General features: G+C 47.4%; 4 protein-coding genes across 4 annotated transcripts; all 4 read left to right on the top strand.

The window, feature by feature from the left end:
* The first annotated feature begins 5,674 nt into the window (after positions 1–5,674).
* Positions 5,675–10,078, top strand: LOC128970288 (lymphocyte antigen 6E-like). Its single transcript, XM_054385406.1, has 3 exons — positions 5,675–5,726; positions 9,029–9,148; positions 9,921–10,078. The coding sequence occupies exons 1-3, from the start codon at positions 5,675–5,677 to the stop codon at positions 10,076–10,078; spliced, it is 330 nt and encodes a 109-aa protein (XP_054241381.1).
* Positions 10,079–27,621: 17,543 nt separating this feature from the next.
* LOC128970426 (lymphocyte antigen 6E-like) lies at positions 27,622–31,843 on the top strand. Its single transcript, XM_054385602.1, has 3 exons — positions 27,622–27,673; positions 30,583–30,702; positions 31,635–31,843. Exons 1-3 carry the CDS (start codon positions 27,622–27,624, stop codon positions 31,841–31,843), a joined length of 381 nt encoding a protein of 126 aa, XP_054241577.1.
* A 6,613-nt stretch (positions 31,844–38,456) lies between these two features.
* Positions 38,457–46,841, top strand: LOC128970254 (lymphocyte antigen 6E-like). The gene is made up of 3 exons (XM_054385365.1): positions 38,457–38,622; positions 43,870–43,989; positions 45,378–46,841. The coding sequence occupies exons 1-3, from the start codon at positions 38,571–38,573 to the stop codon at positions 45,584–45,586; spliced, it is 381 nt and encodes a 126-aa protein (XP_054241340.1). The 5' UTR covers positions 38,457–38,570; the 3' UTR covers positions 45,587–46,841.
* Positions 46,842–53,198: 6,357 nt separating this feature from the next.
* On the top strand, positions 53,199–60,703 carry LOC128970255 (lymphocyte antigen 6E-like). The gene is made up of 3 exons (XM_054385366.1): positions 53,199–53,250; positions 58,479–58,598; positions 60,492–60,703. The coding sequence occupies exons 1-3, from the start codon at positions 53,199–53,201 to the stop codon at positions 60,701–60,703; spliced, it is 384 nt and encodes a 127-aa protein (XP_054241341.1).
* Positions 60,704–69,550: the final 8,847 nt, after the last annotated feature.

Here is a 69,550-nt window from a genome sequence, read left to right as displayed (position 1 = left end):
TGAGATCTGGACATGCTGCAGAGCTGGGCAGAGGTGAACCTCACAGAGTTCAACAAGGGCAAGTGTAGTGTCCTGCACCAGTACAGGTTAAGGGTTGACCTACTGGAAAGCAGCTCTGTAGAGACAGACCTGGGAGTGCTGGAGGACAACTAGTTTGCCAGGAGCCAGCAGTGTGATCCTATGGCCAAGAAAAGAACAGTATCCTTGGGATGCATGGAGTGTGGCCAGCAGGTCAAGGAAGGTTCTCCTGCCCCTCTACCCTGACCTAGTGAGGCCAAAGCTGGAGTCCTGGGTCCAGTTCTGGGCTCCCTAGCTCAAGAAGAAACAGGGAACTACTGAAGATAGTCCAACGGAGGCTCCAAAGCTACCGAGGGGCCTGGAGCATCTCTGTGACGAAAGGCTGAGTGACCTGGAGCTGTTTGGCCTGCAGAAGAGCAGCCTGAGAGGGGATCTGCTCAATGCTCAGCAAGAGCTAAAGGGTGAGGGGCAAGAGGAGGGTCACACTCTATTCAGTGATGTCCAGTGGTGCCCAGGAGGTTCCATCTGAACAGGAGGAGAAAATTCTTTGCTGTGAGGGCAACAGAGCCCTGGACCAAGCTGCCCAGAGAGATTGTGGAGTCTCCTTCTCTGGAGAGATTCCAAACTGACCTGGACATTGTGAAACTGGGCAGCTTGCTGTGGGTGACCCTGTTTTAGCTGGGTTGGACTAGATGATCTCCAGAGGTCCCTTCCAACCTTCACCATGCTGGGATTCTGTGGTATAAGAGGAGAGGGGTAGATGAACATTTAAGCTGAGGCTGTCCCTGCTGTGCTTCAGTCTCTGACTGCGATGAATGCAGGCATTTCCTTCTCCAATGCGGTTTAGCAGGAGAAAAGATCACATCTGTGGTTTGGCATGAATAAAACATGTGCTTGAAGGAGCTCCCTGGCTTTACACAGTTGTGCTCCGTGTCTGTCAGCAGTCAGCTTACAGGCACAGAGTCAGGAGTGCTGCAAAACAAGCTCAAATTGGCCAGACGTGAGCCTTTGCCACGTGCTCAGCAAATCTGGTGCTGCTGATGCCAAGGAGAGTGGCCACAGAGGAAAGAACAATTAACCTACAAGAAATTGGACCCCTGGGATGATAAAATGAAGGATGTGCTAATGAAGGATAGAGGAAGGCCTTCCAAGCAAAGATCAAACTCCAGGATATCAGATTTGTGCTCTGCAAAGGAGAACTCCTGGCACTTGTCCTGTGCAGCTGTGGAAGGGTGGGTGGTTGCCCATCAGGGATGGTTGTCTATCATGGATGTCCTGCAGAGAGTGAGTAGATGACATATAGGCTGGTTCTTCCTGGAGCTTCTATTTAGCTTACTTGTGGTATTTTTGGCCAGCTGAGCACATGTGTTATTCAAAAGAAAATGAAGACTCAGGAAGAGCTCAGTCAAGCTTGTCCCAATCTCATGAGAATTGCTTCTCCAGCCTGCAATCCTGAGCTGCTGCAAGATGGGTCATGAGGAATCCCCATAAATGACTTAATCAATATTCTTAATCTGAGTCTGGATTAGGCTACAATTAGGAGTGAGTGATTGGTTTGTCTCAGAAATAAACCTTGAGTAACTGCTTTCACAGCTGCAGGAGGGCTCATAAATTCTTTCTGCTGCAATGAACCTGACGGGAGTGTGATGTGAGGGTTCTGCAAGCTGAAGTAGCTTCCAGGGATGATTCCCTGGGGTTGCCCTGTGTAGCTGGAGGGATGATGAGGCAGAGAGCTGGTGCTTTTCAAAACAAATGCTGTGACTCTAGCACAGAGTATGCAGCCAGGCCATCCCTTCTCTGGTAATCAAAGCAGGTTCTACATATCTGCAGAGGTGGGTCAGGCAGGGAAGTCTCCAATCCATTCCCACAGGTCAGTCATACCTTGTGCTGAGAACCAATTCCATCCTTCAACTCCTGGCAGTCCCTAGTGTGCTAGCTACTGGTACTACTAGTCCACATGTCATGCTCTCACTGTGTGGAAACTGAAGTTAAAGACTTCAGGACAAATAAAAGGAAGACATTCCATGAGACCAAGCCATGATGCTCCTGCTCCTTATTACTAATATGGTTCCTTGTGTGGACACTTGTCCTGAGGCCTTTTGTGGGAAGAACCCAGTATGAGGCTCCCAGAAGATGAGCAGATCACAGGCCACCTACTGTTCATTGACTTCTGATCTCTATTCTCTATCCAGGAAGACTCAACAGCCAGAACATTGCAGAGGGCAGCCAAATAAAGTTGTGCTTGCTAGCCAGCTCCAACACAACTATGTGGCACAGCCAAGTGTAAAATGAAGGACCAAGCTCTCATCCTGCAGGATGTAATTCAATTCCTGCAAGGATCTGCTGTCCAAGTGTGTCGGTGAGAGCTGAAATTCCCAACACACACACACACACACCCCCCACCCCGCCCCCTGACAATAACCAGGCTAGCCTAGTCTGGAAGCAAATGAAAGCTGTATCTACAAAGCAGAATCTACAATCTATGATGAAATGTAATGAATATGTACAAATATACAAAATTCACAACATTTACAAATATATACAATCAACAGAAAATCACAACCAATCTCCCTTTGCTTCCCCCCAAAGGGGACCCTTCCCAAAGGGGCCTCCCTCTCCCAGGAGCTTCCCCCCGGACACCCCTTGGACAGAGAGCAGAGTTAGTTAAAGCAGAAAGTTGTTAACTTAGCTGCCAAGGTCAGTGTGTGTTATCTTCATCCAGAAGAGAAGAAGAAACAACAGCCAGACAGCCCAGCAACTGCCCCCACTGCAGAACGCAGAATGTGCAGAGTGCCTACTTTGTCTTGGGTAATAGTTCTTAAACATTTCTACCTATCCAATGGAAGTGTTTAGAACAATCAGTATTTTGCTTTCTTACACCCAATAGTGACTTATTTACACTCTTTCACTTTCTCTGTTCTGAACTTTGCAAGGAAAAGTTAAAAAGACACTTTCAAACCATCACACCAAGGTTGCACCTAAACAAGGGAAATAAACAGTTCCTTGGGACGTTCCCTGATCTGTAGTGCCATCAGCTGCAGCGTTTCATCATTTTAATTGCTAGCATGTTCCCTGGCAAGGTTTTAACATGGACCCACCACCACAGTCGCATCAGAGCACAAGGGAAGGATGATTTGCAAGAGGCCTTGATGATGTCCATCTCTTTGCTTCCGTGCTGGAGATGATCCTGGACACGTTTAATTTGCTATTATTGCTGTAGTCTCATTTCTGCTCTGTGATACTGGCTGCTGGGACACCTTTTTCTGCAGCTCTCTGTCCTAATCCAGCCAAGCACTGCATTCCATGCTGCAGTCACACTGCTTTCATGTGCTGGCCACCAAGGTAGTACCACCATCCCTGGGCTCCCATGTGCCTCTGAGGAAATGCCAGCCATGATATCCTGTGCATCACTGTAGCTATCAGCCATGGCATCATATGCAGCAGACATACCTAAGGCCAGGATGGTAACTTTCCAACTACCTGGCTCTGTGGGCCACCAACAACCCTCAAAATGCCCTTGTGCATCCTCCATCATCAGCTTTGTCCATCAGACCACTCCAGGCAGAAGACCAGTGGTGGGCCACTTCCCATGGACTTGTAGCTCATCTTCCTCCTGTCACTGAGGAGCAGTTTTGAATCTCTAGACAAGTTAACTCTTTTCCAGCTCTGTATCAGAGAAGAGATGTTCACACCATCCATCCTTGGAACTGAGGGAATAAACTGAGTCAGAGGCATTTCTTTGTCATGCAGTGAATCATGTTGGGCAATCCTTATTCCCTGAAATCGCTCTAGCTCTTTGTTGCTGCCTTGTGACACCCAGGAGGCCTTGACACACCTTCTCTGGCATCTCCAGTGGCATGAAGGTCCCAAGTCTGCCAGAAGATCATCTGTTGGGCAAGTGATGTGGATGTGGTTTATCCTCTCCACGCCCAGAAGCACATCCATTGGTGAGGAATGGGTAGTGCTCATGGGGTTATCAGGCCTGACTTCATCATCCTGTTGATCCTGCTTTATGTCATCTCTTTTGGCAGATGCTGTGGTTTGATGTTGGTGTCAGAAACCTCAAAAATATCTACGAAGCAACCAAAAAAAAAAAAAAAGCTTTTTTTTTTTTTTCTCCTTTTTTTTCCCTCTTGTAAAGGAAGATATTATGGGTTTTGGTGTCCTTTTGAACTTCCTTTGGTCATGCCTTCATTGTGATGAGCAATGATTAGTCCCATCAGATGCTTTTTAGATATCTGATGATCATGACCTGTGCTTCAGAGAGGCTTGCTCATTTGACTGATCTCCTGTCCAGAAAACAATGCTGGTCCCAAATAATTGTAACCCTTCTTTTGTCCATCTGATCTCTTTCTTCTGCATGTTTGCCTCTTCTTCTTCTGCATCTCCATCTTCTAAACCCCACAGCTGGGTCTCTGTTCTTTTTCCTGCAGACCAACTCTTGCAGAGTGGAGAGGGAATGGGTGAGCAGACAGCTGACTGCCCAAGTGGCTTTATTCAAAGGGGCTGCTCCTGTGAGGGTGCTTGGTGAGGGATGACTCATGTTGATGGCTGCTGATATCCAGCACTAAACTTCCTGGTAACTCTTACCTTGGAAGCAGCAGTGGGACAGGCAGTCAAATGGAGGCCCCAGAGGGGCTGAAATTAGCAGCTCCAGCTCCACCCAAATTGGAAACACGAAGAGAAATAATAAATTGTAGAATTGTTGAGGAGGTTAGAAAAGACCTTTGAGATCATCAAGTCCGACTGCTTGCCCTGAGCTTGCAGTCCTACTGCTCCTGCTCAGCCACTACCACTAAGCCACATCCCTAAGAGAACATCATATCTGACTGGTTTCTAGCAGGACTTTGAATGGGATGCTTCATATAGAAGTGGGACTAGATGCCTTTGCCTTTTACTTCGAGGTTGCAAAGCTGGAAATCAACCTCCAGCTCCTGCATTTGAACCCCAAACTCTCTTGCTGCAGCTTCTCTCAAACCCAGGAGGTAGAACATTTAGGACTTTGTAGATACTCAGTAGCTTTGAAATGATGAGAGGTTTCCTGTTTATATTGCCAACCATTAACCACAGAATGGTGAGGGTTGAAAGAGACCTGTGGAGATCATCTAGACTGACCCCCCCCCAACAGAGTAGGTTCACCTAGAGCAGGTTGCACATACAACTAGATCTGTGCTAAGTGTAGATAGTGGGAGTTCTCCAAATCTAACCCTGGAAAGACACTTGGCAATGATCCACCTAGATGAAGTCATCCATTTATGTCACTTATTTACCCTTTTCCTTTGAGCAGATGCCTTCACTCAACCATCTGGTCACAGATGTGAAGAGCAGATCGGAGCTAAAGGCTACAAAACCCCCAACTCAGACATCAATAGCAATGTCCACCTGACCATAAGGAAATCAAAGTATTAACAGCAATAAATGGAATGAATTGTCTCAGTCCTTTCACTCCTCTCTGGACACATCAGACCAGCCTGAAGGCAACACCAAGGTGAGAAAACAACCCACATGCATTCCAAGCCCGTCAGACAATGCATGATCCTGCCCACTCTTTCAAAATTGGTGTCTTCATCATCACTGGGTCCAAACATAGGGAAGATATATATCCTGTCCCCAGGTGAGGGTGTCTTTCCTGGGCTGTGGAGACGACTGAGAGAAGATGAAGGTCTCCTTCCTTGCTGTGCTGGCTTTGATCCTGTGTGCAGATCAAGGTGAGGTGTTGCGGTTGGCTACCAGACAAAGGCGAGTTGCGAGTTTTAAAGGCAGGGAGACCTCGGAGCCAGGGAAGAAAATTATAGGAGGGTGTGCCTTGGAATGACAGAATGACAGAATGACAGAATGGTGGGGCTTGGAAGGGACCTCTGGAGATCATCCAGTACAACCCTTCTGTTAAAGCAGGGTCAACGAGACCAGGTTGCCCAGGATTGCATTCAGGCAGGGTTGGAATCTATCCAGAGAAGGAGACTCCACAATCTCTCTGGGCAGCCTGCTCCAGTGCCCTTAAAGTGAAGAAGTTTTTCCTCGTTTTCAGATGAATCTCCTGGGTTCCAGTTTCAGCCAGTTGCCCCTTGTCCTGTCACTGGGCCCCACTGAAAAGAGTCTGGCCCCATTCTCTTGCCCACCACCTCTTAGCTATTGATCAGCCCTTTGAGGCTGCTCTTCTCCAGGCTGAACAGCCCCAAAGCTCTCAGCCTTTCCTCCTCACAAAGATGCTCCATGACCCTCAACAGCTTTGTAGCCTCTACTGGATTCTCTCCAGTAGTTCCTATCTATCTTGAGCTGTACCCAGGACTCCAGATATGGCCTAGGGCAGAGCAGAGAGGCAGAAGAACCTCCCTAAAGCTGCTTGTCATGCTCTTCTTAATGTGCCCTAAGGCACTGAGCTCTTGCAGTGGTGCAGCTGAAGGACACCAAGCTCTTCTTTTGGTTCTTTATCTGTAGTCTCAGCCTGGGCATGTGACAGTTTTATTTTCTGCAGGGAAATCTCCTTGTGGACACATTGCTAGATGAAAGCAAGACAGAAAAAATGGAAGCTGATGCCATTTTTCTGCCTTTGCTAAGAAACTTCTCAGTGAGTTTGTCTGTTGAGATGATGCAAGGCTGTGGTTATCTCTGAATCTTGATGAAGAAGGGCTTCAGCCCATGATACCACAATACATCAAGAAATCCATGGACCTTATTCCTACTGCAGTCAGTGGAAGCAGTGGGACAGATCTTACAGTAGCCTTCCAGTACCTGAAGGGGGCCTCCAAGAAAGCTGGAGATGGTCCTTTTACTTGAGCTTGTTGTGACGGGACAAGGGGCAATGGTTTTAAACTAGAGAAGGATAGATTTAGACTGGAAATTAAGATGATGTTCTCTACTGTGAGGGTGGTGGAACACTGGAATCAGTTGCCCAGGGAGATGATGGAGGCCCTGTCCCTGGAGACATTCAAGGTCAGGCTTGATAGGGCTCTGAGCAACCTGATCTAGTTGGAGATATTCCTGCTCACTGCAGGGGGTGTGGACTAGATGACCCTTGAAAGTCCTATCCAAGCCAGTGAGTTCTGTCATTCCATCAATGTATCTGCCTAAAGAATGTCTCTGACTTCTGCTCATCTCAGAGATCCCACAAGCTTGCTGATTTCAGAGATTCTGGGACAAAATTTAGGGAGAAGCTGGGCTGTGGACTACAGGGGTTAAGCAGGCTTATGCTGGGATATTGGGTGAAGAGGTGCATTTGCATATCATTTGCATTGCACGTTTGATTTGATAGATTGCAAATGAATTCAGAGCCCTCTTAACATAGGTGATCATAGGATTGTTAAGGTTGGAAAAGACCCCCAAGATAACTGAGTCCAACCATCAACCCAACATCACCACAGCCTTTAAACCATGTCCCAAGGTGCCCATGTTCACATGTTTTTTGAATCCTTCCAGGAATGGTGACTCCACCACCTCCCTGGACAGCCTGTTCCACTCTTTCAGTTAAAGACTTTTTTCCTAATATCCAATCTTATATCCTCTATGGACAAGACAGTTAAGCAACCAGGAAAAATAAACTTTGTCCTCATTTTCTAAGGTTTTGCTAGCACTTGGAAATTTGCCACATTGTCTGGTGCAGAAAAATAATTCCTTGGAATAGTTATTTCTGTCTCATTGTGGCCCAAGAATACCTTTCTGCTATTTAGCTTTGTTCACTGACTAGAGTGGTGATTCTGACAAATTTCCAAGTGTTAACAAGGCCCAAGAGACAGAGAGCCTGCCTTTGGGGCCAAAGCCAAGACTGCCTGAAACCTTGTTAGATAACCCAAGCAGTAAAACTGGAGAGTGGGACTGCATGTGTGTTAGGGCTGAATCCAGAGAATCAGAATGGTTTGGGTGGGAAGGGGATTTTTAAAGGTCATTCAAGGCAAACCCACTACAATAAGCAGGAACATTAACTACATCATGTTGCTCAGAGCTCCAAACTGCCTGTGCTGGAATAGTTCCAGGGATGGGACATCTACCATCTCCCTGGGCAACCTGGGACAGGGTCTTACCACCCTTATGGTGAAGAATTTCTTCTTTATCTCCCGTCTAAATCTCCCTATTTTAGTTTCAAACCATCACCTCTTGTCCTGTTGCAACAGGCCTTGCTCAAAAGTCTGTCCCCACTTTCCTGTAACCCTTTTTAAATTTTGAAAGGCTGCAGTAGTCTCCCTGGAGCCTTTTCTTCTCCAGGCTGAACAACCTAAACTCTTTCATCCTGACCTCACAGCAGAGGGCTTCCAGCCCTCCCAGCATTGCTGTGGTATCCTCTGTCCCTGCTCCAACAGGTCCACATCTCCCCTGTGCTGAGGACTCCAGAGCTGGCCCCAGCACTGCAGGTGGGGTCTCAGCAGAGGGGCAGAATCCTTTCTCTCCACCTGCTGCCCATACTGCTGGGGATCAGCCCAGGACAGGGCTGGCTCCAGGCTGGGAGTGCACAGTGCTGTCCAGCTCTGTCATGTCCAGTTCTTCACCCACCAGCACCCTCAGATCCTTCTCTGCAGGGCTGCTCTGCATCCCTTCATCCCCATCCTGTGTTGGTATCAAGCATTGCCCTGACCCAGGTGCAGGACCTTGCACTTGACCTGATTGAACTTCATGAGGTACACACACATCCACTTCTCAAGTTCATCCAAGTCAATTCACTCAACAAAGAATGAAAAGCCTTTCTCATCAAAGAATTAAAAGCTCTTCTCACTTTTCTTTTTATTTTTTTTTTCCTTAGACCCAGGTGACAGAGATATGTTTGAAGCCATTAAAGTCACATTCAAAGACTGTTGTGGGAGACTGACTTCTTTAGGCCACAGAGGTCCAAATTAACCCAATTCAGCTGCCAATTCTTACTGCCCAGTTAGGCTATAGTCTATGTCATAGTGTCTCCAACAACTAGAAAGCATGACCCCAAGCCTTAGGACATCCTTGTGGACTCCTACAGCAGGGTCTGCCCTTCCCAACTCTCTGGTATTTTGTCTCTATCCCCCATATCTTGTGTCTTCTCCTGCAGTGAATTCCCTGTATTGCTACACCTGTAACTGGGAACAAAACAACTGGAGCTGTCTGAAGGCCAAGAAGTGCTCGGACAAGGATGAGTATTGTGTGACCAACGTTGCCTCTGTAGGAATTGGTATGTGCTGGTTGTGATTCCCCAGATGGGAACTCAGGAATGGGCTGTGGGGTTTTGACTGGATTTGTTATGGTTACTGCTTGTGGATGGATGGCCTCAGGAGTCACGAGGAAGCACGTGTGGGAGGTGGAAACCCTGCCCTGGTAGAGCTGAAGTTTGCGTGGTCTGAAAGCCTTCACCTCTCACACATTGAGATCTTCCTCTTTAGACTCTGAATCACAGATCACAGAATGGTGGGTGGTGGGAAGGGATGTCTGGGGATCATCTACTTCAACCCACTCCCGGGTTCACCTAGAGCAGGTTGTACAAGATTGCATCCAGGTGGGTTTTGAATATCTTCAGAAGAGATAAAATAAATTTGTACCTTGATTAGACAACGAGATGGAAAGAAGCAGATAGTCAGGATGGATGTAAAGGTCTAGAGAGATTTATAGAGGAATAATGTTTTTCCTTCAAGAACAGAAGTCTGGAAAGGTGCTTTCAATCCAGGCATGACTATTGTCTCATGGATGCTACCATACACCTAAAACAGCCTTGACATGGAGCTCCATGCTGGGAGGTGCCAGGTGCCCAGCAGGGATATTGGATGCCCTGTGCAGCTGGTCACCAGCAATTCTTGGGCTGTGGTGGGCCTGGGATGTGTCTTGTTGGCCATGCTGGTCCTTGGAGCTGCATGGGACAGTGGGATTCATTAGCTCATCCTCCTGCTGTACGAGATCGAGGAGCACTCAACAAACTCTGTTCATACTGCTCTCTCCCTTCTTTGGACCAGGCTTTTTGTCTTTGTGGAAGAGGATCACTAAGAAGTGCTCTGAGACTTGCCCAAATCACAACTTCAGCCTGGGCCTGGCATCCTACACCTCCCATTGCTGCCAAACCTTCCTGTGCAACCTGAGTGCATGCCCTGGACCCAGACTAGCTCGGCGGTGAGCTGGCAGGGAGTGCCAGGCCAGTGTTCTTCACCTGCTCAGCAGTGGTGGGGAAAAGGGGGCTCCTGGAGGCCTGAAGAGCATGGTCAGATTCCCCCAGGAGGGTATGGACATCGAATAGATAAAGTATTAGGTCACCACCTCCTGCCCTGTGTTGTCTCCCAATGTGCAGCTTCTCATTTTCTTCTCATGCCTGAGCTCTGTCATCCTGGCAGCTTGATGGAGAGGTGGCTGTGCTGTGTCCTGCAGCCTGGGGAGGGGGATGCTGCTTCTGCATGCCCTGCCAACCTCTAGAGGGATTTCTCCTGCAATTCTATCTTATCTGGGACAGCTGGGACAATGGCATCCCCCTGCCCCCCATTACCAGCCAGACCTGGCAACCACTCCTCTCTTCCTGTTGGCTCTGCTGTGGTGCCACATTTTTATCAAAATGATGCTTATCTGCACTGCCTGCACATCTGCACACATCTGCTTGTCCCCACCTCCACTTCTATCACCTGTCTTTGGTCATCCCTTTCTTCATGTTGTCTTGCTTGCTCATGGCTGTTCACATAATCATGGAATGGTGGAGTTTCCAAGGATGTCATCCAGTCCAACTCCCCTGCTAAAGCAGGGTCACCCACAGCAGGTTGCCCAGGATCACAATGTCCAGGAGGGTTTTAAAAGTCTCCAGAGAAGGAGACTCCATAACCTCTCTGGGATGCCAGCTCCAGGGCTCCAGCAGCCTCAACAGAAGCTTTTCATTAGGATTAGATGGAACTTCCCATGTTCCAGTCTGTGTCTGTTGGCCCTTGTCCTGTTGCTTGGCAGGACTGTAAAGAGTCAGACCCCATCCTCATCACCTCCACCCTTTAGAAATCAAGAGGGTCCCCTCTCAGGCTGCCCTTCTCCAGGCTCAACAGCCCCAGGTCCTTCAGCCTTTCCTCCTCACAGAGATGCTCCAGGCCCCTCAGCAGCTTTGGAGCCCTGATAGACTCTCTCTGATAGTTCCCTGCCACTCTTGAATGGGGGAGCCCAGACCTGGATCCAGGACTCCCAATGTGACCTCACCAGGGCAGAGTAGAGGGGAAGAGAACCTTCCCTGACCTGCTGGCCACACTCTTCATGCACTCCAGGACACCATTGGCCTTGTCCCCAGGAGCACGTTGCTGGCCCATGGTAAACTTGTTTTCCACCAGCACCCCCAGGTCCTTCTCCTTGGAGCTGCTTTCCAGCAGGTCACTGTCACCTATACTGGGGCAGGGGGTTGTGACTGCAGCTGCAGGACTCTGCACTTGTTGGACTTCATGAGGTTCCTCCCTCACATCTGTCCAGCCTGTCCATGTCTCACTGAATGGCAGCACAGCCTGTCAGGGTATCAGCCACTCCTCCCAGTTTTCTACCATCAGCAAGCTGGCTGAGGGTCCACAATATGCCCTCATCCAGGGGGTGAAGATGTTGAACAAGACATTAGTCATTAATGAAGATGCTGACCAAGACTGATCCCAGGACTGACCCCAGGACTGACCCCAGTGCCCCACATAAGGCTAGCACTGCCATGGACCTACCACTTGGTGTTGTGCCCTCCAACGATCTGTTCATTTACCTGTCCCTCCAACACCCTGCCAAGCAACCTCAGGGTCATTTGAAGCATTTGGGTCAAGGAACAGTGGAGGGTTTCTAGAAGAACAGAGATTTCAGAGAGGCCTGATATTTCACTTAGATGTTTCACAGAATCACAGACTATTGCCCAAGGCTGCAGAGAAATGAGAGCAGAAGGAAAGAGAAAAAGTGCACAACAAAGAGAGCTGGGAGATTTTTCATTGCCAGAGGAGGTGCTGAATGCTTCTGCCTCCCTCCCAAGCAGCACTTTTTGGAGGAGTTTTGTCCTGGTGAAAGCATGGAAATGCTTCAGCTCGGGTCAGCAAATCTGCAAGGCGTCGCTCAGCCCAGGGATGACGTCGTGCTTTGAGCCCAGCCCTGGTAAACAAGGGGGACAAAAAGAGCTTTGAGCCATGCTGAGCCTTGGGCTGGTGCCCATGGCTGCCCTGGATGAATGACTTCTTCTGATGTGCTGCATAACAGGAGCCTTCAGAGATGTGGGTTCTCCTTTATTAATCAACTTCTACTCTCCTCTACCCTCTCCTCCTCACAGTTCCACCGCCCTGCGAGGACACATCTCCATGCTGAAGGACCCACCCTGGGTGATACACCTCCCTTTACCTCTTCATTAAGCCATCATCTCTTTCACACCCTGTTTAGGAATTTACATTTTTTTCACCCTGAAGCAACCCAAGCCCCCTCCTGCCCCTCCACCTGAACACTCCAAAGCTCTAATTTACTCCTCACACAATATTTTCTCATTAAAACAACCCCCCAGAAAAAAAAAAAAAAAAGAAAGAAAAAGACTTGTGTGGTTGGAATTATTAATCTCTCTGAAAGCACAGAGGAACCCTGGTTGAACAGACTCTAAATAATTAATATTTCATTGCCTTGGATTTACACATCCTGCAGCAGTGGAGACAGTCTTCCACAGCCTGCAGGAAAACACAGTTGGGGTGGGGTGGGGGAAGGTTTTGCTGCTTTCAAGCAAAACTGGCTTTTTTTTATGCTTGGTTTGCTCTATTTTGTTGTTTGCTTTTTTTTTTATTTAATTTTTTTTTCCTCCCCTGCAGAAAAAGCAGCATTGTTCTATCCCATGACTGACAAAAGGGGAAAGAAATCCTCCTGGGCATAGCTGAAGAGCAAAGGGTTATTTCCCTTGTCCAAAGGGCACTGCAGCTCAAGGATGGTGGTGCCTGCCCTCCTCCCGTGGTGTAAAGCTACCTGGTGGCAAATCACTCCTCTTCAATACATGCAAGATGCTCAGGGAGGAAGAAGTGGTGGGTGTGATTCCAAAACACTAATTTTAACCAGGAATTAGGGCAAATTGAGACCATAGGAAGATGGTTAACACATGGATGAAGCCATCCAGAAAAATCCCCCAAGCCTGTGCCCCTTGCTGTGTCATTGTGCAGGACAGCATTCACCCCTTGGGTCTGAAAGGTGCTTGGAAGACCTTCACTTCCTCTGGGTGGAAAGAAACTCATTGTTCCAATCAGTGCAGGCTGCACTGAGCTTCTCTGACTCTATTCAAAAGTGTGATGGCAATGAGAGAGGTGGGAAAGAGATGAAGGCAATTTTCTGCTTGTCCCAGCACATGGCAAGGCTCAGGTGCAACGCTCAAGTAGTTTGTGGCATCCCATAGTGCAAAAGAGCTCAGCTGGAGGTGGTCCAGGGTGTGGGAGAAAGATGCTACAGAGACTAAGGCGTTTGGGAGGGGATACCCAACCAGCCAGATGTGAGGAGAGAGAGAAGAGAGGGCTGTCATCCTCCAAAGGGACTAAAAATCCTTGATGCAAGGCATGGGGAAAGGTCCATGGAGCAAGAAGGGCCCAAGCATGGCATGTAGAAGAGGCACCATGGAGCAAACACAGGCTTCTTTCAGTGGCTGGGGCTGGGAGGGACCTGCAGCATCGAGATGAAGCAACAAACAATCACAAATGGCATCCCAAATGCTTGGTTGTAGATAATAACCAACAGTTTAAATACCTAAGGCACTTGTTGGATGGACAGAGGAGGAGGAGGTGTGACGTGGCTTCTTCACGTCCAGCCTGTAGGCCAGCTCTCAGAGCTCCCACCCGACAGCCTCCTACAGCCAAACCCACATGGTCAGTTCAGCCCTGTGCCAAGCTCTGTGTGTGGGTAAGGCTGGAGCAGGACTTGGAGAGAGGTTGCAAGTGGCATGGAGCTGTCAAGCCTTTTAAAACTCAGCATCCTGGGCAGGGGACTCCATGGGTGGTGATGGCAGATGAAGGCAAGCCAAGCCTTCCTGTGGCCAGCAGCCACTCCATCTGTGCCACAGCCACCCACACCACCAAGATGAGTATCACACCAGACAGGAAAACACCAAACCACATTCCTGAAGCAGCCCCTGATCTGTTGCTTAATTCTCCACAAGGCTTGGGGTGGGAGGATGAGGTCCATGCCACTGTCCTCAGAGGTGTTCAAACCCCATGCAGACGTGGCACTTTGAGACGTGGTTTAATGGCCGTGGTGGTGTTAGGTCAGTGGTTGGGCTTGATGATCTTAGGGGTTTTGTCCAACCAAAACAATTCCATGACTCTGACAGGGTGGCCAGCATCAGCAGCATGCTGGTGAGACCTTCTAGTCATGCAAAATGGAGAGGAGGAAGATGGGAGAAGCAACCTGGCTGTCCCCAGCAGGTACCAGCATGTGCTGCAGGATGGACAAACACCTCTCCAGAATCATGAGACCTCCACAATGGAGGCTTGGGTGGAAATGCTGTGGGAAATTACACTCTGTGGGAAATTTCAGCTCTTTGGGGGAACTAGGAGTTTTCTAAATCCAATTCAGGACAGTGTTTCCCAAGCACTTTTTGGGGTCCATGTGTTGGGTTTTTTGTGTGTGGTACAAATCAAAAGAGATGTTTTTCATTATTTTCCTTTTTCTTGACTTTTGACTTCATAAGACATATTTCACTTCAAGCACTGCACACTGAAAGGCCTTATGAGGCCTTCATTGATGCATCTAAATGCTGGATACCTCAGTTTGTGCCTGCCTCCTTCTAGGCATCAAACATGGTGCTTGAAGGGCTCACTGGAGACTCCCAAATCTTTCCAGAGCTCCAGAACAAGTGAATTAGAGAGATCATAATTTACATATTTAAATCACTTGCTTTGCATCCCCTCCTTGGTGAGAAAAATTTTAAAAGCCCCCAAAAGGGTGGAAAAAAAAAAAAATCAAGAGACCATCCTCCTACAAAAGGAAATGTGCTGGAAGTTGGCACATCTCCATAAAAATTCTGTGTCTGGTGTACCAATGAATACTTTGATTTATGAGCGGAGGGGTAATCATTTTAAAAATCAGTTTTCTGGGAAATCTTGGATGGTTTCCAGCACACAGAGCCAGACTAAGCCCACGAGAGGGAGCTGGTGCCTCTTTGTGGTGCTGGACTGCCCGCAGACAGGCAGCGCTCCTGGCGCAGTTTCCCTGGGGTAAGCCAGCAGCCCTGTGAGGGATGAGATGGCTCAGCTGGAAGCAGCCCAAGGAAGAAGGGCTGGCTGCAGGAACATGTTGTTGATGCCAACCTGGCCAAGCTCTGCTTGCTGATGGTGGGACCTGGACAGTCTCCAGGGTCTGCTTCTTCCCACACCAGGGATGTGCCTTGGTTTGGCTGGGCAGGATAATTTTTGTCCATCTAAGATCAGCTTCTGGGTTGCCTCTGCTGGAAGAGGAGCTATTTGCATCAAACCCCCGAAGCCCTGCAAGGTTTCAATACAGAGCCTGTGGTCATGGGTTGCTTGGAAATGGGGTGAGCCCCTCTGTAAGACCTTCTGTCCCTCTCTCTCCTACAGCTCTGACACTCTTGGGAGTCCCCAGAATTGCTGTGTCGATGCTGGGCTGGGCCCAGGCAGCATGAAGAGAACTTGATTTTCTTGGTGTCTGTGAGGTCCTGGGGAGTAGACTGGGACCAAACCAGATGGTGCCACACTTTTCAGTCCTGTTATGGGTACCTCTCTATCCCCTCTTTCTGATTCCCTATGCATTCCTTCTTTGCAATGGCTCCTTGAACATCTTCCTGCCCCTTTGATATGACACTCCTCTAACTCCCTCCATTCCTCCCCTAAATGGTCACAGACAAAAATCAAGATTAGCTCCTCCAACCCACCATGAATGCAAACAATGGAAATTCCCCCTTTTCCCTCTTTGTCTGGGGGGTTTAACTCTGTCATCAACCCCCTGCCTGGTGCCTTCAGCAACTGTATCAAAATAGAGAAGGGAAGAAGCCCACAAAGGTCTTTGGGGAGAAGGTGATTTAGGTGAGACTTCAAACCAAGTTCCACCACCCCTTCCTCATGGCTGACCTTGGAAGAGTGCCTCTGATTCATGTTTTTAAGATGGGGATAACAATGTAGGGCTTCTTGTCCTGACTTGGAGGGCTCTTGAGATCTCAGCACTCAGTATTTTGGTGATGCTTCACCCTTTCTCCCAGGTCCTTACATCAGGACGAGGAAGGGCCAGCCTGAACACCCCACTGCAGATGTCTGTGCACTCAGAGCTTGCTCCTTGCAGTGCCCTGCAGTGTTGTGCTGCTCTAAGGGTGGTGAACACTCATCCTCTCCATAATGTGATGCAGAAACCTGGCATGGCAAAGCTGGCGCTGCTCCCACATCGCTCACTCCTCCTGAAATGCTGTTCTTTGGCTCACTGTGGTGCTGGGGAGATTTTACTAGGAGCTGGGCATGCAAGCTGTGAAGACAGACATTTGTCCCCTTCTTCCCCATCATACAGGAGCTTTTACAAAGGATGGAGGTAGACACAGAGGTGAATACAAAGGTGTTGGCCATTGCTTGGTGCAACAGTTGTTTGGTCACTGCCTGATTTGTTGTCAGCAAGGTGAAAGGTTTCTTGACGGGCTGAGGCTTGTCAGTAGATCTGATGGTGTCCAACACCCTTTTTTTCAACTTTGAGTCTCTTGACAGTGCAATCAGAGGAGCTTCAGGGCCAGGATTTGGTTCCTGGAATGAACCCAATTCCAGGACGAGAGGAGGCTTGGAGATGTGCCCCACCCTGTAAAAGCTGGGAATGCCTTGTCTGCTCATCACCCAGCTCCCAGCTGGATTCCAGCAGTGGTGAGAAGTGAGGGTGGTGCTTTACCCACTTCCCACAGCAGAGAAACATCTCCAGGCTGCTTTAAGTCACTTTTCCCCATGTTCAGAGCGGTGCAAAGCTTTCCCTGGGCTTGTGGACCTTGCCATTGGGGTGGTGGTATCTGGATGTTGTTCCCAAGGCTTGTTGGCTCCTGTAGGGCTGAGGGATTCAGAGCAAACAGAGCTTGATGGTTTTCTGGATGTGACCATATTTCATTTCCCAAAATACACAGCATTGTCAAGGCATGGTGGTAGAAACCCAGAGCTTTGCCCTAAATGTTGTCCTGCTCCCAAGGAAACCATTTCCTACTGAATTGGTCCTGCCTGCATGGCCTCTTCTTATTTGGACCAAGAGGGAGCTGGGTCAGAGGCTGTCACAGCAGTGTCCCCACAGACAATGTCACCTCCCACTCCAGTTCCTCTACACTAAAGCCTGCACTACACATGTTGGCAGGAGGGTGAAGAAGCAGATGGGTGAAACCTAGCTCCTGAGGTTAAATGTTACAGGGAGAGGCTCCATCCAGAGAAGATCAGGGCAGGGTCTGTCCTCTAGCCATGGGGACATGTGTTATGGGATGCTTTTCATCCCCCAAACATGATATAAATAATAGAATCATATAATTGCTTCAATTGCAAAAGACCTCTAAGATCATCAAGTCCAACTGAATAGCTCACTGGCCCTGGACTGTCTCCTAGGCATGGTCTGGGAGATGTTTCTTGCCATTGCTGAGTGTTGATAGTGGGCAGATGTGCAAGCCCATGTCTTGTCCTTGACTTCTTTCCTGGTGTAGAAGTGGGTTGCCAGCTCTTTTTTCTTATCAGAGAACTTTGTGGGTCCAGCTAGGACCCAGCAGGCTGTACAACTGACATGAGAAACCCAGAGGAAGCATGCTCACCTGCTCCAGCATGGGCAGGCATTACTGCTCAGGAGCACGTGTTGTCTCCTTTCCCTCCTGGGGAAATCAGATGGAGTTGGGATGGGTGGGCAGGACCAGGTAGCAATGAGGGAATCAGAGGTATCATGGCCTGGTTTGTGCTGTGGAAGTGACATCAGAGGTGTAGCTTGGTACTCTGGAGGAGATGAAAGGGAGAAAGAGAGGGAGAGGAGAGGGAGAGGAGAGGGAGAGGAGAGGAGAGGAGAGGAGAGGAGAGGAGAGGAGAGGAGAGGAGAGGAGAGGAGAGGAGAGGAGAGGAGAGGAGAGGAGAGGAGAGGAGAGGAGAGGAGAGGAGAGGAGAAGAGAGGAGAGGGAGAAGAGAGGAGAGGAGAGGAGAGGGAGAGGAGGGGAGGGGAGGGGAGGAGAGGAGAGGAGAGGAGAGGAGAGGAGAGGAGAGGAGAGGAGAGGAGAGGAGAGGAGAGGAGAGGAGAGGAGAGGAGAGGAGAGGAGAGGAGAGGAGAGGAGAGGAGAGGAGAGGAGAGGAGAGGAGAGGAGAGGAGAGGAGAGGAGAGGAGAGGAGAGGAGAGGAGAGGAGAGGAGAGGAGAGGAGAGGAGAGGAGAGGAGAGGAGAGGAGAGGAGAGGAGAGGAGAGGAGAGGAGAGGAGAGGAGAGGAGGAGGAGAGGAGAGGAGGAGGAGAGGAGAGGAGGAGGAGAGGAGAGGAGGAGGAGAGGAGAGGAGAGGAGGAGGAGAGGAGAGGAGGAGGAGAGGAGAGGAGAGGAGAAGCAGCATGTCTGCTCTCAAAGCCATGCTGAGAGGACAAGGGGTGAACTTTTGGCTGCAGAACAGGTCTCCTGATTCTAAGGCCATGCCAGATTTGTTTCTGTTGGCACTTTATTCATCCCATCTCCCTTTCAACTTGAATGAAAGTGGTTTTTTCCCTCATGCAGGGAGGCAGGAGGAGAGCAGCTGTGAGCAAAACTAGAGCCTGATGCCAAGGGCTATGTTTACAGTCCAGAAATGGGAGGACATGGCCCAGGGCTTTCCTTTCAGAGGAAAGACATTTTTATGGGCCTCTTTTCCCAACAGAGATCCTGTTTTCTCCTCCTCCACACCCTGCTGCTGCAGCAGTGGTCAGGCTGCAAAACAAAGCTGGTGGGAGCAGCACTGCAGCTGCTGTGGGCTGAGGAGCAAAAAGCTACTGCTCCCCCATACCTGTGAGTTGTGGCATGCTTCTCCTCATCCAACTCAATGCTGAGGCTCTGGAAGCCTTTGCTGAAGACCCTTCAAGGCATGATTGTCCTTTTGCTGATATTTTGAACAAGTTGGGAGTGGGTGAAAGCCTGCTACACAGTGTGTGCATTTAAGAGGGGGAGAGTTGTTCCCACTGTATCCTTTTCTTGGCAAGCAGGAGGGTGTCTGCAAACTCAGGGTGACTTTTCCACCCTGGTATTGCTCCTTGGATCAGTATGGGTAGCTTTTGGTTCCCATGCCCCTCCCAGGCTGTGATCTATGAGGTTTACAAGCCCTTGTTTGCACTGAGTGGTTGGCGAGCTGGGTTCAGAGTTGCTGCTCTGCCATGGATGGAGTCAATCATAGCACGTGAGCTGCTGTCATCATACCCCATGAGTGGTGGGATGGAGTGAGAGAAGCGAAAGCTCAGCTGCATTGTGCAAGGATGTTCCTGAGACAGACCCATGCCTGTCCCTCCTTCTGCCCCTCCAGAGTGCAAACACACCCCAGCAAAACCATGCCCTGTTTTTCCAAAACATGCAGCCTTGGATTTTTGGCCAAGCCTCCTGAGAAAATAATCTTCTGCTCACCCAGTGAGGAACACGATTGACTTCCAGATATCCTCCTGTTTGTTTCTCTGCCCTGCTGAACACACCCCCTTGGGATGAGATGGTTTCAGCACCTCCACCTGAAGTGGGCTCTCCTCTGGGGACTCCTCCTACTCTGGTTGTCCTCCTCGGTTGCAGATGCAGAGGTTTCAGCATGGCTATTACATGAGGTGTGACAGGTTTCTAGACGTAACAAGGGATGGTCCAAGCTCTTCTTCTCACTGTGCAACTGGGTTTTTGATGGCTGTGACCCAGCCAGGTCAGGAGAGAAACAGAAGCATCCTGATCTTCCTGTGCACAGGTTGAGTTTTCCGCTCTTGTGGATTTTTTTTCCACTCTCGTGTTGATTTTTTCCACTCTTGCTGAGACTCCCCAAAATAAATTAAGAGCAGAGAGGTTGTCTGTGGAGCTCATCACAGCTTTTCCACAGGCAGAGAAATGCACTTATTTCACTCTCAGCTTTTACCTAACCTTGGGAATTTCAGCTGTTGGGTTTCAGTGCAAGGGGATCAGTTCCGGACCTGAAAGGTCCATCACCCGAAAGGCAAGTTCAAGAACCTAAAGCAAATTAAAGAAAAGGAATTTTGAAACCTCTGCCTGCTGCCTTGTCTTCTGGGATGAGGTGTGCACATCTACCCTTTGTAATGGGTAGACACAGAAAGATTTAATCACAGAATCATACAACTGTTGAGGTTGGAAGAGACCTTTGAGATCACCGAGTCCAACCGCTCACTCATTTCTTACAGAAGAAAAATGGATGAGTAAATTAAGGCTTTCTTGATGGCCCTGCAAACAGCTGTGGAGGTTCTCACAGGGCCAGCTGCTAGCACAGCTGTGTTGTAGCTGAGTTTCACACATCACTGGGCTGGTATGTTCAATGACTGCTCTCTACACTGCCAGGTAACTCCAGCAACTTAAAGTCTGATTAAAAAGAAAAAAAAACAGACCACAAAGCAAACACAAACCCCCCACAGTCACCAGAAAGACAAACATGACAGCTGTCACCTGCTTCACTTCCTGAAGGGGCTGTCCAACATCTTTTGTGACCTTTCTTAAGTGCTCTTCATACACCTTTCATGCACTTTCTGGTCCAATGATAACTTCTGGGCTGGGATCTTCAAACACCTTATTGGATTCCTTCTCTGTCTTCAAGCAGGATATGAAATGTTCTTACCACATTGAGTTGCCTCTTCTGCTGATGACCATAACATCCTTATCTTCTGGTTTACACTGATTCTGGAGGCCCCTCTTTTGCTGAACTAGGTGAAAATTCAGCACACCCAGGTGAAAGTTCACAGCTTGCTGCCTAAGGCTTCAGCAAATCATAGAATCACAGAACAGTTTGGGTTGGAAGGGACGTTAAAGATGGGGCAAGGACACTTTCCACTAGACAAGGTTGCTCAGATCCCTGTCCAACCAGGCACTGAACACTCCTGGGAAGAGGATACAGAATCACAGAATGGTTTTGTTTGGAAAGGACCTTCAAAAGTCATCTAGTCCAACACCCCTGCAGTCAGCAGGGACATCTGCAATTACAGCAGGCTGCTCAGACCCCAAACAACCTCACCTGGAATGGTTCCAGGGATGGGGCATCTACCACCCCTCTGGACAATCTGGGCCAGGGTCTCACGGCCTTCATTGTAAAAAATGTCTTCCTTTTCTCCAGTCTAAACCTCCCTCTTTTAGTTTCAAATCATCACCCCTTGTCGTGTCACAACAGGCCCTGCTAAAACTCTGTCCTCATCTTTCTGATAAACCCCCTTTAAGAACTGAAATGCCACAAGAAGTTCTCCTTGGAGCCTTCACTTCTCCAAGCTGAACACCACCAGCTCTTGCAGCAGAGGGATTCCAGTTCTCTGACCATTTTTGTGGCCTCCTCTGGACTTTCTCCAACAGGTTTATCTTGTGCTGAGGGCTCCAGAGCTGGTCACAGTTCTCCAGGTGGGGTCTCATCAGAGCATCCACAACTTCTCTGGGCAACATATTGCAGTGTCAAACCACCTTCCCAGTAAAGAAAATTCGAGCTCCTCATGGTAAGTAAGCAATGCTGAGCAGAGAACACTCCAAGGTGCCCAAAGTTGTGCTGCAAGCCCTGCACCCTAACGCCAAACGCTTGGCGATCGCATCTTAGTGCTTGCACGTGTCAAGAAAGAGGAGCATGAGGGCTGGAGCTTGGACAAGAGGAAATTCACACTTGCAGTGTGAAAAATCAGCCACAGATAGGGGAATTATCAACTGAGCTGTGTTACAAGTGCAAGCTTAAATAAACCTGTGAGGATCATTGCTCCTCAGAACTGTGGCTGTGGCTGTCCTTCTTGGGAAGGCCTGGCATTAATTCCTTTGGGTTTTTCTCTCTCACCTCTTCTACCTTCTCCCAAACATCCTTCTTCCTTCAGACTTGCAGGTCTGCACTGTCCTCCTGCCTGGCTGCAGAGATGTCACCACACAGTAATAAACCTTGGCCCTGGATCCAAGGAGGATGATTCACATCCATGACTCTTAACCTCTTTCTTCTACAAACAGGGTGGTTACGTCCAAATTGCTTGCAAGGAGCAGCCCCATGTGAGGGCATTGTCTGGGACAGTGTTGGTTAGGGTGTGCCCAAGCCATGCTGATGGTCCAATGGCATGGATGGCATTGGGGCTGGGCTTGTGCCCTGTTTGGTGAGCTAGTCTGGATCTGGCCCTTCAGGAAGGGCATCGATGGGGATGTGAATCACAGCGGTTGACTCCAAGCACGATGGTGCTGCTCAATATCACCCCATGAGCCTCCAAGCTGATGAGACTGAATTATCTCTTAGGACCTTGGAAATTAAGGGAATGTGTTCGAATGGTTCCCTGTTGGGTGGAAGTTGCAGTCTCAAAGGATTCAGGTTCCTCACTCAATGTGACCATCACAGCTGCCCTGCTGAGACAGAAGTCTACCTGGGTCACCTTGTGTTTCAGCCAGACATGGTGGATCTGGACCACCCTTATGCTTCCTAGCTGGAGGTTTGATAGCCTCCATCATCTACTGTGTTGCTAACCCAAGGAGCTCTGTCCTGTTGTTTAGAGCCTACCAGGTCAGCTACAGACCCAGACGTGCTTTGGGAATGGGAAGAACAGAGTGAGATGCCTGCAACACTCAGGTTTTAGGTGGAAAAGACAAAATATCACCCCTAGGTCTTCCTTTTTTTCCTTGGGTTTCTGGATCTCATGACCTCTTCACTTCTGGACATTGCACAGACAGATGAAGTAATTCAGCCTTCCTTGACCTGCCAAGGAAGGAGAGGACACAACCAGAGCAGTCTGATGATGTCCAGGGTTGGACTGCTTGCCCTGCATGCACCATCTGTGTGACTCAGGGACACCGGGAGCACTCCTCACAGCTTCCTTCTTCTCCTCTATTGTCCCATGTTCTCTCCTTCCCCTGTTGAGGCTGCAGATTAAAACCCTGAGCATGAAACTAAGAGTTTCTTCCCCACACCAGGAAGGAGAACTGTGATTTGAACCACATTCCAGAAAGAAATAGGGAGAAAGTGAGGTGAGTTGATATTAAACCATTCCCAGACCTGGCTGTTTGCTCCACCTCACTGCTCCATCAGGGGTTGAAAACAGGCCTGGTCTGGTTCCAGTTACACAAAAGGAACTGGCCTTGCACAACACACTCCCAAGGTCTGGCACAAACACAGCTCTCAGCTGCCAAGCTCCAAGTGGGTTAAGGTTTTTCCCTTAAAACTCCCAGGCTCTCTTAACTGTTTCATGCCATTCATGACACCCACCTAGTTCACACTCACCTAGCCCAGTTTCTGCAGCAAGCTTCACCCTGCAGCCCACCCCTCTCATTTTTTTATGTCCCTGGGAAAGCAACTTTGACACCTCCATGCTGTCTTCTCCTGACAACATCTGCACTTCCCACTACCCTAGTTGTCTTCACCCTGGTTTTCTTCCAGCTCTCTTCATTCCTTGCTTGAAAAACACTGAGCTGCTCTCTGCTTCAAAGGACACTCATCCCCCATTCCACCACCATGGTGCTGGTTGGAGCCCAGAGCCCTTGCAGCAGCTCTGGGCGTGACTGCAATATCAACAGTGCACAAGAACAATGTCAGTTTGGGACCTGGCCAGACCTCACTCTGGGTCTCAAAACTCCATCAGGGACACAGGGATGGGAGCCAGATGATGCCCCAAATGCTTTTCCCATCCAGACCCTTACCTTTTGACTCTAGTCACTGGTTAAACTGAGATTTATGGAGCTACAGAAAATGCTTCTCAGACTCAAAATGGGTTTTGGGACCTGGCCAGACCTCAGACTTGGTCCCTAAGCTTTTGCAGTCTTCTTCATCAGGGACACATGTATGATGCCCCAAGTGATGCCCCAAATGCTTTCCCCATCCAGTCCCTGCAGCTTGGCTCAAGTAACTGGTTAAACTGGGATTTGGGAGCTGCAGAAAATGTTCCTCAGACCTCACTGTGGGTCCCAAAACTTTTGCAGTCTTCTCCATCAAAGACACAGGGATAGTGGCCAAGTGATGCCCTGAATTCTTTCCCCATCCAGGCCCCATGTTTTGACTCCAGACACTGGTTAAACTGGGACTTGTGGAGCTTTAGAAAATGTGAAACAGCAATTTACTTCTTTATTTCTTACCCTCACTTTGCCTGTCTTTAATTATTTCCCCTCCCCAAGAAGCTTTGTGTGTTTGCTCTGATTTATTTTGCTTTCCACCAACATTTCTCAGCTCCCTCCTCCCCTTTCCCAGGTTCTGGGTGAAATATTCATCTTTTTTATTCTTATTAACCTTCCCCTCTCTCTAATCTATTTAAACGCTTTCTCACATTTCTGCTTCCTACAGCTCATTCCTCACTTGCAGGCCTTCTGTTCAGCTGCACTTTGCTTTAACAGTCTCATTTATTTACTGCTCATTTATTTGTTTTCATTCCAAAACCTTTCTTCTTGCTTGTTGTGGGCTGTGTTCAGGCCCTGCCCCCCTCCTTCGTGCGTTTTTCCTGCTCGGTTGGCTCCGAGATGAGTTAAATTCAAAGCCATAATTCAGTTTCATTTGGGGATTTCTGATGTGGATGGAAGGGAGGGAAGTTTCATTTCCCATTTCTCCAGCTGGCTGAGAGAAGAATGGCTACTGAATCAAAAACAAACACGTAGACTAATTCCTGCTCTCTTCCCCATATGTCCTAGCAGATCATGATAGGTATGATGGAGTCACCATCCCTGGAGGTGTTAAAAAACTGTGTAGATGTGGCACTCTGGGACAAGGTTTAGTGGCCATGGTGGTGTTGGGTTGATGGTTGGACCTGATCTTAGAGGTCTTTCCCAACATTTCTGAGGTGTCTCTGACAGGCCCCTCACTACAAGAGGGTCATTGAGTTGCTGGAGTGCATCCAGAGAGGGGCAACAAAACTGGTGAAGGGTCTGGAGAATAAGTCTGGTGAGGAGCAGCTGAGGGAACCTGGGCTTCTTCAGTCTGGAGAAAAGGAGGCTGAGGGGAGATCTTCTGGCCCTCTACAACTCCCTGAAAGGAGGCTGGAGTGAAATGGGGAGTTTGGTCTCTTTTCAAGCAATGGGATGAGAGGAAATAGCCTGAAATTGTACCAGGGGAGGTTTAGGTTGGATATTAGGAAAAATTTCTTTGCTGAAAGAGTGATCAGACATTGGACCAGGCTGCCCAGGGAGGTGGTGGAGTCACCATCCCTGGAGGTGCTTAAAAAATGTCTACACATGGCATTTTGGGACATGGTTTAATGGCCATGGTGGTGTTGGGTTGACAGTTGCACTTGATGATCTTAGAGGTCTTTTGCAACCTAAATGATTCTATGGCTTTATAAATACAATAAACATTCTGATGAATATAATATATAACAAATGTCATAAATATTCAAATCAATACTATGCTATAATTATACAATCATAGCATGGTTTGGGTTGGAAGAGACCTCAGAGATCATCTGGTTCCAACCCCCCCACCATGAGCAGGGACCCCTTCCATGAGACCAGGTTGCTCAAGGCCTTTAACAGCTCCAGGGAGGGGGCATCCACAATCTCTCTGGGCAACCTGTTCCAGTGTCTCACCACCCCTACTGTGAAGAATTTCTTTCTAATATCCAGGATAATGGTTGCACTTGATGATCTTAGAGGTCTTTTCCAACCTAAACAAGTCTGTGATTCCATGCTTCCTCCCTGATGTCTTTCATGTATGCATTTATACCAAGTCATAGAATCATAGAATCAAGAAGGTTGGAAGAGACCTCAAAGATCATCGAGTCCAACCTGTCACCCTAAACCTCATGACTATCTAAACCATGGCACCAAGTGCCACGTCCAATCCCCCCTTGAACACCTCTAGGGATGGTGACTCTTGTTAGGAAAGAATGGACTTCTCACAGATTATGTCATAGCATCCTAGAATCTTTTGGTTTGGAAAAGACCTTAAAAATCCTTGAGTCCAACCATGTCTGTGTTTACATTACCTATTTCTGAAGTGCAGTTGCTACATTAGCTGTCACATGGGTCTTACACAACCTTGAAGAGGAGATAATGAAAGATTTATCACTGAATCACAGCATGGTGGGGGTTGTAAAGGACCAGTAGAGATCATCCAGTCCAACCTCCTTGCTAAAGCATGGTGGTTGCACAGGAACGTGCCCAAGTGGGTTTGGAATCTCTCCAGAGAAGGAGACTCCACAATCTCTGTGGGCAGCCTGCTCCAGCACCCCGGCACCCTCACGGAAATGAAGCTTCTCCTCATGTTCAGACAGAACCTCCTGAGTTCTAGTTGGTGCCCATTGTCCCTTGTCCTGTCACTGGGCACCACTGAGAAGAGTCTGGCCTCATCCTCTTGACCCCATCCTTTAGCTCTTGCTGAGCACTGATCAGATCCCCTCTCAGGCTGCTCTTCTCCAGGCTAAACAGCCCCAAGGCTCTCAGCCTTTCCTCCTCGCCCCTCAGCAGCTTTGGAGACTCCACTGGATTATTCCTGGGGAGTAATTTGGGGAAAACAAAGAGCACTTTGGATATTCTTTATTCTGTTTCCACACCATCTGTTTCCAAACCTTGACTCTCAGCTGCCCTTGGTCACTTCTCTCTCAAGTCAAAGGGTCCTGGTCTGCTGAGATGTCTTCTTGACCAGGACTTGTTTTATTTCTCCCATTTGTAGCTGCAGCTGGTTCTATGCACCTTCTGCCTCTGCTGCATCCTGAATCATTTGGCAAGAGGTGATGAAGGTGGGAGCCCAGATGGACTGGAAAGGTCATGAGGGACTGGAAAAACCTGAGTTCAGAGTTGGTCTACAGGGAAAAACAAACATTGTTGCTTGGAAACCCTGGATGATTCTAGAGCAGGGAGAATCACAACAACACAAGCATGCACTGCATGGACCATGGGATCCTCTGAGTGACAACCTCCAGGAATGATACAAGCTCATTTTCTGCTTACTTTCCTTCACACAAGTGAGATCACTCTGAATGACTGTGGACAATTCAATGAAAAACCATTTTTGCCTCCTCTCCTACTTTCCACAGATAGGAAGCTCCCATAGATTCACAGAATACCAGGTTGGAAGGGACCTCAAGGATCATCTAGTCCAACCCTTCAGGGTAAGAATATAGTTCAAATGAGATGGCCCAGCACCTTTCAAGCTGGACCTTGAAACCACCTCCCTTGGGAGCTTATTCCAATGTTTAATAGTTCAAATGCTTCGAATGATCTCATATCATGGCAGAGGGGAAGAGATGGAAGGTGCCAAGTGACATCATGCATCGTGCAAGCCATGAGCCACCCCAGACTGGCCCAGCTGCCTCTGCTTTGCTCCTGGTTTCATGGTTCAACCCAACAGAGTCAGAAGGGACTCCCATGTTTGAATCAGATAAATGGTTCTCCAAATTAGCAACGCAGACTTGGTAAGGAGGAGGTAGGGCTTGGAAAAAAAGATTGGATCTGAATGAGATGTTTAAAAAAAAAATTGCTACTTGGAGCTTCATAACAGGTTCCTACGCACAAACACACCCACCCATGATCACAACTCCTCTGCTGTCACTCCCCAAACCTCAAATTACCGCAATCAGAGGAAGTCAGTGCAAACGCAGTCCCAGTATAAAACCCTTCCACAGGGCACCATCCCACAGTGTTCAGGGTCTGAGGGCACAACAACCATGAAGCCTTTTCTGGTTGCCCTGCTGCTGACAGTCCTGTGTGCCAAGCAAGGTAAGGAACTGTGGTGGCTGGGAGAGCCAGATGGGAGAAGATGAAAATATCAGAAGACATATTAGAAGCAAGAAGGTTCGACAGCTTCTATTTGCAGAGAGGTCTTGGTAGTGCAGTTTTCTTTGGTATCATCTGGGTCAAGCAGTATTTAGTGTGGCTGTGTCTTAGCTTCTGGCTGAGTTCTACCAAGCTACCTACAACCCAGAGAAGATGAGCTCACCACTTTGGTTACTCACACTCTCAAGTGTCAAACTCTGAGCGCTCACACCTGAACATAGACATGTCAACTGAAAAATGACAATAGGAATTGGCCCTGGGCAGCCTGAGCTTGTTGGAGCTGTCCCTGATCACTGCAGGGGGGTTGGATAAGATGGCCTTTGAGATCCCCTTCTAACCCAATGCAATCTGTGAATCTGTGAATTCAGCTAGGCTCACAGCTTTGCTTTTGGTTTGATTTAATGATTGGATTTGATGCACTTATGTATCTTTTCCAACCAAATTGACTCTGTGGGTCTGTGATTTTTGTTCTGAATGAAACTCGAGTGGTTGATGAAGGCAATGCTTGGGTGGTTGGCAAAGGTGATACTTGAGGGGTTTGAACACCACATCTCCTGCCAGCATTTCACTTTATTTCCCACAATACCATCACAATTAAGAAACAGGGTTGCTGGCAGACGTTTGAAAGCCTGAGAGCTCTTAGCTCATCGGTTTGAAGAGCTTTTCTAAGTACTTTTGAGTGGCTGTGAGTGAGTGTGTGTGTAATGGGATCCACAAAACTCTGTGCTCATCCTGTTTCAAGTGGAGGTGCAGGTGGAACTAGGGAATTGTGCAGGAATATCCAGTTGAGGCACATTGGCTCTGTGCATGGTTTTGCCATCCTGAGGAGCCGTTAAGGCATTTGCATTTGCACAACTAGAGCCAATGGAGGGTGGAGACCAGATGCAGGTAAAGGCTTGAGAGCAGCTATAATGGCTTAAGTTGTGATTGTTTCCTAACTGGGAGGGATTCTCTTTGCATCAGTTGGTGAACAGAAGTGCGTTTTGGTTGCTTTCATGCTGGGATCTTGGTTTCATCTGCAGCTGGAAGTGATTTCAACAACTTGGTGAGAATTGGCAGAAAAGGAGGTCTGAGAGCGAGCTCCAGGTTCTGTAAAACTCAGTAACGTGTGTCTGGGGTTGACTCTGGGATGGTCAGCAAAGTAACTCACAGCTTGGGTTGGGGAACCTCCAGAAGAGGCCATTTGGACATCAGGAAGAAGTTCTTTACTATGAAGGTGGCGGAACACTGGAACAGGTTGTTCAGGGAGTGAGTGGAGGTTGCATCCCTGAAAACATTCAAGTTCAGGCTTGATGAGGCTCTGAGCTATCTGTTGGGGATGTCCCTGCTTACTTCAGGGTGGTTGAACTAGATGACCTTTAAATGTCCCTTCCAACCCAGTGCATTCTATGATTCTAGAAGAGAGCTGAGAGGCTTAACTTATCCATGTGATGGAGAAATGGAGAGCATTGATCAGTCAGTTAAAACCAGGATGCTTTAATCTGATTTGTGGATAACATCTGCACTCACAACACCTGGCACTAGAAAAGAGCATCTGAGGAACCCAGAGCTGACTCCAGAGCTGTACCCAAGGCACCTGAGCTCCCCACATCACAGAGGGGTAGTCCTTTCTTCTCCTACTTGGAATAGTTAGGGTCTAAATTGGGTTTTAATGCTCTTTTCAAACTGCTTTTGGAATTGTCTGACCAAGTATCCTGAGCAGGTTCAGCTTCAGAGATGAATTTGAATTAGCAGAAGCTGGGTTTTGGAAAGTCCTTGGGAGGAGGTTCCTTGTTAAAAATAGATCCAAATTCAGCTGAAAAGTGCTCTTCTGTGCAGAAATGAAACTCCTCCTAGATTAAGAAAGCCAGGAGGAACTGAACCAGGGAAATCTCAGCCTAATGAAGGACCCTCCTTGGTTTGCAGTTTGGTCATCTTCAACTGAGAGCTCTCCACCACTGGTGACAATGGAGTCCAGCTCCATGAGCACCTCAGCTATCTCTGGCACTCTTGCTCAGAAATGAGGAGCATTTTATGGGACTCTAAACAGGAGGGAAACAGCTGAAGAGGACAGAAATAGTGGAAGAGGAGGGAAACAGTTTTCATCAGCTGTGAACCCACCTCCTGGTGGAACGAGATGGCAGATCCTTCTGTATTAGCATGGCCAGCCTGGAAATTTGACACAATTTACCTCATTTTTGCTCAGAAACACATATTCTACCTTCTTCTGGTTTTGCAATTGTCCTGCCTTATCCCTGCTGATGATATCACTGAGAACACGTTGTTCCAGGCAAGTAGGAATAAGGTCTCCATTGTCTAACTCAACCTCTCCCAGGAAACTCCCTGTAACACAGTTCTGTGCTCAGCAATTTCTTTCACAGGGGTGTCAGAAGGTTTAGTTAATTCATGTCTGTGCATTGTTGCTCAGATGCAGTCTGAAAATACTAAAAAAACTAAGCTCTCACCCAAGAACAGGTCAAAAAATTAAGCTCTTGCCCAAGAGCAGGTCATCCTCTTCTTGCCAGAACTAAACCCAGCTGGGAAGGACATGAGCTCTGTTTTAACAGGTTGGTTGTCAAACAGGTTAATGTGGATCCAGGGCAGAAAGAAAGTTCACCTGAGAGTGTTGCTCAGGATGAAGACAGAAGTGTTTTCAGGTTTAATCTCTGGAAATCTCAAGAAAGAAAACTTGGTTTGTCCTCTTTCTCTGCTTCTTCATTAATCCAAGCCAACCTTCTACCTCACTTGTATTGAAAACTTTACTGTGAGATACTTCTCATCTTGTATTTTTTCATGGACACTTTGGACACTTTCTGCCCAGGAGGACACTCCTGGATGTCCCTCATAAGTGTCACGTGTCCTTTTTTTCCCAGCCTACTCGCTGTTCTGCTACACGTGTGACAACGAGCACTCCAACTGGAACTGTCTTAAAACCTACAAGTGTGAAGACCAGGAGAAATACTGCATCACCACATACAGTTCTGTTGGGTTTGGTGAGTACCAACAATACCTCCAGGCTTTTTCCTCCTCCAGGGCAAAGGCTGAGCAATAGGTTCCTTAGGGTAGTAGTCAGTCTTGTTGTAAAGGATTGATGACTGAGCTTTATGCCACGCCATGTGTGTGATTCCCTCGGTGATGCTGATCCACCACCTGGGAGATCAGCCAGCAGTCTGCTCATGTGGCCAAGAAGGACAATGGTCTCCTGGGATGCATGAAGAATAATACATAGCAGGTCAAGTGAGGTTCTCCTGCCCCTCTGCTCTGCCATCAGTGAGGCTACAACTGGAGTCCTGGGTCCAGGTCTGGGCTCTGCAGTTCAAGAGAGACAGGGAACTACCGGAAAGAGTTCAGCAGGGGCTCCAAAGCTGCTGAGGGGCCTGGAGCATCTCTGTGAGGAGGAAAGGCTGAGAGCCCTGGGGTTGCTTAGCCTAGAGAAGAGCAGCCTGAGAGGGGATCTGAGCAATGCTCAGCAAGAACTAAAGAGTGGGGGGCAAGAGGATGGGGCCAGACTCTTCCCAGTGGTATCCAGTGATGGGCCAAGGGGCAATGGGCACAAAATGGAACCCAGAAGGTTCCATCTGAACATGAGGAAAAACTTCTGTTCTTTGAGGGTGTTGAAGCCCTGAAGCAGGCTGCCCAGAGAAGTTGGGCAAGATCATCCAACCTTCTTGGATATGTTCCTGTGCAACCTGCTCTGGGCGACCCTGCTTTGGTAAGGGGGTTGGACTGGATGACCTCCAGAGGTCTCTTCCAGGCCCCACCATGCTGGGATTCTGGGATTCTGTGATACTTCCCTTACCACCTTGTGGCATCCCAGCACTCATCAAATCCACTGCATGCAAATTAAATGCCTATCATCCTCTGGTCAGCTCTTGCAGCAGAGTCCTGAATCACAGCTCTCCTTTCTTGTCCATTCTCCATGCAGGCAAGGACACAGGGCACCGCATCACCAAGAAATGTTCTGTAGACTGTCCTGAGACGAATGTGAACTTTGGTGTGGCAGCTTATTCCAGCAAATGCTGCAGTACCTCCCTGTGCAACTTCAGTGGGGCCAACAGCATCAAGATCAGCTATGCTGCCATGTTCCTGGGAATCGTGGCCAGTTTGATCTGTGTCTTCAGGGCAGGATTGTGATGAGGGGTGGGAGATGATGTGACAACCCAAGAACCTACAAGGTATCCTCCAGCTGAGAAACCAGCATCTTCTGTCAAATAGCTCCAAAAAGGTCTATGCCACCCTGGTTTGTCCAGGACATTGCTTTAGATGCCTGACACAAAATCATAGAATCATAGAATGGTCCAGGCTGGAAGGGACCTCCCAAGGTCATCTAGTCTGAGCTCCCCTCAATTAGCAGGGACATCCCCAACTAGACCAGGTTGCCCAGGGCCTCATCAAGCCTCACCCTGACTATCTCCAGGGAAGGGGCCTCAACCACCTCCCTGGGCAACCTGTTCCAGTGTTCCACCACCCTCATGGTAAAGAACTTCTTCCTGATACCCAATGGCGTGGCAGTGTAGCTCTTACTTTTCCCCATGTATAATTTGTTGTTTTGTATTATTTTTTTCCCCTAGGAAAACTCTTTTGATAGCATGAGTGTGACAATTGTCAGACAAAATAAAGATATGTGTTATTCTAGAGTGTCTCTGTTCTATCCACATTAACCTGAGGAAACATCTCTGCCAGGAAGGGCTGTAGTTAGCATCTCTACTCCACACTGAATTTCACTTTTTATCACCTGGGAGTCTTCTCTTGGCTGCTTTTCTAGGTTGAGTCATCCATCAGCTCAGGATAAACACTCCATAAAGCCAGATGTTCTACCTGGATCACTCAGTGCTAACAAATGAAGGTGTCATCCTGGAAAGGTCAGAGATGTTTGTGGTGCTCCCGTTGCAAGCAACGGCAAGAACTGTTTTGTAGCTGCCAGCTCCGCGGGCTGGGGGCTGGCCAGGTGTGGGCTGCTCCTGGCTGTGCTGCAAAGTTCTCTGTGGAAGGTGGGTGGCTTCACTTTTTAAAACAGGTAAAGGTCCCACCCAAAGATAGTGGAGATGTCCAAGATGAGGATGGTGATGCCAGAATCTGTTTTCATGTAAAGGAGACCTTTGTGTTTGCTTGGAGAAGATGCTGCTGTCCAAGAGGTTCATGACTTCCCTGAAGGGGCAGAGAAGTTGGGAAGAAAGAGCCTGGTAGAGGTGATGGGTGTCTGGGCTGCTGGGAAAGTGTCTGCTCCTTCCCTTTCCTCTGTCACTGCTGCATTTCCAGGCTTTTAGGATGTCAGGTAGCGATAGGACTGGGGGGAATGGAGCAAAACCAGAAATGGGTAGATTCAGACTGGATGTTAGGAAGAAGTTTTACACCACAAGGGTGGTGAGACACTGGAAGAGGTTGCCCAGGGAGGTGGTTGAGGCCCCATCCCTGGAGGTTTTTAAGGCCAGGCTGGATGTGGCTCTGAGCAACCTGATCTAGTGTGAGGTGTCCCTGCCCATGGCAGGGAGGTTGGAACTAGATGATCCTTGTGGTCCCTTCCAGCCCTGACAATTCTATGATTCTATGGAAGAGATGGGGTGGAGATATCCTTGGGGTGGAGATATCCCTGGGGTGAAGGTTCTCTGCAGCTTTTATGGTAGAGATCATCTGCAGCTCTTGGGGTGGAGATCCCCTCAAGCTCTTGGAGCTATAGCCAAGATGGGTAAAATACATTCAGTCTTGGAGCTGGATGGGGCATAATTCCCATCTGAGAAGCTCACAACTGCAAGGCTGCATTTCAAGAGGGTTTGTCTAGAGGTAGCACCTGGGAAAAAAGCTGTGATGTTTGCAGCCCAAATGGATTTGAGGGGAGTCCTGCTCTGCCCTCACTCAGGATGGGCTGCATGTGCTTTTGTGCAACAAGAGGAACCACAGCACTGGCCAAAGGTTGGGAAGATCAACCAGGAGAAACCACAACTCTGTCTGAGGGTTGGGATTGGGTTTACAGTTGCAGTAAACTGGAGTACTGCATCCAGTTCTGGAGCCCCTATTACAAGAGGGATATGGACATGCTGGAAGGTGTCCAGAGAATGGCCACCAGGATGATCAGAGGGCTGCAGCACCTCTCCTATGAGGACAGACTGAAAGAGTTGGGGCTGTTCAGTCTGGAGAAGAGAAGGCTCTGAGGTGACCTTCTTGTGGCCTTCCAGTATCTGAAGGGAGCTACAAGAAAGCTGGGGAGGGACTTTTTAGGCTATCAGGTAGTGATAGGACTGGGGGGAATCGAATAAAGCTGGAAGTGGGGAGATTCAGGCTGGACGTGAGGAAGAAGTTCTTCCCCATGAGAGTGGTGAGAGCCTGGAATGGGTTGCCCAGGGAGGTGATTGAGGTCCCATCCCTGGAGGTGTTTGCAGCCAGGCTGGATGAGGCTCTGGCCAGCCTGATCTAGTGTGAGGTGTCCCTGGCCATGGCAGGGGGGTTGGAACTGGATGAGCCTCGTGGTCCCTTCCAACCCTGACTGATTCTATGATTCTGTGATTCTATGATTCTGTAATTCTATGATTCTATGATGATTCTATGATTCTATGATTCATCATCCTGTTGAAATCTAGTTTCTGGGCAAGGAATGCATCTATTGCAATAGGACATGGGTTAACTGAAGAACGGAACAGTTGCAGCATTTCTGTGACAAAACACCAACAGAAATCTGGGAGGGTTTAACCATTTCCCCATCCCTTTTCCTATATGCTAATCAGAATAAATTCAGAAAATGATTCTGAAAACTTTTGGCCAGCTTGAAAATCCACATTTTAGTAAAAATATCTGCATTTCTCAGTTACTTTTAAATTTCTGCTTTTGCTTCATGAAAGCTACATGTTTTCAGCAAATGAAAGTAATTGTTTGCCCTTCTCACATGGTAATTCCATCCAGATTTAGAACATGATGAGTAAAACATTCTCCTTCCTCTCCACTCAGCAACTGTGCCAAGGGAAATAAATTTCCCCACCCCATTCTCCACACCCAGTTAAATCTCCTGCTCCTATCTCCAAAATATTATTAAAGTTTATAACTTCCAAATACTTCTAAACTATCATATTGTCTTCTGCTTGACCTTGTACCTTCTGGTGTCCTAATTGCCTTTGTCCTTTCTACCCCCATGGATTCCTTTTATTCTATCTCAGAGAGTCATAGAATAGAATCATCAAATAGTTTGGGATGGAAGGGACTTTTAAAGGTCATCTACTTCAACCCTCTGCAGTCAGCAGGCACATCTGCAACTAGAGCAAGTTGCTCAGAGCTCCAAACAAGCTGAACTGGAATGGTTCCAGGGATGGGGCTTCTACCATCCCTCTACCAACCTGGGACAGGGTCTCACTACCTTCATTGTAAAAAATTTCTTCCTTCTCTCCAGTCTAAATCTCCCTCTTGTAGGTTAAAACCATCACCCCTTGTTCTGTCACAACAGGTCCTGCTAAAAAGCCTGCCCCCAGCTTTCTTCTTGACTCCTTTTAAGGTTCACATGGGCCAACTTCTCAAGCTTGTCCAGGTCCCTCTGGATGTCACCCTGTGCATCAGGATGGTGTCATGCAGCTTGGTGTGATCTAGAAATGTGTTGAGTGTACCACCTGGCACTGGTGAGGCATGAAAATCCCATTAATACCAGGAGGACATATGGGACCAGTTGGAAGCATGCAGGACCACCTATTGGAGTATCTCCACCATCAGAAATCCTGCAGTAACTCTTACAGAAATATAACCTTGTCATTTCAAAATCTCAGCAGCTTGCAGGAGATGAGAGATATTTTAGTTTTTGCTTGGATGAGACGACAAGGGAGGGGGAAGGAAAAAAAAAGGTGCCTGGCTGAGTTTCTATTTCTGTACCTGCTAATGGATGCTGTTGGCTGAAATAAATCTGAACGTGGGCTGCTGAACACCATCACCTCATGTCTAGAGGCTCCTTTTCTGTTATTACCTCAAACAGTCAGCCATAAATGTTGATTTACCAATAAAGACTCATGAGATCTCTTCTGGACTGGGAAAAAAATCAAATAATCCACAAGGAAGAAAGGTTTGCACTGGATGGCATGGAAGGTGCCAGCTTCTGTTTTCTTCCTGCTTGGTGCTTTACAAAGGCATCAGCCTTCTGAAGCCAAGCAACATTCCTCCTTTGAGCTGTCTTGGTTAATTGCCACCTCTGCTCCAACGGAGTTGCACGCTCTACCTATTGAGAAAGCAAAAATTTCCTCCCCTTAGTCATGCCAGGTCTCCATCCTAACTATATTTATCTATCCAATTTAAAAGTGTTGGAAAGACTTGCATCACCTGAAGAACTAAGAATCCTTCTTCAAGGGAGACAATGACTGTAGGTGGGTCATGGCAGAAGCCAAAATATTTAATGGGAGATGCAAATCTGAGCAAATATGAGACTAATAAAAAAGGGAAACCAAGCAGATGGAAAGCAGCAAGGGGCAGAGGGGCTGGCAGAAGCTTGGGGCACACAGGTTGCTCCAGCAGCTTTGAGTGTCATGTGAAAAGGATCCAGCTGGACCATTTCTGGGGCTGTGAATCCATCTAAATGCAAGACAGACAACAGTGGGAGGAAAAAGAAACAGCAAGCATAAGAAGATGGGAAAGAGTCTGATTTTACTCAGGGAGACAGGATGAAGCATGTTGCTCAGGGAGGTGCTGGAGTCCTTGTCCCTGGAGGTGTTCAAGAAATGGCACTTTAGGACATGGATTAGTGGGCATGGTGGTGTTGGGTTGATGGCTGGACTCGATCTTAGAGGCCTTTTCCAGCTGAAACAGTTCTATAATGCTGTGGTAAAACAGAGGAATAAAGAGCTCAGTATGGAAATCCAGCAGAATACTCTTATTGGAAGTTCACTTATTTTTGGCTGCCCAATTTTTTTATTTTTTTTTCCCTGAAGATTTAATGAGTTTGAGATCCTGGTGCTGGCAATCCTTTGTTCTCCATGCTTTAACTGTTTTTTTGTTTTGGTTTTGGTTTGGTTGTTGTGGTTTCTTTTTTTTTTTTTTTTTTTTTTTTTAACTCCCTGGCATTTAATTTTTGCAATTGGTAAGGGAAATAAACGCAAATTTCACAGCTTGTTCAATGTGACGGGAGTGGGTGTGACTTCTATTTTGGAATTTAAATGGTCATTTTCATTGCCTGGTGGAATTTATTTTCTAATAAGAACTTCTTTCTTTCTTTCTTTTTTCTTTCTTTCTTTTTTCTTTCTTTCTTCTTTCTTTCTTTCTTTCTTTCTTTCTTTCTTTCTTTCTTTCTTTCTTTCTTTCTTTCTTTCTTTCTTTCTTTCTTCTTTCTTTCTTTCTTTCTTTCTTTCTTTTCTTTCTTCTTTCTTTCTTTCTTTCTTTCTTTCTTTCTTTCTTTCTTTCTTTCTTTCTTTCTTTCTTTCTTTCTTTCTTTCTTTCTTTCTTTCTTTCTTTCTTTCTTTCTTTCTTTCTTTCCTTCTCTTTCTTTCTTTCTTTCTTTCTTTCTTTCTTTCTTTCTTTCTTTCTTTCTTTCTTTCTTTCTTTCTTTCTTTCTTTCTTTCTTTCTTTCTTTCTTTCTTTCTTTCCTTCTTTCTTTCTTTCTTTCTTTCTTTCTTTCTTTCTTTCTTTCTTTCTTTCTTTCTTTCTTTCTTTCTTTCTTTCTTTCTTTTTCTTTCTTTCCTTCTTTTTCTTTCTTTCTTTCTTTTTCTCTTTCTTTCTCTTTTTCTCTTTCTTCCTTCTTTTTCTTTTTCTTTTTCTTTTTCTTTTTCTTTTTCTTTTTCTTTTTCTTTTTCTTTTTCTTTTTCTTTTTCTTTTTCTTTTTCTTTTTCTTTTTCTTTCTTTTTCTCTTTCTTTCTCTTTTTCTTTCTTTCTTTCTTTTTCTTTTTCTCTTCCTTTCTCTTTCTCTTTTTCTCTTTCTTTCTTTTTCTTTCTCTTTCTCTTTCTTTCTTTCTTTCTTTTTCTCTCTCTTTCCTTCTTTCCTTCTTTCTACAGAAATGTTTATGATTTTGAACTGCTGTCTGAAAAAGGCCCACAGAAAATGATCATAGAACCACAGGATCATAAAATCATAGAGCAATGGAACCACAGAGCCATAGAATCATAGATTCAGAGAATCATAGAGCCACCGAATCACAGAATTGTAGAATCATAGATTCAGAGACTGTGCTGGGTTGGAAGGGACCTTTAAAAGTCATCTAGTCCAACCTCCCTGCAGTCAGGAGGGACATCCTCAACTAGAGCAGGTGGCTCAGAGCCCCATCAAGCCTAACCTGGAATGTCTCCAGGTACAGGGCATCTACTACCACCCTGAGCAACCTGTTCCAGTGTTCCACCACCCTCTTAGTGAAGAATTTCTTCCTAATGTCCAAGAAGATGTTTGGTTTCCTATGACATGGAGAGAAAAGATACTGCTCTTCTGATCCAGCTTTTCTGATCCTGGGAGGTATTTTTGCAAACCTTTGAATCCCAATTTCAATTTCAGATTCAGTCACTTCCCATACACACTAAAACACTGGAGGACAGGATCTTCAAGGGTGTAACCTGCTCTGAGAGCCAAGCTGACCTGGGCAGGAAAACATTCTCTCCCCTACTTGGACCTTGTTTCGGCTTTATTGTTTCTCTTTGCCTCCACTCTCCCAGAATTAGAAACTGTTTCATAACGAACACAGCGAGCTCCGCTGTGAAACAACCAGGGAGGAACACAAAAAAGAAAGTGGGAGGAGAACTTCTGCCTGCTTAGATTTCCAACAAAGCATACAAGTAGGGACACGTCACTCTCCATAATCCATCATCTGACACAGCTGCTCCATAGTTACTATCCCAACATCAGAGCAAACACTGCAGAGGTATAAAGCCTCCCCGGGGTGAGTCCTGCTCGGTTTGGAGGCTACGAGACCTGTAAAGGATGAAGACTTCTCTTCTTCTTGTGCTCATCCTAGCCCTGTGCACAGAGTTTGGTGAGTTTCCAAGGATTGCTTTGCACTAGTAAGACCCTCAGAGCTGGGGCATGGAATTTGCAGGGTGATTGTGCAGCATGAATGGGAAAGCTGAAAGGTCATTTGGCTCTAGACAATATTCCAGTCCTCAGGATAAGAATCGAAGGGACACATTCCCCACAGAAGTTGGAAGGATGCTGAGGAGCCAAAGTTGGGCATGGGATAGCAGCCTCACCTGAGTCACTATTCCAGGGGAATTCCCTTATCTCAGGAGGCTTTTGCTATATTGCAAGTTGGATTTTTCTCAGCCCAGTCTGTGGAGCAGCAATGTGTATGCAGCAAAGTGCTTGCTGCAGCTCCATGAGAGGGGAACTTAGTTGAGAGCTGTCAAGAGCTGGAGAAGGAGAGGACAATATATGCAGAGAAGCTGCAGAACTAACTACAGCCTGGTGTCTTTCTGCTTCACTTGCTTGTTTATTGGTTGTGATCCCAAACCACTGTTGCCCTAATTAGTGGTCACACCACACACGAAGGTGCAGTTCTGGCTCCCATCTCTTGCTTGCAGCCTCTTGCTTCGAGGTGCAACTTGACTGATGTTTATCCCACCTCTGGGATCAAGGAATCATTTGGATTAGAAGGGACCTTTAAAGGTCATCTAGTTCAACCTCTCTGCAGTGAGCAGGGACATCTTCAGCTAGATTAGAGATGCTCAGAGCCCCATCCAATGTGACCTTGAATGTCAGGAGCACTGCCTGTGCCTCTGGGAGATGCCCTGGGTCGGCTTTGGGCCAGGCATGGACAGAGGGTGCAGCCCTGACTATCCCTCTGCCTATTCCAGAGGGCTTTTGCTATACTGCATGTTGAATTTTGCTCAGGCTTCTGCAGGTTTTACCTGCAAATTACTGACCATTCTGGTCCTGGTCTAGCCAAGTACTTAGACTTACACTTCATTTGTAAGGCTGTAAATGATCTTGCTGTGGGACTTCATAGGCTTTAAACTTGGCATGTGCTAAATCACAACCAGGTTGAGAAAGTTAAGGGCCATAAAAAGATTTTTTTTTCCTACAGCTTATCAACTATAATCACTTGGGTTTTTTATTTATATAAAAATCAAATAGTGAGATGGAAAAGTCACCAAAGGAGTTGGTGAAACTTAATACATGGGCAGCACCACTGTGCTCTGCAATTTGGCCTGAAGGCTGGTGGCTGTTCTAATTAATACTGGACCTGGCTCATTGTAATGGTTTAAATCCTGTATCTGCCATCACTTGCTAATGCTTTGCATGTGGAAGTTGTTTGTCTTGGTGGCTCAAATTACTCCCATGAAAAACCTTCCTTGAGGAATTCCTGAGATGGTCTAGCCTGAAGAAAAGGAGCATGTGGGGAGAGTTTTTCATTCTCTACAACTCCCTGAAAGGAGCTTGGAGTGAGGTGGGGTTGAGTCTTTTCTCCCAAGGAAGAGGACAAGAGGAAATGGCCTCAAGTTGCACCAAGGAAGGTTCGGGTTGGATATTAGGAAAAAATTCTTCATGGAAAGGGTTGTCGAGTTCTGGAACTGGATGTCCAGGGAAGTGTTGGAATCACCATCCCTGGAGGGATTGAAATGCCATGGAGATACGGTGCTGAGGGATATGGTTTAGTGGTGGACTTGGCAGTGTTAGGCTGATGGTTGGACTTCATCTCAAAGGTCTCCTGCAGTTCAAATGGTTCTATGATTTTATTTTTCTATGATTCTATGAATATTCTTTTTCTGTTGGAGCAGAGGTCTTGCTGGCTGCAGTCAGGAGACCTTCAAAGGCAGCACGGTTTAACCCCAGGTTTACATCTTGGGTGGGGCACACCTTCAAAGGAGCACTGTTCACCTTCCCACTCAGTTCTTGTTCCAACAGACATCTCAGCAGATGCAATAAAATCAGAAGTGCTTTTCAGCAGCATGAGCAAATTGTCCTGCTTGACCTAAGGGTCAATCAGGTTAGGAGCCCATAAACCTTCAGAGTCTTCTCTAACAGCTATTGAGTAAGAGGGAAACCTCTTGAGCATTGAGGAAGGTTGGCAAAACCACCCCTACAGAGTATTTGTCCCTTTTCCTGGCTAGAAAGATTCCAGGGCAACTGGGATCTGAAAACTATTGCTTTGGGATGAAACAGGAGTTGGGCATGCAACAAGCTCCACTGTTTCCTGCTGAGATTCAGGAAGTTTTTTTTCTTGGAATGGGCTTGATCAAAGAATCTGCTTAAGGAGTCAGGTGAGCTACATGTCTGGAAAACCCAGTTTGGGGAGTCTGTTCTAGTGATATTGCACTGAAGAAAGGTGGTTCCCAGTGGGGTGGAGCAGAAAGGGAGTTGTCTGGGGTTTGCACAAGAAAAAGGGATGAAGCCACACCACTTTGCATGTGGATGGTCTAAAGGAGGGTCCCAGACTTGAAGTAAAAACATTTAGCCTTCCACGACAGGACAACACTGAGTGCAAGACCCAAGCAGGACAGCTGAGAGCTTCTGGAGATGGAAATCACCAAGATGGGAAGCAAGCTGCAGTAGTCTTGAGATCAAGCTAGTGTGAGCTGGTAGTGTGAGGGGTTTGGAGTCATAAGATGTTGAGCATGGGAACAGAGGAAGATGGAACCTGAATCACTTCAAGGACAGTTGCCTGGCCTCCGTATCCTCTGCTCATTGCTCTTCAGTGAGAAGGAACAGAAGGAAAGTAGGAACCGTGAGGACTGTAGACCAAAGGAAGATCAGTGCTGGGTGGCATGGAAAGGGGAATCAGAGAATGACAGAATCATTTTGGCTGGAAAAAAACTAGAAGAACACAAATCCAACCATTATCTACCTTGACCAAGTCTGGTGCTAAACAACATCCCTCAGCACCACATCCTGAGCCTTTTAAACATCTCCAGGGATGGGGATTCAACCACCTCCCTGGGCAGTCTGTCCCAGGGTTTGAGAATCTTTACAGTGCAGAAGCCTCTTGTAATGTCCAACCTAAACCCCCCCTGATGCAGCTGGAGGCCACTTTCTCTTACTTACCACTTGTTACTAGGGAGAAGAAACCAACCCCCATCTGGTTTCAACTTCCTTTCAAGGGATTTGTAGAGGCAGAAGGTGTCCTCTCAGCCTTCTTTTCTTCAGGCTGAATAACCCCAGTTTCTCCTCACTAGGCTTGCTCTCCAGACCCTTCACCAGCTTTGCTGCTGTTCTCTGGACCCACTTCAGCATTTCCATGTCCTCTTGGAGTGACAGCCTAAAACTGTACCCTTGATTTGAGGTGTGGCCTCATCAGTGCTGAGAAGGGGCTGTTAACTGGAGTGGGGAGAGATGACAGCTTCCACAAAGATGAAGAAAGAGGAATAGTTGCCTAAAAGGCATTTTTGTAGCTTCCTATGAAATAGTGGCCTGGTCACCTGAAGTCATGGTCTGAGCTGGGGCCAAGTCTGGGCTAGCAGGACACTAAGGAGATCCTGTTTGGGCCAGATGAACTTGTCTAAGGACAAAGGAGAGCAACAGTGATGTTGGGACATAGCTGGCAAAGGCACTGCTGCTGGCAAAGAAACTCAGGCAAGGGAGATGAGGAGCAAGGAAGGTAAAGCTAAAGGACAATGCTGGTACAAGAGTAAGATGGGTATTAACTGGCCATAGAAAGAGATATTCTGCAAACCAGAAGAGTCCAAGACTGGAAAAGGCCTTCAGGATCATCAAGTCCAACCACCAACCCAACACCACCATGGCCACTTAACCATGTCCCAAAGTGCCAGGTCTACACATTTCCCAAACACCTCCAATGAGTCTGATCCCTGGTGGGTGACACTGCTGCAGAAGTGCTTGCCCCAGAGACACAGAGGAGTAGGAAATTCCCCTCAGCATGCAAAAGAAACCTTCCCCAAGGATCTCTTGGCTATGAATGACTGCTCTAGCCTGCTGGAGTGCAAGCTGTTTTCCACTCATAGACATCAGCACAGGGCTTTGCAGATGTACAGTCTTACAGACGTGCACATCTGGAGTGTTACAGGCAGTCAGCACACACCAAGGGCTGTAAAAAGGAATCTGCTGCAGCCAAGGGGATGATTTGCTGAATGTTGTCTTCTACAGGTCCAAAATTGCCTCTTGACACAGGAGAGCTCTGAAAATGAACCAAGCAAATCCAAGCATCCATCTTTCCAGCAAACACTGAGAAGCAGATCTGGGTCACTTCTCCCCCCTTTGAGATCACAGAATCATAGAATGGCTTCTGTTGGAAGGGACCATTCAAGGTCATCTAGTCCAACTCACCTGCAGTGAGCTGGGACATCTGCAACTACAGCAGGTTGCTCAGAGCCCCAGACAACCTGACCTGGAATGGTTCCAGGGATGGAGCATCTACCACCTCTCTGGGTAATCTGGGTCTCATCATCCTCAGTGTAAAAACCTTCTTCTTTTTTGTCTGATTCTCCCTGATAAAAAGTCTGACCCCAGATTTCCTGTAGCCCCCTCTGAACACTGAAAGGCCACAAGAAGACCTCCTGAAGCCTTCTCTTCTCCAGGCTGAACATCTCCAACTCTCTCAGCCTGTCCTCATAGCATAGGGCTTCCAGCCCTCAAATCAGTTATGTGGCCTCCTTTGGCCCTGCTCCAACAGGTCCATGTCTCTTCTGTCCTGAGGACTCCAGAGCTGGATCCAGCACTGTAGGTGAGGTCTCACCTGTGCAGAGCAGAGGGGCAGAATCACTTCCCTTGACCTGCTGGTCACAAGCTACTTTGTGTGGGCATGCAGCAAAATATTCCTGTGTTGTATGGTCAGGGGGGTTAACTCAAGGGTGTCTTCCCCTTTTTGTACTCAAAAAGATCCTGAGAAAGGGTGTGTAGGCCAAGACACTTCAGGTGACTTAAAGAAGATATGAAAGAGTATGGACAGTAATCCTCTCTTCTCTCTCCATACAAGTGCTAGTGGGTTTGGAGGAGCCAGACTGGAGAGAAACCACAAGAGCTTCATGCTGCAAGTGGAGCTCTCCAAGAGCACACTGGAGATGCCAGATATTTACATTCATTCAAGGGAGGCTCAACTGAGTATCCAGAGGGAAGAACCCTTGAGGGTTACTACATGAACACATCACATTGAACCTAAAGTACTTTGGATGGAGAAGAGTCACTGGGGCCAAATTTCACACACCCAGGAGGTTGTCTACCTATGACTGCTGGGCTTGACAGATCCTTCATGCAGACCAACAGCACCAGTTTTATGCTCCTATGGATATTTCTGGAGGTGACTGATAGGCCTCATGTGCTTCTTTTGCAGCTTTCTCCCTGTCCTGCTTCTCATGCAAAGATGCAACTTCCAACATATACTGCCTGGGTAGCACCATCTGTAATGAGAACGAGAAGTACTGCCTCACTAGCTATTCCACCACAGGATATGGTAAGTGTGAAGCTTTCCTAAAGCTCTGGTGACACAATGGGGCTCAGGTTAGGCTGACTGCAGAGCCTCCTCACACCATGAGGTGTGGTGGAAGGATTAATGAGGATCATAGCACGCAGAGAGCAAAGCTTGCAGCAGGTGGGAACTCACCACAGCCCATCTCTGTTGCAATATATTGTGACACTGCTGCTAATTAAAGACACTCAGGAAAGGGAGGCATTTGAAGAGAGAAGTTTTCTCTGCACAAATCCTTTGTCTCATCTCCCAGCTCATGTATATTCTCACGAGGTGGTAGGATTGGAAGGGCTGGTATTTTGGAAAGAGCAATATCAACACATGGTGACAGTGATGTCTTGCAGATCTGACACTGTATAAACCATGGACTCATGGGATCCCAGAATAGTAGGGGTTGGAAGGGACCTCTGAAGATCATCAAGTCCAACCCTCCTGCTAAAGCAGGCTCACCCACAGCAAGGTTCACAGGAACGTGTCCAGATTCGCTGGAATCTCTCCAAAGAAGGAGACTCCACAATCTCTCTGATCAGCCTGCTGCAGGGCACCATCATTCTCACAGCAAACAAGTCTATTTTTAGCAGCTTTGGAGCTTCCACTGGACTCCCTCTAGCAGTTCCCTGTCTCTCTTGAACTGGGGAGCCCAGAACTGGACCCAGGACTCCAGATATGGCCCCACTAGGGCAGAGTAGAGGGGAAGGAAAACCTCCCTCAACCTGCTGGTCAGATTCTTTTTCATGCAGCCCAGGAGATCATTTGCCTTCTAGGCCATGAAGGCACACTGCTGCCTCATGCTGAACTTGTCCACCAGCACTCCCAGGTCCTTCTACACAGAGCTGCTCTCTAGCTCCTCTCACCTGTACTAGAGCAGGGGGTTGTTCCTCCCTAGGTGCAGGACTCTATATTTCCCCTTGTTAACTTCAATTCCTGCCCTAGGTTGCACTCAGCTGGTCCAGAAAACAGTAGAGGAGTTGTAAGGCCTGGAGACGGTGTCTGCAAGTCACACAGAGAATCAAAGAATTGACTGGGTTGGAAGGGACCTTCAAAAGTCATCTAGCCCAACCTCCCTGCAGTGAGCAGGGACATCTGCCACTAGATCAGGTTGCTCAGAGCCCCAAAGAACCAGACCTTGATTGTCTTCAGGGACAGGGCATCTATCACTTCTCTGGGCAACCTCTTCCAACGTTCCACCACCCTCACATAGACAAATAAGGATGCAATCTGATGAACTGAAAGGGAAAACCCAACAGCCTTAAGCACAAACCAAGGTATTCCACACTGAATATTGCACAGCCAGTCCATCATTGAAGTCTGTAAAGATAAGACACAAAACTTGACTTTTTTCTATCTTTTTTTTTTTTCCTCTCCCTCTGCAGGCAACGACCGCAAACAGTACATTACCAAGAAATGTTCTGCATATTGCCCAACAGTTGACCTGAACATTGGCATAGCTGGCATTGCTACCAGCTGCTGTGAGACCAGCTTGTGCAACTTCAGTGGTGCCACCAGTGTGAAAACCAGTTACACCATGATAGCTCTGGGGGTCTTGGCCAGCCTCACCTGCATCTTCCGAATGGGTTTTTAAAGGGCGTTGGGTGGGAAGGAGCTGCTTGACTTTGTCTTGCAAGGGATCAAACTCTCCTCTGTGCAGTCTGATTGCTGCCCTGTTTCTCCTACCTTGGCAGGTCACATTCCATCAGCAAATAGTTTGGCTCTGTCCATGCTCAAGAGCGTAGCCCTGCCTCAAAAGGGTTTTTGGAAGAGGAAAGCATGCTGTGGAGATCTGCACATGCAGAGGGTGCCACATAGTCACCATCTCTGCTAACACTGGCCTCAGTAATTCCATGCACTTTTGTCCCCCTTGATTTTAGCCCTGTAATCTTCCTTTTCATATAATTTTTTGCCCTGTATCATTTTGCTCCGAGGAAGCCTTTAATATTAGAGTTATTAAGCAGAAGCCAGGCACAATAAAAGTGTTACTTTATTCAGTGGTGTGACTGTGTGCTGTGGGACGCTGGGTGTGGTGCCCAGATGCATCTAAGGCAGCAGCCACGAAAGCAGAGGAGTTCAGTTTTTAAGTCAAATTGAAATAATAACACTGAAAACTTGTAATTGCTTTGCATTCACTTCACAGAATGGTGGAGGTTAGAAGGGACCTCTGGAAATCATCCAGTACAACCCCCTGCTACAGCAGGGTCACCCACAGCAGGTTGCACAGGATCACAACATTCAGGTGGGTTTGGAATCTGGGCAGCCTGCCTCAGGGCTCCAGCACCCACACAGCAAAGTTTTTCCTTATATTTAGGCAGAACCTCCTGAGTTCCAGTTTGTGCCCACTGCCTCTGGTCCTGTCACTGGGCACCACTGACAAGAGTCTTGCCCCATCCTCTTGACTCTCACCCTTTAGCTCTTGCTGATCATTGAGAAGATGCCCTCTCAGGCTCTCTTCTCCAGGATAGATAGTCCCAGGTCTCTCAGCCTTTCCTCCTGTCAGAGATGCTCCAGATGCCTCAGCATCTTGATAGCCTCTGGACTCTTCCCCATAGTTTCCTGTCTCTCTTGATCTGGGCTTCCCAGATCAAGACCCAGTACTCAAGATGTGGTGTCTGGGGCGAAGTAGAAGGAGAGAAGAACCTCCCTTGACCTGCTGGTCACACTTTTCCTGCACCCCAGGAGACCGCTGGCCTTCTGAGCTACAAGATCACATTGTAGGCTCGTGGTGAATTTGTTGTCCGCTAGCACTCCTAGGTCCTTCTTCAGGAAGCTTCTCCCTACATTTAATGTTAGTTATGAATTTCCAGAAGTGTAATTTTTGTGACTCCATTTCAGAATAAACTCCCTTCTATTCACCTTGCTTTCAATTTCTCTCCTGGGTCAGTTGGCTGATAAGAAATGGCTGTTAAGCTCTCTAGGAGCAAACAGAGGGGACAAGGCAAGAGCCAACGTGAAGGGATCTTGAGCATTACATTTTCTTTAAGCTGATTTAAGATCTTGCAGTGGAAATTGCTTTAGGAGCATTATGGATTATTTTGAAAGGGGAGAAGAGCATCTTGCTTAAAGAAAAACCATCAGAAAAGTCGGAGGGTTTCTACCATGTGTCTGCTGGAGTCTGGAAATTTCAGCTCCATCTCTGAGAGAATACTAGCTTCAAAAAGAAATATTTTATGTTTGCTACTCAAGCTTTGCACCAGGGTTAAATTGAAGGGACTCATTTCCCAGCACTGACCTTCCTTGTGGATTATCTTAGCTAGGATTTGCTCACTCATACCCTTCCCAGGTGAATCACAGGAGGCTGAAATGCTTTCTCCTGTGCTGCAGAAGCTTTCCACCAGGATGACTCCAGGGAAGATCTCCCAGGGTAATTAGCTGGGTGCAGCTCACCCAGCTGGTTTTCTCTCCACAGTCTCATTGCACAAGGAGAGCAGCTCCATGCTTTGCTCACTTTGTTGGGTATTTGCTAGGAGCAAAAGAACAACAACCCTTGGAAACAACCAGAGCTTTATAATAGGTTTGCAAAGGGAATGGTGGTCTCAGCTCAATCCCACCTGCTTACATCTCTTCTTGTCCAGCCTTCCTCCTATTCACATTCAGCACCTCACTGGTTGTTTCCTCTGCCAGACTTCCTTGTCTCACTGTGGGATTTACCTCCAGCCTCTATTTTCCTGATAGACCCTTGGCTCATTTTTTTTTCTCCTTGAAGTAAATGCAAGTTTAGCCATGAGACTCTTCATTGTCCTCATGCTTTCTATTGCACTGCCTTACCCTAGATCAAAGAATCAAAGTATCACAGAATCATTTTGGTTGGAAGAGACCTTTAAGGTCATTGAGTCCAACTGTCAACCCAGCATTGCCAAGGCCATCATTAAACCATGTCCCTCAGCACCACATCTCAGGGTCTTTTAAATACCTGCATGGATGATGACTCCTCCAATGCCCTGGGCAGCCTGGTCCAAGACTTGACAACCCTCTTGGTGAAGAAATTTTTCCAGTCTACAACCTAAACTTCCTCTGGTGCAACCTGAGGCCATTTCCTCTTGACCTATTACTTGTTACTAAGGAGAAGAGACTAACCCCCCCTGGCTCCAACCTCCTTTCAGGTAGTTGTAGGGAGCCAGAAGGTCTCCCCTCAGCCTCCTCTTCTCCAGGCTGAACAACCCCAGTTCCCTCAGCTGCTCCTCACAAGACTTGTGCTCTAGATGTGCTGGCTCCATTCTTCTGTCCAATCTACTCTCCTCATCTTTCTTCCTCTCCTGCCAAGTTTAGAGATATTTAAGTGACACACACTTGTGAACACCTTGAATGGGCCAGGAACTCTTCTGTGGTCTTGGATGACCGTTCTCTGCCCCATACCCAGATCACAAGGTGGTAACAGTTGGACTATTTGAAGCAGTCTTCAACATTTGCTGTCTGCAGGTTTAGGATTCCTTAGAGATGATCACGGAAAGCACAGACAAACGTCAAGCTGGGGCTAGTACTGCCCCAGGTCTTCTCCTGCTGAGCTTGTGAATACAGACCTGCTCTTGGCATCCAGATTTAATATAAAGTCTGCCTTGTGCTTCCTGAACTCGGCAGGTGCCATTGTTTTGGGCTGGGAGGGAACCTGGCATGTGAAGGAAGGTATGTGTGGGCAGAGAGGGTGAAGGCACATGGTAGAGCCTGCCTCTGCCCTGGAGAGTTTCACGGTCTGCTTAGGGCTCTTGCAGGGGGAAGTTGTGAACAGCACTGGGAAGCCAGGAGTCCTCATCCCTAAGGGAGCAGCTCCATCCACAGGCCTCACTTTGCTTCCCTCCTTCCTGGTTTCTCTCTGATCCCATAGCTTTTGCATTCCCTACTGCCCATCAGCACGTGAGCCAAACATTGTCTCACATCTCAAGTTACATAAAAAGTTCCTTATCTGGAGGTGAGAGCAGCAACTGCCCTAAGGCACAGGATGTCCTAAGACCATGACAGCACCTTTAGTGAACTCCCCTTTGGCAAGCAGTGTTGTGTAAGAGGAGACTCTTCTCTGCCAGAGTCCCTGAGAAATCATGATATGACATCTCCCACGAAGATATTGCTGCCTAATTCCACATCACTCCACCCAGGCTTTATTACTCATTGGCTCCCATGGATTCATGCTCCTTGGATTAGAGTGGTGAGCTGCCCTGCAGAGATATCTGGGATGCCTGGAGGGCTCTTAGGAAGATGAGTGTCTCACTCAAAGCATTGGGATTGCTTTGGTAGGTAGCTGGCTCTCAGTGCCTGGATTATCTAAAAGCTCAATTTTTGGTGCTCTGAGTCACTGCAACAGGACCTGAATCAGCCAAGAGGACCCTGCTCTGCCTAAATAGGCAGCTGGAGGAGGTGCTTTGACTTTGACCCTTCTTTTCCCTCACTCAGAACTCTATCACCATGGATTCTGAAGGATCTATGCTGCTTTGTGCTCTCCTCAAATAGTTTGGTTTTTCCCTCACAGCATGCCATTTCTTGGTTTTCTCTCTGCTTATTGCCCAGATGTGATTAACACCCAGTGAACCAATGACGAAGCAAGAGATAAGATGGAAGCAAAAGATCAAAGCAAGGTTTTCACTGGGTCTAAAAAGCTTCTGGAAGTCCTGGGAAGTGCCAAAAGCATGCCTTCTTCAAAAGGAGCTGCTGCTCTTTTGTCTTATAGCCAACTCAAGGCTCCATTTTCATAGAATCATCAAATGTTTGGGCCAAACCCAATTTTAAGGTCCATTCTGGTTTTTGTGAACAGGAGATACTACTCTACAGAAGTGACTCAACTTCCTGGGATTTTTTCTGCATTCTTCCTCAATCATACTTCCCAGCTGGTGTCCCTGGCTTGCCTGCTCCAGGCTCTCCTCCAGGCTGAAGGTTACGATGCTGGGCAGCAGGAAACACCCTCCCCACGCTGGCTGCTGAAGTGTTTGCCTCTGACCCCATTGGATTTCATAATCTGTCCTCTTGAGGAAGGAAGAATCACTGCAATTCAGTCACTGTGCTGCAAAATTCCTGCTTTCCAGACACTGAGAAGAGGACATGTTCCAGCACCACAGTATAATAAAGAGATCAGTGTTCTGGTGACAGCTCCTAGATAACTGCTTGACACAGAGGAGATTGTTTCCTGCTCACATTCTTCTCCTTGCTACAGGTTTGTTGGCAGTCCTGGGGATGTTTCAGCCTCACCACTCTTTTCCAAAGCTTGCATTAAGCCAACATCTTCAGGCATGAAGGTTCATGCAGAAACAAATGGATGTTGAAGAACTCAGTATGAGGGGGCATAAGGCAAAAGTGAGAGCACACTTGCAGTTGGGGAAGAAGGGAAAAGGAATATATAAATCACAGAATCACAGAACTGTTTTGGTTGGAAAAGACCTCTAAGATTATCTATCCTAAGTGATCCTGATCTGGCAGGGGGGGTGGACCTGATGATCTCTTGAGGTCCCTTCCAACCTCTGATATACTGTGATACTGTGATCTAGTCCAACCACCAGCCTAACATCACCTTGGTCATTAAACCATGTCCTGAAGCCCCATATCTAGACATTTTTTTGAACACCTCCAGGGACAATAACCCAAACACCTCCCTGGGCAGCCTTTCAGTAAAGAAATTGTTCCTAATATCCAGTATAAACCTCCCCTGAAGTCTATGAGATAATTAACAGCATCCAAAAAAAAAGGAAAAATTAGTGCCTCCTTTTACCCTCATTGCAAAACACCACCAAGAGGATCCGCCCACTAATTACTGTTTATGACACACTTGGGCAGTAAACAAAATTGCCCTCTGCAAAGCAGAAGGTTTGATCTGATCATCAGCAGCATGTCCACTGCTGACCTCACAAACAAGAGCAAGGATGTCTATTCAGACTTCAGGGTTGGACAACTCTGGAAGTCACCACCTGATGATGCCATGGTAGGAGCAGCTTTAGGAGGGTCAGAAGAGGCATCAGAAACTCATGCGGATAAGGAAATCATCCAGTGTGGGAATGATTCATATTAGAAATGGCCAAAATCACCCTACTGATAGCTACATCGAGCTAACCACCTGTTAATCACAGAATCCCAGCATGGTGGGGGCTGGAAGGGACCCCTGGAGATCATCCAGGCCACTCCCCTGCTAAAGCAGGGTTGCCCACAGCAGGCTGCCCAGGATCACAACGTCCAGGTGGGTTTGGAAGCTATCCAGAGAAGGAGACTCCCACAACCTCTCTGGGCAGACTGGTCCATTGCTCTGGCACACTCACAGGAAACAAGTTCTTCATTACATTTAGGTGGAACTTCCTGGGTTCCAGTTTGTGCCAGTTGCCCTTTGTGCTGTCATTGGGCATCACTGAAAAGAGTCTGGCCCAATCCCCTTGCCCCCTGCCCTTTAGCTCTTGCTGAGCACTGAGCAGATCCCCTCTCAGGCTGCTCTTCTCCAGGCTCAACAGCCCCAGGGCTCTCAGCCTTTCCTCCTCACAGAGATGCTCCAGGCCCCTCAGAATCTTCATAGTCCCACTGGACTCTCTCCAGTAGTTCCTCTTTCCCATTTAACTGGAAAGTCCAGAACTGGACACAACATTCCAGCTGTGGCCTCACCAGGGCAGAGTAGAAGGGGAGAACTTCCTTTGACCTGCTGGTCACACTATTCTTGATGCACCCCAGGAGACCACTGGCCTCCTTGGCCACAAGAGCACATTGCTGGCTCAAGGTGAGCTTCTTGTCCACCAGCACTACCAGGTCTTTCTCCAAAAAGCTACTTTCCAGCAGGTCACCTTTCACCTGTACTAGTGTAGGGGGTATTCCTCCCCAGGTGCAGGACTCTGCACTTGTCCTTGATGAACTTCACGAGGTTCCTCTCCACCCAACTCTTCAGCCTGCCCAGGTCTCACTGAATGGCAGCACAACCTGATGGGGTGTCTGCCGCTCTTCCCAGCTCTGTATCATCACAAAACCTGCTGAAGGTACACTCTGCCCCTTCATCCAGGTCATTGATGAAGGTGTTGAAGAAGAATGAATGAGTACTGACCCCTGAGGAACAATATGAGATATGAGGCCTTCAACTTGCCCCTATGCTGCTGGCACAGGTTTGTTCCAGAATTGCCAGCAAAAGCAGGGTCTGGGTATTTTTCCTTCTGTCTATTCTGCTACCTGGTGTCCAGGACTAATCTTCTTTCTGGAAGAAGCTCTGCTGAGATGGCAGTTTGAGCTCTTCCAAGATGCATCTTGTATTCAGGTCTATTTCCCAGAGTGTCAGAAAGAGATTTAAAGAAATCTGAAGAAGAGCAACACAGAGGAATAGAAGGAAAAGGATTGATTGAAGAGGAGAGATTGAAAAAGAGACAGTTTGAGAGATGACTTTTTTCAAAGTAGAGCAGCAACTCCAGGATGTCAGTTTGTGGTCTTGTAAGAGGAGGTCTGATTTCCAGAAACTGTTTGGTATGGAGAAAAGCAGACCCTCAAAAAAAAAAAAAAAAACCTGAAAGAGAAGCCAAACTTGTTGAAAGAAAATGTGCACAAAGTGATTTGAGAATCATAGAAGAGAACCACAGAATCATTACCTTCTGAAAAGTCCTCTAATGTCATCAAGCCCAACCATCAACCCCACCATGCCCACTAAACCATGTCCTGAAGTCACAGTCAAGAGAGAAGAGGATTAACTGCAGGTAATAGAAAACTGATAGAGAAATAAAGGCTGGCATGAAAATTTGAAGGAAATTGGTTTAATTAACAATTAGCTAATTTAATTGAGTGTAAAATACACTGATTTTTATTTTTAAGTTTTTTGAGAAAAACCAGTGTAGGGCAGTAGAGAATCTGACCTTCTGCTTCTATGGAGCAATTAAAGAAAATGAATGATATGAACCATGACTGACTATCCAAAGGGATTAGAGAAATGCTCTACTAGGAGCATCTCCTCATGCCTCCAAGCTCTGCTATTTCATCAGTTCAGCTGGGAGGAAGGAAAGGAAGAAACTCAGAGCAGAAGAGAGGAGGTCCTCCTTTCCCATCACTCATACGACCAGAAGAGGAAGAAATGTGTTGCTAAAAGGCCTTTCCTCCCAGGTGCCACGGGCTCCAGTGATGGAGAACTCCCACATGCACATTACACACCCTGGGGTTGATTTCATGTCCACCCGCGAGCCATCTGGAACCTGTAAAACTGCTGCCACACAAAAGGTATATAACCTGTCCTCCAAACATCTCCCCAGCCCAGTGGAGAGCACCTGGTGGAGATGAAGACTACCCTTGTCACCTTCTTGGCTGCTGTTCTTTGTGTGGAGCAAGGTGAGCCTCTAATGCTGCTAAGTAGTTGCGATAAGGCTTATCGAGAAGATGAGGGAAACTTGTCTTATGGACAAGATTTCCAGGGCTGTCACCAATTTTGCAGGATTCCAGTGTTGTGGCTGTGCTGGCACCAACTTCCTTTTGCACCCTGAGTAAGGATTTTGATGCTGAAATCGGAGCCTGATAAGTATCTAAAGGGTCGAGGTCATGAGGATGGAGCTGGGCTCTTTTCAGTGGTGTGCAGCTGCAGGAGAAGGGACAACAGGCACAAACTAGAACACAGGAGGTTTTGCTTAGGAAAACACCTTGACTTTGAGGGTGCTGGAGCCTTTGAGCAGGCTTCCCAGAGAGGTTGTGGAGTTTCCTTCTCTGGAGAGATTCCAAACCATGGTCATGTTCCTGTGCAACCTGTTCTAGGTGAACCTGCTTTAGCAGGAAGGTTGGACTCAGTGATCTCAAGAGGTCCCTTCCAAGCCCTTCTTTAACCCCTTCTTGCCAGGGGCAGTACTGAGTGATAGAGCTCTAGCTCTATGGTGACCAGCATCAGGTTATATCCATGCAGTGGTCTATGGAATTGTCTCCTATGATGCAAGTTGGAAGTGCCAGAAAGTGTAACAAAATATGGGGTTTTTTAATCCATATGAGGTTTTGAGTATTTTACAGACTTTTCTGTACTCCTTCCTGCATTGTAGCAAGCCATGTGCTTCCACAGAGTCACAGAACGGTGGGGCTTGGAAGGGACCTCTTGAGATCACTGAGTCCAACCTTCCTGATAAAGCAGGTTCACCTAGAATAGGTTGCGCAGGAACATGACCATGGTTTGGAATCTCTCCAGAGAAGGAGACTCCACAACCTCTCTGGGAAGCCTGCTCGAAGACTCCAGCACCCTCAGAGTCAAGGTGTTTTCCTTAAGCAAAACCTCCTGTGTTCTAGTTTGTGCCTGTTGTCCCTTCTCCTGCAGCTGCACACCACTGAAAAGAGCCCAGCTCCATCCTCATGACCTCTACCCTGTAGATATTTATATGCACTGAGAAGATCTCTTCTCAGGCTGCTCTTCTCCTGGCTAAAGAGCCCAGGGCTCTCAGCCTTTCCTCCTCACAGAGATGCTCCAGGCCCCTCAGCAGCTTCCCAGCCTCCATTGGACTCTCTCCAGTAGCTCCCTGCCTCTCTTGAACTGGAGTACCCAGAACTAGATTCAGATGTGGCTTCACTAGGACACAGTGGAGGGGCAGGAGAACCTTCCTCCACCTGCTGGCTACACTCTTCTTCATGCACCCCAGGAGACCATTTGCCGCTTTGGCCACGAGGGCACATTGCTCATGGATAACTTGTTCCCCACCAGCACTCCCGGGTCGTTTTCTGCAGAGCTGCTTTCCAGTTGGTCACCCCTCACCTGTACTGGTGCTGGAGGTTATTCCCTTCCCATGTGTCCTCCTCCCTAAGAGATGCACCAAGAAGAATTGCTATAGATGAAATCAGAGGTGAGATGAGAGAGCTGTTCTATGCATCTGCCATGCTAAAGGCATCCTTCTCCCAAAGGGAAGTCTGAAGGATGCGTGTCCTCCTTCTGGGACTGATACATGTGTGTTGCTCCATCGCTGTTTGCATGTAGTAGCAATGACCAGATTGCCAACATTTCCCCCACACCTGGTGGTTTCCCAGAAACCATGATACTTATCTAGCAGGGGTTGAGAAAGAGCCATGTGATTAATTTGTACTCTCTGAGGTACCAGCCCCCGACTTCAGCATTTGTTGGGCAGATGGTTCTGCAGCGCCGCTGGAAGATCAGAAGCTTCAGCAAGCTTTGGGGTGGGGCAAGGGGGCTTCAAAGGATATTTGTGCCCATGCAGCAACACATCACAGATAGAGGAGAGTGATTCTCAAAGACAACATCCTCAGTGTTACCTGGGATGAAGAGGAAAGCTGATAGAGACCCAAGATTCTGGAAGCACACATTCGTGGGGGAGTAGCTTATTGCCGTGGCAGGCTGATGACATTTCATGTTGGCTTCAGCTTCCAAATGGACTTAAGGACAAGTTTTTTATGCAGCACCTTTGAGGGCCCTAATGAGCAACTTCTGATCAAGCTGTTGATCTCCCAGCCCAGTGAAGAGGGCCTTGCTGCCATTTGCATCCCTACACTCACCATTACAGATATATTATCTCCAAAACCAATCTTAAAAGGTCATGATCCATTTCCCTGCTCCAATATTGGACCAAACCAGACAGATGTTTGTCTAATACGTCCTTCAAAGCTTGCAAAAAAGAAGATTTCATAGCCTGGAACTGCTCAGATGCTCACACTTGTAGAAAACTAGTCTTAATATCTCTTAACACTTCTTTTTGTGCACTTCTCCTGTGTTTTCACCATAGGATGTGTGCAGACCAGTTTATGAATTTCTTCTCTGCAACTCCTTCTTGCTTCCATGAAGAAGATTTCTGTGTCTTTCCTCATCATTTTTAATAAACAAACTCAATGCTTCCAACCTTTTTCACAAGGTGATATTTTCAAGATCTCTGACCATTTCTCCCCCACCTCCTCTGGGTCTCTCTCCAAATGCTTGGCATATTTTTTGAAGTGCCACATACAGATTTGCTCATTGGTGTTCCAGCTGAGGTCTTGCCAGGGTGGAAAGGCCACTTAGCATATCTTGCACATGACATTGCTGCCTGTGCTCCCTAGGGTGACGTTTGTTTTCATCACTGCCATGTGACATGGTTGACTCCTGCTGTTAACACCCTGCTCCTTAATTGAAACTCAACCAGTCCTTCCTCACCCCACGTTTCACAGAATCCCAGCACGGTGGGGGTTCAAAGGGACCTCTGGAGATCATCTGGTCCAATCCTCCTGCTAAAGAAGGGTCATCAAGAGCAGGTTGTCCAGGATTACAATGTCCAGGTGGGGTTTTCCTTATATTTAGGTAGAACCTCCTGGGTTCTAGTGTGTGCCTGTTGGCCTTTGTGCTGCCACTGGGCACTGAAAAGAGTCTGGCCCTCTCGACCCTCACCCTTTAGATATTGATCAGCACTGAGAAGATCTCAGTCTTTTCCAGGCTAAAGTGCCTGCAAGAGAGGAGGTTCCATCTGAACATGAGGAAAAACTTCTTTGCTGTGAAGGTGCTGGAGCCCTGCAGCAGGCTGCCCAGAGAGGTTGTGGAGTCTCCTTCTATGCAGAGATTCCAAACCCACCTGGACATTGTGACCCTGGGCAACCTGCTGTGAGTGACCCTGCTTAGCAGGAGGGTTGGACTGGACAATCCCCAGAGGACTCTTTAACCTCTATCATGCTGAGATTCTGTGATACTGTGATAACTTTTTCCTTTCCTTCGTCTTCCATCAGGATCTTCTCATTTAATGGTCTCTCTGACCTACAGCTGTCCTTCCACTTTCTTGCTGCCAGTTTCTTATCAGGCAAACCTGCAGTCACATGCACATGTGCTCTGGTTGCTTTCAGCCCTTTCCACACTGACAGTCTGTCCTCAGGACAGGAACTTAGAAAGTGTTCTGCACTGTATTTGTTTCCCTCTCCAAAACTGTTTTTAAAGCAACTCCTCCCCCTCCTAGACACAAACCCACATTCTCTGGCTGATTTCACAAGCTCAGAACCCAACCCCCACCATAAAACCTAGAAATCAATTAATCTGCCTTGCTGGGGAATATCTGATGAGGCTTTGGTGTGGTTTCTCATCCAGACTGTGCTTTGGTCCTTCCTCCTTTACATCATTACTTTAAAGAGGGTCTTCAGGGGTTTGGCCTAACAACTTCTGGATTTGAGGTCAAGCATGCCCATTTTTGACAGATAAGACATCTCATCACTGGCTCTTCTTCCTGCTACTCATCTTTATCTGTCTTACACATATCCCAACAAATCTCCAGTCATCACTTAAAGCATACTTTTTGGTTAAGACTTCTCATTTATTCTCTGCCTTACAGCAGAATGCAGAAGCTCGACAGAACATCTGACTACTCTTGCCAGACTTCCTAGGACTGAGGTTAGGTTAGTTCAGTTAGTGGCATTTGACCACATGAAAGGATATGTGACAGTAGTTGCTGAGCCAGATGAAAGACAAGTAGGACACTCAGCATTGTCCACCTCCTCAAAATGCTCCAGGCATCCTCAAGTTCTCCCTGGCAAGCCTTGCTTGGGTTTCTCTGCGAGAAACAGCTGAGCAGTAATTGGCAGTTCATGTGGCAGAGCTCTCAGGACAGAGGAGCTATTGCTCAGTAATAATCTCCAACATAAAAGATCCCAAATCCTTGAATTCCACTCACATCTCCTGCTGCTGGAGATTGCAAACAGATCAATAACACTTTGCTGTCTGAGAGGCAGGAGACAGAGAAGGATTTAACATTGCTGCCATGGTCAAGGGATCGAGACAGTCACTGGGCATTCACACACCAGCATTCATCAGGCTGTAGCTAAGAAAAGGAGATACCTGGAGTGTAGATACCATGGCTCCCAAACCATATGAGTCACAACAACCCCATGAATGCTCCAGGCTGGGGGAAGAGTGGCTGAAAAGTTGCCTGGTAGAAAAGGTCCCAGGAGCACTGGTTGACAGCCAGCCTAACCTGAGCCAACAATGTGCCCAGGTGGCCAAGAGGGCCAACAGCATCCTGGCCTGGAGCAGGAATGTTGTGGCCAGCATGAGTAGAGATGTGATCCCTTCTACTGGGCACTGGTGAGGCCACACACTGAACACTGTTTTCAGTTTTGGGCCCTCATTATAAGAAAGACATTCAGGTGCTGTAGTGTGTCCAGAGAAGGGCAATGAAGCTGATAAAGGGTCTAGAGAACAGGTCTGGTGAGGAGCAGCTGTGGGAGCTGGGATTATTTAGTCTGAAGATGAGGAGGCTGAGGAGAGACATTGTTTTCTACAACTCCTTGAAAGGAGGTTGTAGTGAGGTGGGGTTTGGTTTGTTCTTCCTAGTATCAGGTATTAGAATGAGAGGAAATGTTCTCAAGTTGTACCAGGGGAGACTTACATTGGATACAAGGAAAAATTTCTCAACTGAAAGAGTGGTCAGGCATTGGAACAGGGTGCCCAGGGAGGTAAAGGAGTCACTGTCCCTGCAGGTATTCAAGACGTGTGGACATGGCACTTTGGGTCATTGTTTAATGGCCATGGTGGTGTTAGGTTGATGGTTGGACTCAATGATCTTAGAGGTCTCTTCCAAATGAAGCAATTCCATGATTCTCTATAATGTACTTTTCTTTTTTCCTTCCAGCTTACCCATTTATGTGCTACGTGTGCCAAGAAGAAGAGTCCAACAAGGACTGTTTGACCATTTCCATGTGTGAAAAAGAAGACAAACACTGTGTGACCATCCTCAAAACCGTTGAAACAAGTATGTTTCTGAACATCACCTCAATTCTGCTGCAGTGGAGCAGCCCCAGGAACGGGCTTTCATCCCAGGCATGACCACCTGTGGCAAAGATAAGCCCCCATCACCAGCTGTGAGGAGCCACTCACCTTGTGGTTGTAGGATCATAGAATCAGGGAATGGTTTGGGTTGGAAAGGACCTTTAAAGGTCATCTAGTCCACCCCCCCCCTGCTGTAGGCAGAGACATCCCCCAATAGATCAGGTTTCTCAGAGCCCCATCAAGCCTGATCTGGAATGTCTCCAGGCATGGGGCCTCTACCACCTCCCTAGGCAACCTGTTCCAGTGTCTCACCACCCCTACAGTAAAGAACTTCCTCCTAATGTCCAATCTAAATCTATCCTGCTACAGTTTAAAACCATTGTCCCTTGCCTTAGTGCTACATGTCCTTGTAAACAGTCCCTCTCCAGCTTTCTTGTAGGCCCCTTTCAGGTACTAGAAGGCTGTTATAAAGGTCTTCCCAGAGCCTTCTCTTCTCCAGGCTGAACAACCCCAACTCTCTCAGCCTGTCCTCCTGGCAGAGGTGCTCTAGCCCTCTGATCATTTTTGTGTCCTGTCTCTGGACCCTCTCCATCAGGTCTATGTCTTTCTTGTTTTGAGGACTCCAGAGCTGGACACAGTATTCCAGGTGAGGTCTCACCAGAGCAGAGTAGAGGAAGGGAATCACCCTTCTTACTCTGCTGACCATGCTTGTTTTGATGCAGCCCAGGATCAGATTGGCCTTTTGGGCTGCAAATGCATATTGCTGGCTCATCCCCAGCTTTTCTTCCACCAGTACCCCCAAGTCCTTCTCCACAGGGGCTGCGCTCTATCATCCCCCAGCCTGTACTGACAATGAGGATTGCCCTGACTCAGGTGAAAGACTTTGGAGTCCCAGATCATTACCACTACTAGAAGCTGGGGAAATGCTCAAGGTACATAAAGGACCAAAAGAAAGTGACCTCAAGCCTGGTGCTGTGTGCATGGCTTCATGAGAAGCTCCCCCCACCTTCTGCTGACCACTCCACCTAGTTCCTGCTATGGAAATATTCACTTCCAGAGTTGCTTTCAAAAATATTCATCCACAACTGCCCCATCAGCTGACTACCTCTTGTCCTTGGGGCTCTGAACCCTCAAGTACTTCATTGGGAGACCTTATAGAAGCCTTCCTGTACTTAAAGGGGGCCTGCATGAAAGTTGGGGAGGAACTCTTGATCAGGGAGTACAGTGATCAGACAAGGGGTGATGGTTTTACATTGAAAGAGGGAAGATTTAGGTTAGGTATTAGGAAGAAATTCTTCACTGTGAGGGTGCTGAGACCCTGGCCCAGGTTGCCTGGAGAAGTTGTGGATGCCCTGTCACTGAAAGTGTTCAAAGCTAGATTGGGTGGGGCTTTGAGCAACCTGTTCCAGTGGAAGGTGTCCCTGTATATTACAGCAGGGTTGGACTAGATGATCTTTAAGGTCCCTTCTGACCCAAACCATTCTACAATTCTGTCTGCTCTCAGACCAAATCTGAGGTTATACAACAGATTCTCCCTAGTTTTATGCTGTAGGGAAACCACCCTGGTGGGCATTGACCCACCCTGGTGGTCATTGACCCAACCTGAGCATTGCTTGAGCTGAAAGCCACCATACATGCTAATTCCACTTTAGGGACAGATGAAACATGGAGGCCAGAGAAGATCATCACCATTTTGTGCCAGTGTAGGCATGGCCAAAGTGTTGCCAGTCATGAGCAGAGAACATATTTGTGCTGAGAACTACTACCTGGTCTTCTTTTATTCACCAGTGCAGATTCAGCCATGGGAACGTTTTAACAATGATTCTTACATTCTACTCATTTCTTTTTTTTCTTTTTCCTCCCACTTCTGCCTCAGAGCCCAACAAGACTAAATATGTCATTTCTAAGATGTGTTCTCCAACGTGTACAGCAACAAATCAGCAACAAAACCAAACCTACCAGAGGGTTTCATGCTGTGAGGAGCCATTATGCAACGTGAATGGAGTCAGCAGCAAGCAAAGCAGCTACGGAGTGACATCCCTGGGTTTCTTCGCCAGTATCTCTTACATCTTTGCATGTGGACTGTGATGGGTTAGGAAAAGCTCCATTGTTGGTTAAAATAAAAGGGTGTTGCTCTGGGATAATTACTGCTTTCAAGGAGTCATGCTTTGTGGCTGAGCTTCTCCTGGGAATTTCAAGAGAGTCTAAATAAGTTAGGTGCTGAACTCTCATCGATTTCCTAAGCCTACTTGAATCCTAAGTGTCCCCAGACATCCAAGTCACCTAAGAAAACACATAAAAGAAAACCCTTCTGACATGCTTGGGCTTCAACTCATTACAGCTCTGAAGAGATCCTTGAAGACATATTTTTGTCTCAGAGTGTCAAAGAGTTGTGAGAAATTACAACCCAGCCTGCATGAAGCACAGGTAGCAGCTCCATGGTTAAGTCAGCACGGAGGGGAATCTTCTTCAGTATCTTCTTTTCACAGTAAATTGGTTAGCACACCGCAGCCATAAACAAGTAGGTAAAGGCAAAGCTAATTTTGAGCAGTATTTTGGATGCTCCTCCTGCCTCAGTAAGGAAAAACTTCTGATCAACCCCCTACTACATTTGTTGGCCAGATGATTCTGCAACACCACTGGAAGATCAGAAACTTCAGCAAGCTTTGGGGTGGGGAAAGGGATCTTCAACTGATATTCAACGGATTTTTGTGCCCACAAATCCTGAATGCAGTGAGATAACACAGACAGGGGAGAGCAATTCTCAAAGACAACATCCTCAGTGTTACCTGGGATGAAGAGGAAGGCTGATAGAGATCCAGGATTCTGGAAGTACCCATTCATGGTGAGGTAACTTATTGTTGTGGTAGGCTGATGACATTTTATGTTGGCTTCAGCTTCCAAATGGACTTAAAGACAATCTTTTATGCAGCACCTTTCAAGACCCTAAAGAGCCACATTTGATCAAACCATTGATCTCACAACCCACCAAGGAGGGGGTTCCCCTTTGCATCCCCAAACTCACTGTTACAGATATGTTGTGTCCCAAACAAATCTTAAAAGGCCACGATCAAACTTCCTGCTCTCCAGTGTTGCACCAAGCCAGGCAGATCTGTGTCTAATATGTCCTCTAGCTCTTTGAGTATCACATTTTGAAATGAACATCCTTGCCCAGAGAGGTTGTGGATGCTCTATCACTGGAAGTGTTCAAAGCCAGGTTGGATGAGGATTTGAACAACGTTGTCTAGTGGAAGACATCTCTGCCTATGGAACTAGATGGTGTTTAAGGTCCCTTCCAACTGAAACCATTCCAGCTCTGGCTGAGCTTGGGGAAAAGTTTGATCTTCAAATGCCTTTTCAAACCCAAGTGATTCCATGATTGGAGTCTATGAAAAGGAAGAGAGGAGCAAGTATGGCTGAAAGAGGAAAGGCAGCATCAGGGAAGCATTGGGGAGACAGGAAGGAGAAGGGAAGACAGGATAGCATGGTGAGTACTGTGCTGGGAATTGCCCACACATTACCTCCTCATGGACCTAGACCAGCTGGAAAAGATGTCCCCATATCTATTTCCCTCTTTTTTTTTCCCCCCAGGGCCCACACAGTTGCTGCCAACCCCAGTCATTTAGAGATTGTGAGATGGCTTCTACAAAGCCATGTTCTTGGCATAGAAACAAGGGATTGTGCTGGGCTTTGCTGGGCTTTACACTCTAGGCTTTCTGCTCACTCTTCTCCCCACGAGAGCTGCAGCTGAGGGGAGACAGAAAAGCTCTGTAGCAGGCCTGGGGTTGTCTACAGAGAGGAAGAAGGCCAGGCAGCCAGAGACAAACACAAACAGCCCCAAGCTTCTTGGTCACAGCTCCTGAAAAGATAAAAAGGAAGAGTTGGCAGCATCACCAGCTCAGCTGTGTTCTGAGGGAAACCAGAGCTCATCCAAACAATTCAAGGGTTGTTGAGCTGTAGGTTTGTTTTGATAACTTTTTTTTGTTGGATCAGATGCTGGTTTTGATGGCTCAATGAGATCTTTAGTTTGTCTGAAGCACTGCCTTGGAAGTTTACTGTGTTTTGTTTGCACATGTGGAAGGTTGCATGTTTTTGAGATGTTTCACTCTGCCTGGATCACAAAGCAATTGGTTTCCAAAGAAGATAATCAGTCAAAGATGACTCATCAGCTTCAGATTTTTTACTCTGAACTCTGAAGCCCAGTGTCTGGCTTTGAACATTTTAAACAGCAGAGACATGAAGAGGCTGATACTCATTGATCTGAGCATACTGGTAAGCTATGGCCAGGGATGACTGATGTTTCCAGGGACTGGGTATCTACTGCCTCTCTGGGCAACCTGGGACAGGGTCTCACCACCCTCAGTGTCAAACATTTCCCCCTTCTCTCTCTAGTTTAAATCTCCCTCTACTAGTTTCAAACCATCACCCCATTGTGCTGCCACAACATGCCTTGATAAAAAGCCTGCCCTTATCTCCCAGACCGACCTCACAGCAGAGGGCTTCCAGCCCTCCTCTGGCCCCACTCCAACAGGTCCCTGTCTCTGCTGTGCTGAGGACTCCAGAGCTGGCCCCAGCACTGCAGGTGGGGTCTCAGCAGAGTGCAGCAGAGGGGCAGAATCCCCTCCCTCCACCTGCTGCACATGCTGCTGGGGATCAGCCAAGGTCAGAGCTGGTTCTGGGCTGGCAGCACACAGTGCTGGCTCATCTTCAGCTTTTCACCCACCAGCAGCCCCAGGTCCTTCTCCACAGGGCTGCTCTCCAGCCCTTCATCCCCCAGCCTGTGTTGATACTGGGGGCTGCCCCAACCCAGGTGCAGGATCTTGCACTTGGCCTTCACTAAGCTCATGAAGTTGACATGGGCTCACTTCTCAAGCTTGTCCAGGACTCTCTGGATGGATCCCACCCCTCTGACATGTCACCACATGCTGCTTGGAGTCCTCTGCAAACCTGCTGAAGATGCACTCATTCTCACTGTCTATGACACTGATGATGATATTAAAGAACATACTAATGAAGACATTAAACAGCAGTTAGTTTTCTCTCTCCAAAGGCAAGCACAAGGAAGGAAAACCATGATGGAGGTGAAGGGAAACATCTTTTAAACCAAGGGGAAGGAAAAGACCTTCCAGCTGCTACGGGAAGGGGCTGGCAGCATTGGTAGGGTCTGTGGTGGGCATGCTGCATCCTGCTGTTATGAGCACATGGTCCATGAATACTCTGCACAGAAGGAAGACAATTCATTGAGTGCTTTCAAACAACTCCAGGACAGTTGGGCTGCAGGCCAAAGCTACTTTACCACCAGGCAAGCTGGCACAGAAAAGGGAAAGAAGGAGTAATTTATATCTCAACCAGTTTAAATGACTGTGAGAGGGCAAAAAACTGCTGGCTGAGATAAGCTGTCAGAGAGGGAACCAGTCAAGGGTTGGGACAAGCCCACTGAGGCTGGTGGCATGAAGGGGAAGGCAATGGGTAGAGTGAAGGAGGGAGAGTAACTCTCATCCAGATCTTATTTCAGAGCAGTAAAGCAGGAGATGCTGCAGGGTCTGTATGGAGATGTGGTCTACTCTGAGTCCAGCTGAAGCCCAGCAATAACTACTGAGGAGTCCCCTCTCTGGCTTTCAACTTCTGCACTGGGATACCTGGCAGCTGGACACTCTGCTTGGTTCTGCTTTCAGGGACTTTGTCCTGCTGGTAGACCTCTCCACGCATCACGACCCTTTGCAGATTCTCTTTGCCTTCCTAGCTCTTCCCCCATGCTTCACCAAACCTGTTTAAGTGTTGCCTGCTGATAGCAACCAAAAGGACGTTGGCCTCAACAAGATAAAATGGACTGAGGGGTTGGTAAGTCTCCTTGTCTACAAATTCTTTGTTTTCTTCAAATTCCTAGATGCCAGAGCACCTGATCATACCAGGATCATGCTGACTGTTCCCTTGCAGATGAAGTACCTTAAGGTTTTCACTGTGTTTAAAAAGACTTACTGGTTGCATTGCCAGTCATAATACCACCCACATGGTTCCTGGGACGAAAGCCCACAGACATAAAATCACTGAATTCTTTGGTTGGAAGAGACCTTTAAGACCAACAAGTCCAATTGTTAACCAAACACTACTAGGTCACCACTAAACCATGTTCCTAAGCACCATGTATAGATGGGGTTTCAATCCCTCCAGACATTTAAGTCATGAATGAGGAGCTGAAGGTCTCTGAAGAGAGTGTGGGGGTAGAACTAGAAATGGACTTTGTCAGAGCTGATGCTCTTAGTGGGAAATCACTGAAATTAATTCCAATGAAGAAGGTAAAGGTAACACTTAAAAGCTGTCCCCCTTGGTTGGGGTGAGAAATGAGTTATCTGTCAGTCTGCTCAGAGGGCCCCTCACTCCAAGAGGTGCTGGTGTGTGTCCGGAAAGGATCAATAAAGCTGGTCAAAAGTGTGGAGAGAAAGCCTTGTGAGGAGCAGCTGAGGGAACTGGGGTTGTTCAGCCTCAGGAAAATAGGCTGAAGGGAGACCATTTTGCTCTCTACAGCTACCCAAAAGGAGGTGGTAGTGAGGTGGGGACCAGTCTCTTCTCCCAAGGAACAGGTCATAAGGTGAGAAGAAATGGCCTCAAGTTGTCATAGGGGAGGTTTAGGTTGGATAGTAAGAAATGTGTCTTTCCTGAAAGAGTGGTCAGGCATTGGAACAGGCTGCCCAAGGAGATAATGGAGTCACCATCACTGGAGGTGTTTAAAAAATACGTAGACATGGCAGTTCAAGACATGGTTTAGTGGGCATGGTGGTGTTGGGTTGATGGTTGGAACTGATGGTCTTACAGGTCTTTTCCCACCTTAATGATTCCAAGATTCTGTAAGGTCATATCTATCTTTCCACACTGGTACCTGTCTTTCCTGGGCTGGAGGAAGAAGAGCAGGGCTCCTGCAGCCCAGGAGTTTAGGCACAGACAGCCAAGTCTTCTCCTCCACCATGGGAAGAATGAGTCCCTTTGGCCTTTTCAAATGAAGCTTCAATGTGACACTGGATGATGCTGCTCTCCAGGCTTGGCTGTGCTCGCTGGGAGAAGACATCCAGGTGATGCCTAGAGGTGCCACGTCAGCACAGAGGTTGTTTTACAATCTCATTGCAAATCTCATTGTGGGCAAAGACTTTGAGTTGCATGTCCAGAGTCAGGAGCTGTGGTTTTGCTTCCACCCTGCAGTATGTGGAGAGTCAAAGGGAAGGTGGGTGTGGAGACACTAACCACATCTAACATGAGAGTAAGGGAGCCAGTTTGCTGCTGCTGCAGATGTTCATGAGAGTGTCACAGATTAGGCAATTTACACATCAAAAGCAAGAACATTCAAATGAAGCAGAACACAGGACCAAGGTGCTGTTTTCAGTATGGATATGCACATCAGTGAGGGACACCAGCTGGTTGCCAGGCTCCGAGGAACTCTGGCATCCATGACAGCTACCAAACCCAGTCTGTTTCACCTGCTCCTGTTTCTTCACAACAGGGAAATCTGGGTACTTCATAAGGCTGGATACCTCCAAATGCAGCATCCATCATTATGAAGGGGATGGAATAGACTGGGGGACATACAGAGCAGTCAACCCAGACTTCAGTCTTGGGAAAAAAAGAGAAGTAATAAATCATAGAATCATTTAGATTGGAAAAGACCTTTAAGATAAGTCCAACTATTAACTGAGCACTGCCAAGTCCACTAAACCATGTCTCTCAGCACCACATCTACATGGCTTTGAAACTTCTCCAGGGATGGGGACTCCACCACTACCCTGGGCAGCTTATTCCAGGGCTTGGCAACCCTTTTGGGCATGAAATTGTTCCTAATGTCAAACCTAAATCTCCACTGGTGCACCCTGAGACCATTTCTTCTTGTCATAGAATCATAGAATGGTTTAGGTTGGAAGGGACCTTAAAGATCATCTAGTTCCAACCCCCCTGCCATGGGCAGGGACACCTCCCAGCTTGCTCAAGGCTCACCCAACCTGGCCATCCTGTCTCTTGTTGGGAGAAGAGATCGTCTCTCACCTCTCTCCAACCTCCTTTCAGGGAGCTGTAAAGAGCTAGGTCTTCCCTCAGCCTCCTTTTCTCCAGGCTGAACAATCCCAGTTCCCTCATCTGCTCCTCACCAGACCTGTTCTCCAGACCCTTCCCCAGCTTCATTGCTCTTCTTTGGACATACTCCAGCACCTCAATGTCCTTCCTGGAGTGAGAGGCCCAAACCTGAACCTAGGATTCCAGGTGTGACCTCACCAATGTCCTTCTTGTAGTCATCAAACAATTTGTAGGGACTATCAAGGAGATGGGGATGAAGAGCAAGAGCTTTGTGATCAATGGGTGTTATTTCCACCTGTGACAAGAAGGGAAATTCTGTAGTTAGGGTAAAAGTGGCAGCTGTCACACAGCTCAGTGTTAATGACATTTTTGGCACTGTGTCACAGTCAGTCTCATAAGCAAAAGCAAGAAAACACAGTCTAGCTAAAAGCAGGAGAGGTAACTGTCACCAGTTTGCTGTCAAACTGGAATGATCTATTAAACAGGGTCCTCTGTGGTTTTCCTGGCTCTGGGATGATGCAATGTGTTAATTACTGGTTTGAAGGACAGATTAGAGAAGAAGTTCATTGAGCTTGCAGGTAACACACTGAAAGAACCTGCAAATAGGAGAATTCTGGATGACTGATAAATCAAAGCCATAGTTTCAGAAAGAGGTTGGCATTTAGGAAGGTCAACCACAAAGCTGTACAGTTGGAGTGGACTCATTATCTGCACAAACCTCCCTTGCAACAATCTGGGAGAAACCAGAAGTCATGATTGGATCTTCTAACGTGTGTCAAACCTAGAGTAAAAGTCATAGACAAGGAGGAAGCCTTGTTGGGACTTCACAATCCATTGGGGAGTTTTGCAAGTTGCACTGGAAAGCATAAAGTGGTGTGTGATGGGATGAGATCCATCCATCTCTTCTCCAAAACAAAGGCTTGGCCTGCTCTGTTCCCCTCACTGTTTGCTTTAGGATTCGCCCCGCAGCAAAGCAGCTTTTGTGTAGGGTCAGGAAGGTGTCTTAGCATCTACTGTCTAGTGAAGAGGTGGAGAACTGCCTCCAGCATCACAGTCAAGATGCATGAAAGTATGATAGATAAAATATTGTCTTCAGCACCTCATTGGTATCTCCATAGGGCTGGAGAATGAACTCAGTTGCCTCTCCTGACGCTCTCCATCTGCTTTCTATCATTCCCATGTACTTGTTGAGAGTCCTGGTTCCCTTCACTAAAGCAGAGTTATTGTGGTCAGGCTTAACTTGAGGTGGTAGACTAGATGATCCTTAAAGATCTTTTCCAACCCAAAATATTCTACAAATGTATGATTTTGCTTTATCACAGAACCAAATAATGTTTTGGCTTGGAAGGGAGGACCTTAATAAAGATCATTCAGTTGCCACACTCCTGTCATGGGCAGAGAAACCTTCTACTAGACCAAATTGCTCAAAGCCAAATATATGACAATGTCTAGCAGCAAAGGTGCTCTTCCACTGACAGCATGTAGGAACATTTTATCCAAAGGATGTTCACCCCCTAGAACACTTCTAGGGTTCCCAGGATCTCAGTCAATAGTGCAGGGAATAGTACTGCTGAGGCTGTGGGTGGAAAGACAACTCTGTACACCATGAATGGCATTTGGTGGGGCATTGGAACAGGCTGCCCAGGGCAAGTGGTGGAGCCACCATCCCTGGAGATGTTAAAAAAGAACCCATGTAGACATGGTATTTTGGGACATGGCTCAGGGGGTATGGTGGTGTTTGGTTTGGTAATTTGGGACATGGCTTAGTGGACATGGTGATGTTGGACTGATGGTTGTACTTGATGATCTTAGAGGTCTTTACCAACCTTAATGATTCTGTGATTTTTTCCTCTTTCAGCTGATTTTTCACCTAGGCAAATCCCTAAGCACCACAGAATGTGTTGTCATCATGCATGGGGATGACAGGGCTTCATTCTTCCTTGACTGGGAAACAGGGCACTGGCTGCGTGCCCAATACCCACAACAGCTCATCTGGGATCTGCCTCCAGCTCCAGGGCCGGCTCCAGCTTTAGATGTTAATCAGCAATTAGATAACGTGCAGACATTGCTCCTGGGAACAAGAAAATCCCTTCCACAGGAAATTAGTATAATAAAACTTACTGGAAGATCTTCTGGGAGAAGAAAGCAATTTTATCATACCAAATCTCTAACAAAGTTGATTTTTGCCCTCTTGTGCTTGTCCTGACAAATTTAGTGTGATCATTGTCTCACAAGCCCCAGGTGATCTGCCCAACAGATCACAGAGTAGTTTTGGTTGCAAAAGACCCCTAAGACCATCAAGTCCAACCATCAACCCACCGTCACCATGGCCATTAAAACATGCCCCAAAGTGCCATGTCTACAAGTTTTCTGAACACCTCCAGGTGACTCCAACACCTCCTTGGGCAACCTGTTCCAATGCCTGAACACTCTTTCAGGAAAGAAACATTTGCTACCATCCAACCTAAACCTCCCCTGGTGTAATTTGTCATTTCCATGCCATAGGTAGCCAAGAGATGAAGGCTCTGCACTTCTCATGCCTCCCAAGTTCTTGGCAGAGCACCACGAAATTATTTTGGACTTGTCTTTTACAACCTTCAGAGAGAAGATGCTGCTTTGGTTACCTTTCTCTTTCATTTTACCGCTCTTGTGGTGAAATTCCTGAATCTCTCAGTTCTTTTCTTTCCTTTATCTGTGTTTTTATGGCTCCCACCCTGTTCTTTGTTCTCTGGAGACTCTTATCTAGGGTCACTTTGTTCCTTGACTTCATTTGAATGGAGTCAGACACAGGGTGCTCTAGAGTGCCCTTTCCTCTTAACTCTTGCTCTGCTATTTCTTCTAGGTGCTCTCACACACTTGCACACTCCCACTTCTGTGTCT

The sequence above is a fragment of the Indicator indicator genome, chromosome 12, assembly GCF_027791375.1.
Source record: "Indicator indicator isolate 239-I01 chromosome 12, UM_Iind_1.1, whole genome shotgun sequence".
Taxonomy (NCBI): Eukaryota; Metazoa; Chordata; class Aves; order Piciformes; family Indicatoridae; genus Indicator; species Indicator indicator.
Note: the sequence above shows the minus strand (reverse complement) of the source record. Positions and strands in the feature narration are given on the sequence as shown.

Bases quoted from the DNA above. Each gene is read 5' to 3' on its own strand.
- LOC128970254 (XM_054385365.1), top strand. From the start codon at position 38,571: ATGAAGACTTCTCTTCTTCTTGTGCTCATCCTAGCCCTGTGCACAGAG. The intron at 38,623-43,869 runs GTGAGTTTCCAA...CTTCTTTTGCAG, and splicing joins AGCCCTGTGCACAGAGTTTG to CTTTCTCCCTGTCCTGCTTC. The intron at 43,990-45,377 runs GTAAGTGTGAAG...CTCCCTCTGCAG, and splicing joins CTATTCCACCACAGGATATG to GCAACGACCGCAAACAGTAC.
- LOC128970288 (XM_054385406.1), top strand. From the start codon at position 5,675: ATGAAGGTCTCCTTCCTTGCTGTGCTGGCTTTGATCCTGTGTGCAGAT. The intron at 5,727-9,028 runs GTGAGGTGTTGC...CTTCTCCTGCAG, and splicing joins GATCCTGTGTGCAGATCAAG to TGAATTCCCTGTATTGCTAC. The intron at 9,149-9,920 runs GTATGTGCTGGT...TCTTTGGACCAG, and splicing joins CGTTGCCTCTGTAGGAATTG to GCTTTTTGTCTTTGTGGAAG.
- LOC128970255 (XM_054385366.1), top strand. From the start codon at position 53,199: ATGAAGACTACCCTTGTCACCTTCTTGGCTGCTGTTCTTTGTGTGGAG. The intron at 53,251-58,478 runs GTGAGCCTCTAA...TTTTCCTTCCAG, and splicing joins TGTTCTTTGTGTGGAGCAAG to CTTACCCATTTATGTGCTAC. The intron at 58,599-60,491 runs GTATGTTTCTGA...CTTCTGCCTCAG, and splicing joins CCTCAAAACCGTTGAAACAA to AGCCCAACAAGACTAAATAT.
- LOC128970426 (XM_054385602.1), top strand. From the start codon at position 27,622: ATGAAGCCTTTTCTGGTTGCCCTGCTGCTGACAGTCCTGTGTGCCAAG. The intron at 27,674-30,582 runs GTAAGGAACTGT...TTTTTTTCCCAG, and splicing joins AGTCCTGTGTGCCAAGCAAG to CCTACTCGCTGTTCTGCTAC. The intron at 30,703-31,634 runs GTGAGTACCAAC...TTCTCCATGCAG, and splicing joins ATACAGTTCTGTTGGGTTTG to GCAAGGACACAGGGCACCGC.